This window comes from Conger conger, chromosome 5 (assembly GCF_963514075.1).
Source record: "Conger conger chromosome 5, fConCon1.1, whole genome shotgun sequence".
NCBI lineage: Eukaryota > Metazoa > Chordata > Actinopteri > Anguilliformes > Congridae > Conger > Conger conger.
Genome location: NC_083764.1, coordinates 41,639,375 through 41,711,463, shown reverse-complemented (window position 1 = coordinate 41,711,463; position 72,089 = coordinate 41,639,375). Strand labels below are relative to the sequence as shown.

At 41.3% G+C, this 72,089-nt stretch overlaps 2 protein-coding genes across 8 annotated transcripts in view; both read right to left on the bottom strand.

Annotated features, from left to right (window-relative positions):
- Window positions 1-14,126, bottom strand: part of LOC133129634 (major facilitator superfamily domain-containing protein 12-like) — a 17,907-nt gene extending 3,781 nt beyond the window's left edge. For both annotated transcript variants that reach the window (XM_061243853.1, XM_061243854.1), the window contains exons 1-9: window positions 13,296-14,126; window positions 10,441-10,651; window positions 10,037-10,163; window positions 9,151-9,345; window positions 5,424-5,516; window positions 5,109-5,201; window positions 4,786-4,956; window positions 4,131-4,225; window positions 175-305 (exon numbers count right to left, since the gene is read on the bottom strand). In XM_061243853.1, coding sequence (XP_061099837.1) covers window positions 175-305; window positions 4,131-4,225; window positions 4,786-4,956; window positions 5,109-5,201; window positions 5,424-5,516; window positions 9,151-9,345; window positions 10,037-10,163; window positions 10,441-10,651; window positions 13,296-13,560 — 1,381 coding nt within the window. In that variant the 5' untranslated portion in view covers window positions 13,561-14,126. The remainder of the gene's footprint in view (window positions 1-174; window positions 306-4,130; window positions 4,226-4,785; window positions 4,957-5,108; window positions 5,202-5,423; window positions 5,517-9,150; window positions 9,346-10,036; window positions 10,164-10,440; window positions 10,652-13,295) is intronic.
- Window positions 14,127-22,341: 8,215 nt separating this feature from the next.
- On the bottom strand, window positions 22,342-66,608 carry LOC133128090 (casein kinase I). Of its 6 annotated transcripts, none has more exons than XM_061241348.1 (14): window positions 66,356-66,608; window positions 64,393-64,479; window positions 59,391-60,224; window positions 48,487-48,556; window positions 42,264-42,412; window positions 41,695-41,929; window positions 40,990-41,075; window positions 36,053-36,137; window positions 35,363-35,511; window positions 34,145-34,228; window positions 29,398-29,454; window positions 28,771-28,872; window positions 27,023-27,129; window positions 22,342-23,258 (listed from the first exon to the last, which is right to left on the bottom strand). In XM_061241348.1, the coding sequence occupies exons 3-14, from the start codon at window positions 59,616-59,618 to the stop codon at window positions 23,204-23,206; spliced, it is 1,407 nt and encodes a 468-aa protein (XP_061097332.1). In that variant the 5' UTR covers window positions 59,619-60,224; window positions 64,393-64,479; window positions 66,356-66,608; the 3' UTR covers window positions 22,342-23,203. The 6 variants fall into 6 exon arrangements, with proteins under 6 accessions (XP_061097332.1, XP_061097333.1, XP_061097331.1 ...); XM_061241349.1 differs by lacking the exon at window positions 66,356-66,608 and adding an exon at window positions 65,193-65,326; XM_061241347.1 differs by lacking the exon at window positions 64,393-64,479.
- Window positions 66,609-72,089: the final 5,481 nt, after the last annotated feature.

Genomic DNA, 72,089 nt, shown 5'->3' with positions numbered 1-72,089 from the left:
ATCTTTCTCTTCTCCAGCCACCAGGGGAGTGCAGTAATAATGGATATTACGTGAGCATTTGTATATGCAGTACATAATACTCTAGTATGCGTGTGTATGTGTGTAAGAATGACTAGAAGTGTAATTGTGTTCGTTGTTTGTTTCTGAATAAATTGCCATGCTCAGAATACTTACATTGCCGGATCCCGATAGGCCAGATGAGGATGGTACACAGGGCAAGTGCAGCCGCAAAGGCCACACCCCCGGTGACAATCACCATGACATTACGGTAGTACCACACGCAGGCCGGGCAGCAGACCTGCGTACTGGGAACAGGCACATGACCTTTCAACTCTTATTCAAAAAACCTGAGATGATACCGCCAAGTGTGCTAGGGTCCAGCAATATATTAACATGTCATAACATTAAATTCACGTTATTTGAAACTATATTTTATTATAGTTATGACCGCCTTTGGATCTTTAAGCTGCACAGTCCCCTCGGTTAGTTAGCCAACTCTGTAGCAGGCATGCATGGTATGCACGGAAACACTGGAGTCCTTGACACCAGTACTCACCAGACAATACCGCATGGTTCCTCTTTAAAAGAAAAAGAAAAAGGCAGTGTGTGGTTACTTCCTCATTCAAAGGCTAGAGATCTGCTTGAGCTGCTCATTAATTGAATGAGGTATGCCAAATTAGAGTTGCAGTTATCTACACTGCCTGTCCAAAAAAAATTGCCATTTGGAATTAAATGAGCAATACTTAAGAGCCTATGATTGAATAACCTATAGACTGCTTTTAATCACTGCTGTGATTAATATGTTTCAGCTGGCGACAATTCATTTAACCCTAACTGATGCAGAGAGTAGCTTATCATTTCTTAAATGACCATGTCTGAAGACATATCCCGTGGGTTGTGGAAAAGATGTTACTGTATCAGAAGGGTAAAATTATCGGCCTGTATCAAGCAAGGAAACCAACAAAGGAGATCTGTCCAAAGCGTGAACCGTCAACTTTGCGGAAGAGATGTGGTGGGAAAAAAAACTTGAACGATTGTGATTGGAGATCACTTAAACGATGGGTGAAGTGGAATCATAAAAAATAGATAGTAGAACTCACGGCTATGTTTAATAGTGAAAGTAAGAGCATTTTTCCACATGCAAAATGCAATTAGAACTCAAAGGACTGGGACTAAACAGCTGTGTGGCCACAAGAAAACCACTTGTTAGTGAGGCAAATCAGAAAAGAGGCTTCAGTTTGCTAGGGAGCATAAAGATTGGACTCTGGAGCAATGGAAAAAGGTCACGTGGTCTGAGATTTACCCTGTTCCACAGCCATCGGGCGTCGGTAAGAATGGGAAGTGCATGAAGCGATGCACCCATCATTCATAGCACCCACTCCGGAAGCACTGTTATGATCTAGGGTTGCTTCAATTGGTCAGGTCAAGGCTCAGCAACGTTATGTGGAGAGTCAGAATAACCTTTCTAGATTTTGGAAGGGTGTCAAGTCCATAAATCATTCTTCATCATTACCAAATTCTATCAACACTCAATCTGGACCTATTACTGATAAAAACATGATATCTGATGCTTTTAACCAGCCTCTATAAATCAATTTTATAGAGGCTGGTAATCTTTTTGAGAACTCAGGCCAGTCCCCAACAAGAGATTGTCTGACCTCAGGGCTAGGTCAACTTCAAAAACTTCATATCCACCAGAGCTCTGTTTACATTTCGGGAATTCACAGTGAACATTGAAACACATAGATGTGAAGAAATCCACTGGGAAGGATCACTTGGTCCCAAACCGTTTGTGTCGCGCAGCTCCAATGATTACACATTTCATAACTCATATTTTTAATTTGTCATTATTGACTGCAACCAGTCAATGGAAAGCTGGTCTTGTTCGTCCATCATTCAAAGGTGTTGATGCCAGTTCAGTAAATAGGTATCAGCTAAATTGTCTTGCCTGGCTAAAATTTTAGAATCACTTGTAAAGTGGCAACTTTGCAGCTTTTCAACTTTGCATAACATTTTGATTTAGGATTTAGGCCTGGCCACAGCACAATTACAGTAACTTCATTGGTTATAAATGACATAGTAACAGCATTGGATAATAAACGAAAATGTGCAGAAATGCCCATCACGACTTTTAAAACCCATGTGGCCAACTTAAACAACAAAAAATTCGACCTAAAACCGGTTCTTATACAGACATAGATCCTGCTTTTCACTTAACAGAAAGAGGATTGTGCAGGCAACAATCCTACCAATGCCTGACTAATGAGATATTCTGAATGGACACGCCACAAGTAGTTGCATGCAGTTTATCATAACATGCTGCACTTTATCAGGGGAGATGGTTTCCGAACACATCATCGTACACTATGTGACTAAGTAGGGTGGCATTCTCTTAATTATAGAAGGAAGCAACATAGCACTTTATTTATTTATAAAGCATTAATTGATAATTGATGTACCTGACCAGGTGTTTCTCTATGAAAAACTTGAGTCACGGTACCAAATCTCAAGATTGGATCACATTAGAGGCACCAAAACCAAAACAAACCTGGGTAGCACAGCTTTTTAGCACATATGCGCCCTATATATGGAATAAATGCCAGGATACACTGAGGCTGGATTGCTTTGTCTCCACTGAATCCTTCAAAAATGTTCTGTTGAACATGATAATGGAAGAGGCCAAATGTACTTGCTTTGAGTGATGACAGTGTTCTACTTGCCCTGAGTAGGCTGACATTTCCATGGCTGCCAAAATAAATATAACCCTTTTTTCAGGAGGATTATATAGACAGCAGGTACCAAATTCATATTTCTCTTATTTACATATTATTTCCATGTTTTAAATGTAATACATTTGGTCTACTCTAGCTGTTAAAAACGTGCACCATTTACATTTCTAAGGTGTATTATTTGCAGTGGACTACTAGGTGAGAAATTGGTTAATGTCTTTTTAAGAAAGCACGCACAGTTTAATAAGAAAAACAACAATGGAGCGACAGTTTTTAATGAATCATTTAAGTATTACTACTTTTTAGACAGTCAGTAGAATCTGGATATATTGTTTCGATCAACAACATTTATTGAACTACTTTGGTGGAAATGTAGAAGAAATACCTTCTTTATTTCATTTCATCAAATCAATCTTGTGACCCATATTTCTATCGTAATACCGTTTATATCATAATATACCACCCCAAAGTTATCAGCACTTATCTGTCATGAAAATAAGTGGATGTAATGTTCAGCACACCACTACAGGGACTGTCTTTGTTTAGCAGACATAAAGACAAGCTGATAATTCACTTTTTCGTCAATTTTGTAAATTCTCCATAACCATACGAAAACGTCTTAAAGTATATATTTCAAAAAATGTATAGAATTTCAATAATTATTTTTACTGTATTATTCCATCCACTTCCGGGAAAACTAAATTTAACAAGATTTGACATCATCGTGTACCAGCGGGCGTGTATTTAGATTAAATGTTTAGATCAATTTTCCGTTCCCCTCTGATCAATATCCTTTTAAGCAGTGGCGCATATTATTCCCCTGAGCTACAGCTCTGCTTCCCCCTCATTTAACGTCAGTTGAATCGAATCCCTGGCCTCTATTGGAAGCTATTGCTGCTCTAACTTCTGTTACAGTTTGTCTGTAAGTATCGAACTTCGCTACATTCGACAACAGCCGAGCCAAATGTAACAAGTGCAATCAAACTTTGATTTTGAGGAAGGTCTGTGTGCAAGGCTGTGTGCAAGCAGTGCAAGGATCAGATTAAAATGAATGAAAAAACAAATTAATGTAGCTAATTTTTGTTTCATCAAAAGGTCTAAGCAAGATAGAAGTGGTGCAGATCTCCTTAACATGGAAGGTTAGCAACCATAGCCAAGCTAACGTTAGTGCTAATGACTGTGAATGAAACTGGCAGTATATCCAGTAACATAGGGCCAACTATGAGGTTGTCGTACCCAACAAAGTTGAATGAATTTAGCAATAAATACCGGTCTAATATTGTGTCAGAGCAGTCGGTCATTTTTGGCAGTCGCTGGATGAATGCATGGCTGAGTGGGTGAGTGAGTGAGCCCCCCTAAAGGCTTTGGGATAGTTCAAACGCTGACTGGGAGGAAACTCACTGGCAGGGGTGTAGCAGCTGGATAATCATCACTCCCACGCCATTGGCCACCTTGTCTGTGAAGCTCATGGCCCCATATACAAAGGCCCCACTTTGCTGCCAAATACAAAAAAGGAGAAAGAAAGGTGACAATTCATTAAACACGATTACATCCCCACAGCTCTTGGGCACTTCAGCAAGGCCCTTAACCCTGCATTGCTCCAGGGGGATTGTCCCCTGCTTAGTATAATCAACTGTAAGTTACTTTGGATAAAACTTTCAACTAAATAACAAATAAAATGTATAGCAAATAAACAAATAAATAAATAAAGAACAGGTCTACCATCTGTTTGTCATTACATTCATTAAACACATGCATTAACATTGTTTATTAATTGCTGCACTTCAATTAATGAAATTAAATAGCTGTACTGTATTACAAGTAGTAAACAATGTCTTAATATTCTGTAATGTTTTCCAACCCATTCTCCCTTAAGTTGTAGTATATTTCAACTTGAGTCAGAGACTACCCCATCAGCGTTTATTCTAGAATATTGCTCAGAATGATAAAAAATGCACTTTCGGATAGCTGAAGAGTTAATGCATTTGATTCCATTGGCTCTTAGAAGCAATTTCATGCCGAAATCTATTTTTAAGCGCTGATAGTAAGTTCCTACCGAATGCTCGCCGATGAGGTCGGCTGTCATGGAGAGGGACATCACCAGGATCGTTGCTGACCCAGTACCCAGCAGCACTGCAGCCCCATAAACCCGCTCTCCCATTTCCTTGTCCAGCAACACCCAGTAGGAAAAGCCCAGGATTAGCAACAGGCCTAAAAAGTAGGTCATCTACATTGGGAAAGATAAAAAGGAAAGCAAATCAATATAGCTTAAGTATGCATATCAACAACTTCAATCAATAAAGCAAATATGCCTCACTATCAATATCCATAGAAGAGATAATAGGGACGTTCATAGCATTCTGTTGATGACACACTTACGCTTCTACCAATCAGCTTGCTGAAGGGCTTCATGGCAAGGGAGGAGATGAATCCACTCATGTACATCACCAGTGGGATGGTGGCGATGAACTTCTGTAAAGGGGGGGGAAGACATCTGCTCTACACCATAACACAACCTGGTCAAACCAGATGCCAACAACAAACAGACTCTTGCAAGTACAGAAACTGCCCCTCCTGCACCACAAGCGCGCCTCCCTCCCTCTCTCTCTCTCTCTCTCTCTCTCTCTCTCTCTCTCTCTCTCATACACAAACTGCCCCTCTTGCCCCACAAGCCTGTCTCCATATCTACTGTACCTTGGGAAGCATCAGAGAGTTGGTGAGGTACATGGAGATGTAGGTCTGGGACAGGTTGACAATCAATCTAGTGGACATATACAGCAAGGCCACCTGGACACAAAGAAAACAAAGATAACATAAATGCTAAGTGTAACCGGGGCAATATTCTGAAGAAACAAAGTGCCCTCCATAATGTTTGGGACAAAGACCCATCATTTATTAAGTAGACAGATTTTAGGGCATTTTAGGGCAATTACTGCAGTGCTTATACACAGCAATGTTATGTAAATGAAAGTAGTCGTGTATCTTGATACATATACTTTGTAGGCAATGACTGCAAGAAGTCTGTGATTCATGAACATCATCAGTGACTGAGTGTCTCCTCTGGTGATGCTCTGCCAGGCCTGTATTGCAGCCATCTTTAGCTCTCGGGCGCTAGACCCCTTAAGTTTTCTCTTCAACATATGAAAGGCATGTTCAATTGGGTTAAGATCTGATTATTGACTTGGCCACTTTGTTGCTTTAACAGTATGTTTGGGATCATTGTCTTGCTATAGAATTAAATGCCAGCCAGGGTTTTGAGGCATTCACTTGAACTTAAACAGATAGGATGTGTCTATACACTTCAGAATTAATTTTGCAACTACCAGCAGTTATCACCAATGAGGATAATTGAGCCAGTACCTTCGGCAGCCATACATGCCCATACCATAACACCCTCACCACCGTGTTTCACAGATGAGGTAGTATGCTTTAGATCTTGGCCATTTCCATACTTTGCTCTTGCCATCACTCTGATAAACGTTAATCTTCATCTCATCTGTCCACAAGACCTTTTTCCAGAACTGTGGTTGCACTTTTAAGTACTTCTTGACAATCTGTAACCTGGCCATCCTGTTTTCCTTGGCCTGCCGGTCCATTTTGCGATTAGTAAGCTCAGTTAATTTTGGTAAGCCTAAGCTTTAGCCATTTTATTCTCGTTTCTCAGTCTCATAATGGCTTCTTTGACTTTCATTGGCACAAATTAGCTCCTCAGGTTGACAAACAGCAATAATAGTTTCCAAAGGTGATCAAAAGACTAGAGGAAAGACTATGTGCTGAGAGCGGTCCTATACCTGCATTAAAGAGGCAATTGCATGCATCTGAGCAAATACAAACACCACACCACATGTGACCGAAACATTATGGTGCCATGAGATGGGGGACTATGTATACACACTGCAGCAATATCTACATGGTGAATCCAAAATGTATAAAAATACCTTTACTAAAATCAGAGAATGTGCACTTTAACTACATGTTAATTGTGTGATTCCAAATCTAAAATTGTGGCAAGTCAAGACATAATGGGTCTTTGTCCCAGACATTATGAAGGGCACTGTACATTCCGCATATTAAAGTATTTACAATTAAAACTTATTTTTGAAGAAGGTCAGCATATGAAAATGAATCCCATAATCGGCACTTAGCTGAATGTAGCCAGACCAAAAACTTTCTGGCCTGTCCGCGATGACTGGAAAACTTGCGTTGGCAAAAAGTCAGCAGAAAGTGAAATGAAACTAGTGCTACACCATACATCAGTTCCACAGAAATTCTCAGTATTGACAGCCCAAAAGGAAGTTGTGAAAGCAGCCATTAAAATATTTACTTAGCCACCCAGCTTTAACCATGACATCATTATTAGCAAACTAATATAAACAAGATGTACGTATCCATGAAGTGCTTTCCAATTTTGCATTAATCATCCTTAGGGATAGACACGATATTCACTCATTTATCAGATTGCGAAATGACATGGTTAACTGAGGAAATTTTTTAAGGAGGTTCTATCAAGATATTACACAGCACATATACAGACTACATGTGATCAGCTTCAGCACACAATTAAGTGTTTTTAATTTCACAGAGATATGGGACACACAGTACACAATCCTACATAGCACACTGCTGGGAGCAACACCATGGTCACAATAAGAATTATAATCACACGGCAGCACATTTAAGATGGAATGCATATCGTAGTCCCGCCAATTACGGGATTCATACAAGACTCACTCTTCCACCGCTGGTTATAATATAGAGACATACGGGTCAGTGACGTTTTAGGTTTCAAAAAGGCAAAAAATGCGATTACCAGTTATTTGTCACATTATTTAGGTAAATTAAACTGTTTATTTCGCATTTTCATACGTGCCTCTCAAGAAAAAAATCAATTTAGGTCATTGTTATGCGTTTCATCAGATCACCCGACAAAATGTCATTTAGCAACATATTTTCTTTTTCCAAATAAAATCTATTTCGTAATAATGTCACATAATAACACAGTGACACTGTCAATAGTCAATGTCACACTATTTACAAATAATACCTACCGAGAAAATTTAAACTTAAACGTATGAAATACATAGCATTTTTCTGTTGCTGTCTCCAATATGGTTGTAATTTTCCAATACAATTCTTATAAAAATGAATCCAAGGGCCCCTGAAGAAACAGGGATCATCAAAAACATTGTCAAAAACATTGTACCATTGAAACATATAGGAGGGGCGGCCCAATGTAATACCCTTTCATGGGGCCCAAAATGTATAGCCATGCCCCTGGCAGGCCCTATACTGACGACTGCTACATGGTACACCTGGCCCTATACTGATGACTGCTACATGGTACACCTGGCCATATACTGATGACTGCTACATGGTACACCTGGCCATATACTGATGACTGCTACATGGTACACCTGGCCCTATACTGATGACTGCTACACGGTGCACCTGGCCCTATACTGATGACTGCTACATGGTACACCTGGCCCTATACTGATGACTGCTACATGGTACACCTGGCCCTATACTGATGACTGCTACACGGTGCACCTGGCCATATACTGATGACTGCTACATGGTACACCTGGCCCTATACTGATGACTGCTACACGGTGCACCTGGCCCGTCTCCTTGCCAGCCTCTCTTCCCTAGCAGCAGGATCTGCCCTAATCTTTGCACAGTAGCGTGCACACCTCTCCTTGTTTGAGAAAGGCATGTTAACAAATATTTAAAAATTGAGAAAAAAAAATTCAGCATTGTGTATTAAGTGGTACATATTGCATAATATGCCAAAATAAATTGACATCACAGAAAAGTAAGCTAAATCCAGCATTGAATGAGTCATTCAGCATTTCCTAACAGGCAACATATTTACAACCATGACCGTGACTTCATTTTTTTACAGGGAACTAAGTGTTTTAAAAATATATAACTTCATGTATACTTTCTTGACATGTCACTGATGACATGCAAACTTGTGACAAGAATCAGATGACATGTCACATAACTAGCATGTGATCGTATTTGTGTTTGGGGACAAAGGTATGTGAGATATTTAATGCTTCTAAAGGGGTATTATCAGGACACTTAAAATGTTTCCAAATGGTATAGTTTATGATTTAGTGTTTTAAAAGGTTTTCTATACTGATTTTAGGTGGACAGCGTGTTGCTGAATGACATTTTTGCACTTCAGTGTTAACAAAGAAAATCACTGAATTTATTATTGTTAAATACAATTATTTATTGGGGTCAGAGGTGAATGACTTAAAACAATATTTAAACAAATTTTAAAAAACATATGAGAGTAACAGCTTGGGAACACAGAAATTGAGGCATCTCGTCTTTGACCCACGTACAAAGGTATGTGTAGAATAGTAACACCCGATACAGAAGTGATTCTGACATCACAAGGTGGTCTTACCTGGTAGAAGGCAGGCTCCTTCAGCCAGTGTTTCCACCTCAGCAGTTGAGTGGGCGGGGCAGAATCAGGGTGTACAATCAGGGGCTGGCGCTCCCCGGCGTCAGACTCCTCTGGCCGCTGGCCCTTCTCTCGGGTGCCCAAATGGAATAGCAGGGAGAACACAGCCCCAATGCCAAGCACTATCAGGGCCAGATTCTAAGGATGACCAGAAAACTTTACATTACATTACAGTTATTTACCTGACGCATTTATCCAAAGCGACTTACAGTTGATTATACTAAGCAGGGGACAAACCCCCCTGGAGCAAAGTGGCTTTAAAGGCCTTGCTCAAGGGCCCAACAGCTGCACAGATTTTATCGTGGCTACACAGGAGCTTGAACCACCAACATCCCAGTTATGCATCTGAGCTATTAGGCTGCAAGCTGCCCCAAGATGTTCTACTGAGGGAGAGGACCAGGAAAGGCACAGTCTACACTCCATTTTCACAGAGGCCCTTATGAGAAGCTATTTTAAAATGTATAGTCTTTCTCAGCCTTTCATCCTTTTTGCAATGGACATTTACATTGCTGTTGTAAAAATCTTACCACATAAACACATGACAATGATAAGGGAGACACTCATCTGAACAACCACCAATCTGTAGCACCCACTTGGGTGACGCGCACAGCAGACATTTTGTGCCAAAACGCTCATCAGCGGAACTTGACTTGATTCAATCTAAATCCTTCCTGACTGACAAACTTCTTCCTGACCCTGAACGTCATCCTTCCTGAATGACAAATTTCATCCTGACTCACAAATTCTTCTGGAGTGCAGCCCACACATATCTACACCATCAACACGACCGCCCTCCCACCAGCCTCAGCTGCTACAGGGCACTTCTCACCCTGAACACGGGGATGTCGAAGCGGCCCAGGTTGTCGTTGATGGAGGGGTCTGCACCCTGTTGGAAGTGGAAAAGTAGCCAGGCCACCGCGTACACCGTGACGTTGGCGACCACTGTGAACGCGTACCTACGCGGGTTCGAGGAGGGAAAGGAACCTTGTGAAAAATGTGAGTTCAACACAGGACTGCAAGAGATGAGCAAAACACTCAACACTGAACAAATAAGCCAACAGTAGAACCTAGATATACCCATATAGTGCATGGCACTCTGTATAACATAAAATGAAAGCAATTCATTTTACATTACATTTTAGTCATTTAGCAGACACTTTTAATCCTCAACAAGTGAAAAGCGTCAAAAACACCATTCTGCGCCATTCCAAGCGGCAGCCAGGGGGGCAGTACCTGTATGCAGTGAGCTCCACCTTGGCATGCTGGCAGGAAACCAGTTCGGGGATGAGTGACAGGTGGGAGATCTGAGTGGCAGCCCAGCCGAACTGGAAGATGACGATGAAGGGGATGAAGTAGGTGATCCCCACCCACTGCGGAGTGTACTCATCGCAGCCCAGGCATGGGCTGAAGATGAAGGGAAAGGAGATCAACACGCTGACCGTTCCTGAAAGAGACGTGAGACACCATCGTTTCAGTTATCCAAGGGTGAGAGATTCCAGTTGCTGAAGAGCTGATTATTAAACTTGCAGCTCCTGCCCGCCGTAACTGGAAAGTACCCAGTGGAGAAGCAGACTGCATTTGTCTCCAACATTATATGATAAAAATGCATTAACAAAGCCAGAATTCAGAACCTCTTGAGATACACTAATAGTCAGCTGACTGGCGTCTTTAACATTCACTTGTTTGCAAATGATATGCAGCTAGTGTTACTGAATACATTTTGTGGTGTTGACTTAAAAAAACTACTAGAGCAAAGAGAGAAACTACAACAGAAAGAGGCAGGAAGTACAGAAGAGAACACCCATGCACACCTGCCATGTCAACCGACTGAGTCATGCACCAATGCGTTGTTTCACTTCCTGTTACTTCCTCATTACAAGTCTGTAATGGCAAAGGATGGCTGTGCTGTATTCTCCAGATACAGTACTGCATTACAACAACCTTGTCATCTTGCACATTTTTACTTTCAAAATTTTTTAGAAAATTTCTAAAGTGCAGGAATATAAATTAAATAATTTATGGAAAAATATTTCCCCTTACTTTTTAAAAGAATGCTTTTGATTAAGAATGAGGAAGCTGTCCTTCAAAAAACAGACACACACAAGTAGAAGCATTGTTTTGCTACAGGCGAATTCCATGCAGAAGTGATCGTGATAACTTTGATATAAAATGACACATTCTCCAGACATTGGGCCTCATGCAAGAATCACTTGTAAAGAGTGATTTAAGAGAACTTGGCGCGTTCACTAATTTTCACATATTTAGATTTTTTTTCCTTAGGAACAAGGAGGGAATAACAGAAAGTTTATTGTTCTGTTTTGGCAACATCAACACGTCCCTAATTCTTGTTAATCTCAATGGCCATCTTTCCAACGGAACCTAGCTAAAGTACCGTAAATAATTATATTAGACAATTTAATTTAGGATTTCTGAAGTTTGTTGAATCCAACATGGCACGCTCGGACCAGCCCTTCATGCCAAAAAAGTTTATGAATAAGAATAAGAAATGTATGATAAGAATACAAAAATGTTCCTGCAAGAGGGGCGTTGAGTCAGTAATACAAATTATTAGTACATAATTGTACCAGAAACAAATAATGATGCCGATGAATTTTGCCCAAAAATATGTAAATAGTTCTATTGAGAAAGTAGGGTTATTGTTTAATCTGTTGCAGAACAGAATACACAGAAATTTTACATATTTGAACAGTATTCTTCAGTTGCCAGTTTTCAGGTTCCAAAATACCTTCTGTCAACAGTGAGGAGTGAGAAGTCCCAAAAGCAGTGCACTTGAGTTCGCAGAGTTGAATCATCTTTAAAGCACTTTACTTATTAACTCCAGAGAAACTATGAAACCTACCTATGAAAAAACTATTTTCGTCCCTCATTTTTGTTCCTGTAGTCAGCACATTCAAAATATCTATATGCATATCTCCTGCTTTTTTCACCTCTCAGGGTGTATGTATATTAAGCTATTGTTAATTGTACAGGCCACACCTTATATGAGAGGAAGTTTGTACTGGGCCGAGGGGAGAGGCTGCAGTTCACTGTGCACCAAAGCCACCATGCACCTTGTTGACTATGTACAACGGTACTATTCAACAAATACTGTATATGGGTTAGTAAAGATCAGTAATGCTCACCTTCAGTACAGCAAAGCAAGGAGGCCATACAAGGATGTTATGTGAACAACACATGTAACACAATTCAGGAACAGCAATAATATTTTCTAATCGAATGTATCATCGCGGTGTCATATTATAAAACATAAAACACAAAAAAAAATCATTTCCTTAGGCTTACTGATTTAGAATACAGTATTTTTATATTTATTAAAAAATATCTTTGAATGTAACAATGCAATTATTTTTCTTTTCTTTTTATGTTCTTCATCGACCCTGTGGGGTCATTTGCCTTTTGGATTTGACCCATCGCCAAGGGAATAACTCCAGAGGCCAGTGCCCTGATCAAGGGCAACGGAAGGAGTGAAGTAACCTATATCTGTCTTTCAGTGTGGGAAGAAAGCAGAGTACCCAAAGGGAAATGGAAGGAGTGTACAGTACCTAACCTGACATGTATGTCTTTTGGTGTGGGAAGACATTGGAGTGGTGGGAGGAGACCCACTCGAATAAGGGGAGAACATGCAAACTCCATGAATAGATGACTTGAACTCAGAACCTCCTTCTTGCAGGCAACAATCCAGTGCTTTTATGCTGAAACTTTATTTTCACTCAAAACAGCCTTTTTCTCAATTTGACGAATTTAGGAAAGTAGTGGACAACTGCACTACTTGTTCTTTTGCATTTTCCACATAATTCTGGACCAAACTGCTCATCACAGCATAATCCTGTGTTTTCTGACTAATGCTGTCATGAGGTACAATACCACAATCTGGAGAATGCTTTACTGTTGATTCAATTACTTTCGTTTTACATTCTGCCTTTAACAATATTGCATTTCAAACTAAATGGAAAACCCCTAACGTTTCTGCAATGTACACGCTATTTATAAACTAAACAGTTTTTATAAAACAATATACCCATGTACATTTGAATCTGGCTAACAATATTCAGTGCTTATGTACTCACCCACTAAATGCCATGTCTTCCTCTTGCCATATGTCCCGCAACCTGATGTCTGGTCCGACTCATAGCCGATGAGAGGGGTGCAAATACCGTCCGCAATTTGCCCCGCAAGTAGTAACACCCCCGCATATACGTTCTGGAACCCGAGTACCGAGTGGTAATATATCAACAGGTAGGTGAACCACATAGAGGCGCATAAGTCGTTCAAAAAGTGTCCCACGGCATAACTCAACAGCCTAGGCAAGGGTAAATTCTGCCCTTCTGCCATAGCTTCGGAATCCTTTTAATGCGGTTGCAGCTGGATGGGGTTATACTTTTTCCTTATACTAGCAACACAATAAATATCCCTTTTTAGCCAGGTATCTCTTTCTACCCCGTAACATTTGCTGGATATTTATGAGGCTGGCTACGTAGCTAGTAACAAACTAACTGACATATCAGAAAGCATTAGCTAGCAGAAGATGTTTTTTTTAAACAAACATCCAGAAACATGATGCCATTTGAGGTTGCGAATCCCGAAAACAATGTAAACTGAATGGAAAATGCATTTCAGTAACGCTAGATTGACTTAGACTGTTCACGATCAGCTGACTGACTAGAAGTCCTAAAACAATAACCTTAGCTAGCTAACAACCTGCAAACAGCGTAGTAGCCTATAGCTGATTTAGTACGATCGTTTAATCTTTAACTTCCCACGCAAGCTACCAATCGATTTTGCTCGTTAAAGTAAAACGCTGAAATACATCCATGTGTGATAAAATTTTACTACGGATTGTAGTGATAAGAGGACTACCTAGTCGTGTCATGTCTATTCACATAACAGCCAGTCAGCTGATGAACACATCTTTTAGAATCAGAATGAAGCTAGCGACAATAAGGATTTCCGTGAAGGTCAGAACATTTCAAAATAAAAGTCCCAACGATAAAACCAGTATTATATAATAGAATTAAGCGATAATCCATCATTTTCTGAAAAAATATAAACTGTTCTATTTTAACAATACTCAAAGCCTTACAACTTAAACTTTGAACATAGACATTGTAAAACTATTCATTTTATTTCATAAGAATAATAGTATTATCATTATAGCATAAACAATATTATCCTCATAGTAAATAATGTCTTCCTTTTTCATTCCGTTTTTTTAAATATAATTTAAATTGGCACAATAACATCATGACATTTTTAAATGAAGAAATAAAAATGAAATGCTCCCATTGCTTTTAAGAATGAATACAATTTTAAAATGAGAGTAATTTAAAATGCATCACATCAACCACTCTGTGGAAAGGTTGTAACATTATCTATGCAATTTAAAGGAATTTTTGCACTTTGTGCCGGATCTAGGTGTGTGGATCACTGCGTTCAACCAGCAGAAGGTGGAAGGATACATGTGTGTTCAGCAGTTATAGTTCCAACCATCTAACTTATTTTTTCCCCTGCAAGTGTATTTCAAATACACATGATACCACATGTAAATAAGATGGCTTTGGAGTTGCAAAGTTGTAAGGTGTATTTCTTAGGTTAGCTAGGCCAGTGACTTCTATAGGTTTCAAGTTTTTATACTAAGCTACCATGTTATGCTAACATGGAAACCGAGCCAGTGAATGCACAAAAATGAAAATTAAATCGAACATCTGGGTAAGGCAGAAAAAAAATATATATTATAAAAATATATTTCCCAAAATGTTGGTGTATTCCTGTAAATCAAATAAACATCATGCAAATGTGGTTAGGTATTCGTGAAAATGTGACTGTGGTTTGGCAAAGAGAATTAGAATGTATTAGTACAGATTTACAGGCAGCACGGATGGTGCAGTGAGTAGCACTACCACCTCACAGCAAAGAGGTCCTGGGTTTGAATTCTGGTCGGCTGGGGCCTCTCTGTGCGGAGTTTGCATGTTCTCCCCATGTTCGTGTGGGTTTCCTCCGGGTACTCCAGTTTCCTCCCACAGTCCAAAGACATGCAGGTTAGGCTGATTGGAGAATCTAAATTGCCAGTGGGTATGAGTGTGTGAGTGAATGGTGTGTGTGCCCTGCGATGGACTGGCGACCTGTCCAGGGTGTATTCCTGCCTTCGCCGAATGTATGCTGGGATAGGCTCCTCCCCACAACCCTGTTCACGATAAGCGGGTTAAGATAATGGATGGATGGATAGTACAGATTTTTACAGCTGAAAGCACATCAATATACACTCAGTGAGCACTCTATTAGGTATTTATTAGACTTATTTTTTAGACTTATTGGTCTTCTGCTGCTCCAATTGACGTATTATGTGTTCAGAGATATTCTTTTGCATACCACTGTTGTAATGTGTGGTTATTCACGTTACTATCACCTTCTTGTCAGCTTTGCCCAGTCTGGGCTTTCTCCACGGACATCTCTCATTAACAAGGCGTTTTTTCCCTCAGAACTGCTACTCACTGGATGTTTTTAGTTTTTTGCACCATTCTCTGTGTAGCATGGTTAGCTCAGCTAGTTTGCTAGTAAGCACGGATGGTGCAGTGAAAGCGAAGGCTGGTAGCAGGTTATCGCGACAACACTCCCCGATGACGTAACCCTCAAATTTAAAAAAATGAACGTTGTTGCCCTTGGCTAGCGGCGAGTTCGTCTTTAGCTGACTGGTAATGCGTTCGTTCAACAAAAATTTGGTACAAGTGAGAGGCTGGGGTTCAAATCCCTCCTCGGACTCAGGCAATTTCTCACCTGTTACATTGGTGCCGTGACCCGGATCTGGGTGGGAGTAAAAAATAAAAATAAAATGGTTGCTGCGGAGTTTCACATGAAGGGGAAGTCAAAGGGGGGTGAGTGTAGCATGGTTAGCTCAGCTAGTTCGCTAGTAAGCACGGATGGTGCAGTGAAAGCGAAGGCTGGTAGCAGGTTATCGCGACAACACTCCCCGATGACGTAACCCTCAAATAAAAAAAAATGAACGTTGTTGCCCTTGGCTAGCGGCGAGTTCGTCTTTAGCTGACTGGTAACGCGTTCGTTCAACAAATAATTTGGACAAGTGAGAGGCCGGGGTTCAAATCCCACCTTGGACTCAGGCAATTTCTCACCTGTTACATCTGCAAACTCTAGAGACTGCTGTGTGTCAAAATCCCAGCAGTTTCTGAGATATTCAAACCACCCTGTCTTACACCAACAATCATTCCATGGTCAAAGTCACTTAGATCACATTTCTTCCCCGTTCTGACATTTGGTCTGAAAAACAGCTGAACCTCTTGACCATGTCTGCATGCTTTTATGCATTTAGTTGCTGCCACATGATTGGCTGATTAAATATTTGCATTAACAAGCTGGTGTACAGGTCTAGCCAATAAAGTGCTCAGTGAGTGTACACATATGTATATAGTGTCTCAATGACAGGGGGTGTTTTGAAAACATGAGACCCTCTACTGTTCAGATATCATGTCACTTATATGAAATAAGCATCATAGAAAATGTGGCTGGGGCTTAACCGTGCAATACCTGGGTAAAATGTTTTGAAATGAATCCAGATTGCTTGGTGAAATCATCATGTATATCAAGCTCTGCTGCCTCCCTTGAACATAGTGTCTCAATGACATGGGTGTGAAAAGCTGGAACCCTCCACTATGCAGGAATAGTGTCACTTATAAGTTGTCATAGAAAATGTGGCTGGGGCATGTTTCATTAAAGGCAAGGCAAATTTCATTAAATTAAATCCAAATTGGTTGATGAAAGCATCATGTATATCTCTGTTGCTGAGATACTCAAACCACCCTGTCTGGCACCAACAACCATTCCATGGCCAATGTCACTTAGATCACATTTCTTCCCTATTCTGACATTTGGTCTGAACAACAGCTGAACTTCTTGACTATGTCAGCATGTTTTTATGCATTTAGTTGCTGCCACATTATTGGTTACCAACTTGATATACATTAGATAGAGCTTAATAGATTACATAGTGGTTGATATACATGATGTTTTCATCAACCAATTTGGATTAAATTAAATTAAATTCACCTTCGTACTGCACGGTTAAGCCCCAACCACATTTTATATGATGCTATGCTTATACAAGTGACATAATATTTGAACAGAGGATAATCCCAGTTTTTCAAAACACACCTATATCATTGAAACACTATGTCCTGGGGAGGCAGCAGAGGTTGATATACATAATGCTTTCACCAAGCAATTGGGATTCCATTTATATAATTTCTATCATATCTTTATCATGATATAATTTATAAACAGTGGAGGATCCTAGGTTTTCACAAAACCCCCAGATGATAAATGACATCACTGAAACACCATTTGCAGGGGTGGCAGGCAAGCATGATATCACTGATCCATTCACTTGTACTAGTAGTTAATATGAATACTCTGTCATTTGATTGAGCATACCACAGTTGGACACCAGCAACATTTTTTGTAACAATTTTTAATATATGTGACATCTTATCAATGTAGTGAAGGGTTGTACATTTTCTAAATACCCCGTACTATGGGGACACTATGCCGTGTGGAGGTAGTTCAGCCAAAGTCATGTCAAATGTCAAAGATGTTGGAATCACTCCTATACTCACTGACATCATATTTAGACTTACTACAGTTGTATCAAGCAAAACGTTTTAAAGTATAATAATATAATGTGAAAGTATACACGTTACTCCATACGCGGTAAAAACTTTTTATTTTTATTTTTTTAAAGAAACTCTGAAATGCGTGTTTTTTGCGTCCGTGTGGAGTTACTTTTATTTTGAACCATTTCCGACGAATCTGCCTTCTTATTGTTGGTCACTGTCGCTCATTTCCTCACGGTTCTTCATTGTGAACCCACCAACATCCTGTTTCGCATTAGCCATGTGTCCCAGGCATCGCCATTCTCTGAGAAGCTCGCAAACTCCAGTGGTTACTCGAGATATTGCAGTTTGTGAAGTGTTCTACAGAGCAGTCACTGACACATCCACGCCATGTTACTAATCTGTTGAACAGGTGCTTGGGGATTTTCATTCATTATGGTGAGAATTATTCAATAATCAACTACATCAAATTCATTATAAAGGCCTTCCTTGGCCTGCCAGTCCCTTTGCAGTTACTGAGCTCACCTGTGCTCAATTTCCTCTTAATGAAGATGAAAAAAAACTGTTTACTTTTGTTAAATCTATAGTTTGGGCAATGTCTATGACTGTTTTTTCTTATTGCTCAGCCATATAATGGCTTTCTGGTCCTCATTTGTCATGCTGACAAACGCCAATAACTCCAAAGGCAATCAAAAGCCTAGAATCAAGACTCGACACCTGACTGATCTGAAACAGCTGTCCAATTACATTTGCTTCCCTAAAATGGATATGGTTATGGGTATGCACTTTGTTGTATGTCGCTCTCAATAAGAGCGTCTGCCAAATTCCATTAATATAATGTAATGTAATGTAAAAATGGGGGGACTATAAAAAGGGATGTAATTCCTACACGGATCACTGTTGAGCTCAGTGCACAAACAGCTCAGGTTACCAAACTGGAATCTTCATTCCCTGGCCCTTTTCATATGCAGTCCCCTCAAAAACTATTGGAACAGCAAGGTCAATTCCTTAGTTTTTGCTATACACTCTAGGTCAAAAGATGTACATGCAATGACAGATCCGAATTTCAGCTGTTCCAATATTTTGGAGGGGACTGTATATTAATTTCAGTTTATAAAAGTCAAGTCAGTTATGTATTCTTCAATATTTTTGAACCTTATTTTCTTCCATAGCTGCAGAGGCAACTGCCTTTGGTTGTTTGATTGAACTAATTAGGTTATTATTTCAACCAAGCAGGTAAACTATTTAGTGAGATCAAGTGGTGTAGGGCATGGCAGGTACAAATACCTAGACACTGCGGTCTGCACGCCCTGGAGTTAAGTAGTGCCGGCCTACCTCAATGTTGGCCAACCTTGGTGTATTCCTGGCTTAACACAGACTAGTTGCCCATTAAATACTCACAGTACACTGGGTTTTCATTTACTCCAGACACTTCACACTGTTGTACTGATGGCACAGAGGAGTCTGCACCATGGATAGTGCCAGACTGGTATATTTTGGAAAGCATTACTAGGCTGCTTATCCCAAGTAACCTTGCATTTTAACAGGATGTAACCCACTGAATGATTTTCTGACTCCATACATTTGCATGCTTGGTTTTTGGGGCTTTGTATTGCTGTATTAAAAAGAACAAAATTATTTCCAAGAACCAAATAAAGCACTGATGATGAGTTATCAGTATATGGTCATCTGATATCACTGACCTGAAACTGCAATGCAATGAAGGTGTAGAAAAAAGTTTGGCTTATTAAACAATGCCTGGTTTCTCGCAACTAAGTACAGTGCAGCTTTTAGGAACATCAACAAACCACTTCTTTGGAGCAGCAATACATTATGTTAATGCATTCACTATCATCTTCATCTCAATTTTCCAAGTGAGAAACTGAATGAATGAGAAAGTTTTAGCAATTAAATATACAGTGGCTTCAGAAAGTAAGAAGACACATTCACTTTTTGCACACCTTATTATGTTGGTAGATTTAATTGTAAATGGATAAACATCAACAGGTACCCATAACGACAAAGTGAAAACGTGTTTGTAGAAATTTTTGCAAAAATCAAAAACTGAAATCTCTCATTTATATAATATCATCAGTATTCAGACCTTTAATTCAGTACTTTGTAGAAGCCTTCTTGTGTAAGCCTCTACAAGCTTTGCAAATCCTCAAGCTCCACTAGATTGGATGGGAAGAGTCTGAACTGCCACTTTCAGGTCAGTTCACAAATGTTCTATGGGGTTTAAGTCTGGGCAACTCAAGTCAGACTTGTCCCGAAGGCACTCTTGGCTGTATGCTTCAGATCATTGTCATTGAGGTTGTGTGCACTCTGCAGCAGGTTTTCTTCAAGGACCCATTCGTCCTTTCCTAAGTCAAGTTCTAGACGCATCCCAAGGATAATTCAAGCAAACCAGATGCACCTGACCACAATTTGGAGTGCCAAAAGAAAGGGTCTGAATACATATGTAAATGAGAGATTTCAGTTTGGGATTTTTAATGAATCTTCTAAAGTTGGAAGTTTCTAAAAACATGTTTTCACCTTGTCATTATTGGTTATTGAGTGTAGATTGATGGGCTAAAATGACAATTTTATGAATTCATAATTAAATCTATAACACAAAAAAGTGTGCCAAAAGTGATGGGGTCTGAATAATTTCTGATGCCACTATATGGCCATTTTATCTTATGGATAGTTTAACTGCAGCTAAAAATGTTACCTGTTCCCAGTTACTGATTCTTAAAACCCAGCAGATTTAAAGGGACAATAGGTAAGATTTTTGTGTTAAAACATTGCTGCAAGACCATTGTAAATCCCTTCCTATCGTTAAAAAAGGCTCACTGACATGTTGACTCACCCTCTGCCTGTGTTTATAGTCCTTAAATTCTGGTTTTCAAAATATACAGTTTACAGGCCGTCACTCTGTACCAAAACATTGCACAGCTGTACATTAATTCAAGCTCATTGGTTGAAAAATGATTCCAATCGCCAGTTAATGGCATGGGGGCTTATTCTGATTGTTCATGTAGCTGCCGAAATTGCACTCCAGACAAGCTATCATTGAAACTGTATACGATTGCTTATTATCCAAGCAAGGACTACATATCTAGTTATAAAACAATACCAGTTCGCTATCGGTAGCAACAAGCAAATTAGCCATAGTTAGCTTGACGAATTTACAAATATCCACCTGAGGCAATAAGAACATAGCAGCAAGCGTTGCGAGCATTGTTGCACACGTGTTGTGTCTCAGGTGGATATTTGGAAATTCGGTTCCAAATTCCAGTTAACCAATAGATAATTTGCCATTACACTTCTTCACATAGCCAGCTAGTTCCATAGGAAAATAAGTTGCTTGCTCATAATATAGCTGGTTAGCTAAAGTGAAAACTTCAAAAAGACAAACTAAAGTCTACCTGTTCAGTGAACATTTTCTTACATTTTCTTTCAACTTTCCAAAACAGCGCATGTTGTAGTTTGAGGGTGTTTGTTGCTGCAATTCCTCTCTTCACCGTTAGGAGTCTGAAAAATGGATTCTGAGAACTATCCAGTTTACAGTTCAACCCTTACCTGTTTTGCCCCCTGGAAACTGTCTTGGCTATGGCAAGTATTAAAGAAAAAAAATAAAATTAAAATAAAAAACCCGTAAGAAGCCTTGTACAACTGACAAATGTATAAATATATAAAAAATTTAAATGGAGAAGCCTGTCATAAGGCTACTTGATATCAAGTAATCCCGAACACACCTTACACTGTGCCAGCTCAGCTGTCTTCACTAAATTTATCCACTGTGCAGTGGTTATTCTAACTGCTGTGGGAATATACCGTATACCTCAGTTGATCCAGTTTCAGAAAGGCAACAACTACATTCTTTACACGTGTATCAACTGCCACTCCTCATGAAATAAGTCACCAATTTTAACCAGGCCCTCCTTATCCAAGTGCTCTCTGCCGTTCACCATGAACAAGAGAAGCCCACTGACTCCTAAATTCCCCATCAACCTCGAAGAGTGGTTTCCCAGAAGTGTCCTACAATGACCAGCAATGAAACTGCATTTCACGGGTGTGTGTGAGCGGCATTTCTTATAGCTCTGTAGTCTGCAATTTCAGATTTGTAATCAAACAATTCACATGTGAAACAATGTTGTTTGATTGCAGATCTATAATTGTGGAGTACAGAGCCAAATCAAGAACATATGTCCCTTTGTCCCAAACATTATGGGCACTGTAATTTGCACTAAGAATGTGCCCTTGAAAAGGTTCATGTTCTGATGGCACCAAAGGATCAGGCTGTTAGGGACACTGCAGACAGGCACAGACAACTGATTTGGTATTTGGTTTCAACCATTGAAAATGTGACAAAACTTCATAACGTGACAGTTTAGCTTGAAACATTTTACTTGGAAAGGCACAAAACTATCATTTTCCTGGTAATTATTCTGATGTAAGAACTAAAGCAAACACTAATTTAAATGGACAACATTTCAGCCTTGTACAGGAGTCTTCCTAGGTCAGTCTTTATTTTTTATTTTCTTGTTATTTTCAAGCCCAGAACTCCATACTGTTTTTTTTCCAAAAAGTGCAATTTAACGAAGAGAGCTTAATATCAGTTTTCTCCATCTTCCACAGTACCTGAGGCCAGTGACTGTGCTACAAAGTCCACATTGACTAAAAAAAAAAGAACTGAGGAGAAAAAAAAAAAACACCAAAAAAAAAAAAGAAAAAGAAATGAAAAAATAGAATTCTGGAACACTACAACATGAAAGTAAACAGTTTCAATTCTGCTTTCTGGGAGAGCGGACCATGGAAGCCACTTCCAATTTAAATGGCAAAAAAAAGGATTTACATAAAAATCTTCAGATTCTGGCGTAGAGGTGAAATCTTTCTTGTTCCACCCAGTGATTCATGGATTATCATTAGTATATTTCCTTCTCCATTTTTAACTTGCTCCCACAGATGAGATCCTCATCAATAGAAGGCTCGTCCCTCTCTTGACCGGTTGGGTGTAATCTCTTCCCCTCAGCAAAGGCTGTTGTACAAATAATGTTCTGTGTGGAATCAAGGATACAACGGTTCCAAAGTATTCTTTTCTTTTTTTAGTCACATCACACATTTTGTGCATCGTTGTTACGGTTATCATTCATTTATTTTACTTTATCCCTGTGTACAACTTGTGTACTTTCTTTGTAGAAAAGGAACTACAGAGTCTGTTGTCTGGTCCACCTCACTGGCGAGTTAAAAACGTTCCACTGCACACCAGAAGAAGGGGCATGCAGACGTAAGACCAAGAGGCGGGCATTTTCTGTTTTAGCTTCCGTTTAAAATTCGACAGTGACCAGAATGTTCTTTCACATCCCTCCCCTTCACTTGTGCCGCTGTAGCGCTTTCCTCTTTCTCTTCTTGAAGAAACAACAGCAACTGGAAGATAAAAGGGTTGTTTAACACGTTTCAGTTTGCCCATATTTTTAAAAAATTATTAACTTAACACAATGCAGTTACCAGATTACCCACTGCAACAGGAAAAATGTTTAAACGGCTGGTTTTTATTTATTTTCAATTCGCGTTGAAAATAGCCTGTTTTATTTACCAGCGGAACAGAAATTAAATAGCAAATGAACGGATGATACAAGAACATATTTAACTATAATCATATAGTAAAATATGTTATGCACATACAGTTGTGTTAAAATAAATAGCAGTGCATAAAAAAAATGTGAATAAATGCAAATATTTTTTCCAATAGCTTTTAGTTCAATATTTCAAATGTAGTGGAAACATTACACATTCAATTCTAAAATCAAAGCATTAGCAAATTTAATCAAGTCTGCGTTATTCTTTTACAGGAAGCAAAGAAAAGGAATATTAATCTATTCAAATACAGTTTATACAGTTTGAACTTCACTTTAAATTACTGAACTAATATTTAGTTGCATAACCATTGTTTTTGATAACTGCTGCGCATCTGCGTTGCATTGAGTCAACCAACTTCACGCACCAAGAAACAGGTATTTCAGCCCAGGATGAACCAACTACATTCCACAGTTACTGTGAATTTTGGGCTTTGCTTCAGAAACTGCATTTTTAATGTCACCCCACACGTTTTCAAAGGGGTTGAGGTTGGAGGATTGAGCTGGCCACTCCATTACCTCAATCCTTTTTGTATGGAACCAAGATTGGGGTATGGACCCCAAGTGTTTGGGGTCGATGTCTTGTTGAAACACCCATTTCAGGGGCATTTCCTCTTCAAAGACACGCAACATAATCTCTTCAAGTATTTTGATGTATTCAAACTGATCCATGATCCCTGGTATAAGAACCCAACACCGTAGTATGAAAAACATCCCCATACCATGATTTTTGAATTCTGTACCCGGGGGTCGTCTGACGTACTGTCAACCACTAGACCCGAAAATAACAATTTCATCAGTCCACAGAATGTTACGCCATTTCTCTTTAGGCCAATCGATGGCAAATTCTTACCGATTCCGCACATGCCCTTTTTTCAACAATGGTGCTTCATGGGGGCTTCTTGCCGATAGCTTAGCTTCAATCAAACATCTTCTGACTGTAACAGCACTTACAGGTAACTGCGGATCATCTTTGATCTTTCTGGAGCTGATGAATGGCTGAATCTTTGCCATTCTGACTATTCTTCAATCCGTTTTAACAGTAGTTGCTAATTTCCTCTGATTGTTTCGGATTTTTGTTGCCATTTTACAGCATATGAGATCATTTTAGCTGAGCATCCTATAATTTGCTTTTTTCCCCTCTACAATCAACTTTTTAATTAAATGACGTTGTTCCTCCAAACATTGTTTTACTTAGCAATTCAGAAGGAAATATATTTTATAACTGTTTGAAACATTTGCTTTCCCCTCTTCCTGAATAAAGGACAATTAATGACACCTGTTTTTTCACAGAATTAATTAATTATCTAATTAAACTCCACACTGCTAATATTTTGAACATGCCCCTTTCAATGAATGAGTCAATTACTCAGAACAAGCAGCGTGCATGTCATGACAGTTGGGTCTGTTGTTTTTCTATTACACTACTACATCTACAAGTAAAGTATTTGCCATGCAGAAATATCACTACTACTAATAACAGTGGTTTATCAGGTAACTGATGTTGTACTGCTATTTTCTGGAACACAACTGTAAATTGATATGTTATCTCTGAAAGTTATCTTAGAAGCGCAAAAGTTATTTGGGAACCTTAAAAATAACAAATACATTTTAAAACATTCGGAAATACAGCCTACCACAGATTTGCCTAGACCTATATTCTTAAGAGCTAGATGTGAGCACAGTAAACATGTTACTGGTATATTTCTGCAGAATGCTGACAGTTCAAGTGGTTACATACTTGCCACAGTTAGCTTTTTTGTGTAGTGCACCTAGAATGCTTGGAAGTCGGAAGTTGGAATTTTCAACTGGGAAATTACATACATTTGCCACCTGGTGATGGTTCTGTGAAAAGCAAACCCTGAACCACTATGGATTATGGGTAATCTTGCTACAACTGACTGCACCACCTGTTACTGGCCAAAATGCAACGCGACTGCCCCTACTGTCGGAACCTCACAAGTATTTTTCCCGGCTAGAGACATTTGCAACCGCAAATCTTCTCCATCCAGTTGGACCGCTATGATCCTTTTGTAAAATAATTTGTTATTTAGCTAACGCTTTTATCCAAAGTGACTTACAGTTGATTAGACGAAGCAGGGGGAAATCCACCCTGGAGCAAGAACCTCGCAATACCGGTGTTCTGACAAAAATGCAATCCATTTTACAGAGTAAGGGATAGAGCTTGTCTTAGACTTAGTCACTCAATGCAAAAGTTAAAATTGCTCTGCTGTTTTACTGCCTTCTGCCTCCGAGAAAAACAGTTGGCAGTGCCGAACACAACTGGAGAAATGTATAGGTTTGACCATTTGACCATTCAGTTATCTGATGCTGGCCCTGCTTTCAGTATTTAGCTACTTTAGCACAGGAAGCAACAATTTCACTGCACAGTGGATGGTGGCAAAGCAGCTGCCAATACTGCATACTGCACAGTATTATTGCTTACTCATTTTCTCGGCCACAAAAATGAGATAACTTAAGTACACAGCAGGCAAACCTTGGTAAACAGAAACAATGTCTGTCAAAATCTGATGAAGGCTGCCCAAGCCACAGCGTGTACTTTCATTTTTGTGTTCTTGCCCAGACGTATTAATGGTTTTCAACTTTTCTACAAAAAGCATTAATTGAATGGACATGTGGTTCACTTCATGACCAGGCTACTACTGCTCTACTTATTTAAGTATTTAAGGATGCAACCAATTTTTGTTTTTTAATACTGGTTAAAGAACAGGTGTCTTAAGACTCAGTTAACACTCAGCTCAAAATTCCATCTTAAGGGGCAGATTCTATCAAATGCGCTTAATCGGCTTGAAAACACTATGCACACTACATGTACGATTCTACATGTATGAAAGAACTGGGCACGTTATTTTATATTAAAGGGAACAAAACTCCACTCCTGTCAATCACTTTGTTAATGTTCTTAGGGATATTAATGACATTAATATAGGGCAGTGGTTAAGGTAGATAACAGGTGGTTCGATCCCTGGTGTAGCCACGATAAAATCCGCACAGCTGTTGGGCCCTTGAGCAAGGCCCTTCACCCCACATTGCTCCGGAAGGGATTGTCTCCCGCTTTGTCTAATCAACTGTAAGTCGCTTTGAATAAAAGCGTTAGCCGAAATAACATGCAACATTGAACTGATTTCACTGTAAAGATTTTTTTTAAACAATGCACTGGAAGCGCTTCAAATTGGGGTCATCTGCAGCTAGATGCATGCCTAAAAACAGCGAGATGCCTGGGGCAGATAAACGCAAGGCGTCTGGTGTGTAAAAGCAGAGTGGGAAACTTGTTAACACCCAGTGGAAATGGCCCCTAAAACAGCCTAAGCTGGTCAAGCTGGTTCAAGCTGCATTTCTGACACTGGTCAAAGCTGTGTGACCAGCTTTGACCAGCCACAGACCACATATGACCCGCTAAGTGTTGAAAGCACAGCTTACACCATCATAAACCAGCTTAGAATCCCAGAAAGCCTTTAGCATGTGCAAAACCTTATTATGTTAAAGGTAAATCTTAATGGAGAAATGCTTAAACGCCCCCCCCTCCCGCCTTACTTGGTATCATCAGCCACCTCCACCTCGGCTGGCGCAGTGATGGGTGCGTTGGAGTGTCCAGCGGTCGGGTCATCAGTGTTCAACTCTCCGTTCGTGGAGTTCATTATCTGAGCAGACACAGGGCACATACGGAGGGGGTGTCCGTGAGGGGGGTGGGATTCTGATGTCCAGGAGCACGGGGTGAGTAGACCCCGTACTTGAAGGTCCAACAGACAAAAAAAGTTGAGAACCAGAAAACCGAATCCTAAAAACTTCCTTCCGGGACTTTATAGATTGATCAAGCTTTATGCTGTAAATTGAGATTTTGTCCGCACACTAGAGAAGAGACGACTGTTAGTGTTGAAAGTCACCTGACCACCGAATCCCTGCTGGGTAACCTGACCTTACAGCAGTATAGCATTTTCTTTTTCGACCTGCAACTTTTATAGCAAACGTTAGATGGCACAGGTTCCCTTTTAGATTGGAGCACCCTTTAGCACCATCCTGGACATCCAGGCAAATAATCACCAGGACCCCAGAACAAAAAAAAGAAAAAGAAAAAAGAAAAACACACAATTTCAAAATGAATTGCTTGGATTAAAACCAGGCACAAACAGCAGCTGTCTGCTGTCCTTCCAGTGGATCAGGCTGTGCTGTACAGGGAGAGATCGCCTTACTTAAAAGGGGAAGGGAAGCACTCGTTAATGGTTTGTATGCTTTTTAACTTTGATAAGATATGACATACATTCTAATCTAAAATTGACTCTTATTTACTAGAAAGAAAGGTTTCCTTTTTTTTTTTTCCTGCTATTAGCACTCGGGTGTAGCTATCTTGGAACAAGCTAGGTTGTTAAGTTTGTTTTCCTAGCAAATATGACTCAATTTCAGATTTGAATGCAGGGCTATATCTTATCCAAGGGAAAAAAGCAAACAAACTAGTCAAACTCCAGAGTGTTTCGCGTCCACTTTAATAAATCCAATTCATGAAATCGCGTGTCCAGAGGGGTATGCTGTAAATGGCTGCGATCACTGCATGAATGACCTTCCTTAAATAAAAAGTTAATTTAAAAATGGCAGCAGCCCTGAACGCCACCTCTTCATCACAAAGCCCCCTCTTCATCACAACCCTGCTCTGCTGCCCAAACAAGTGAGTAAAAAAACACCTCTTCATCATCGCAGTCTTGCTCTGCTACCCATCAGTGTGAGCGTAATGAACAATTCTTCATTATCACTAGCATGGCTGCACGATATATAAAATTGTGGTTTTATAAGCGTAATAAAAATAACCTCTGTCATGGGGCTTACAGGCAATCTTTTGTCTTTTTTTCTTTGATCACACCTGCGGTAGTAAAAATTGTCAAAGACCATGAGAAATGCTTCCAGGAAAAATATCCATGATATGAAAGTTTTGTACCGATATATCCTGGGTGTCGATTGATAAGCATGGTCTTGATCATGTGATTTGTTTTGCAGGAGCATTTCATGGCATGTTTAGTTGTTTACTACCACATCAGGTTTGATTAAAGAAAAGAGACCAGAGACAGCATACAAGCCCCATGGCAGCGGTTATTCTTCAATACATCGTGCGGCCCCAATCGCTAGCCTACTTGACTGCCAGTCAGTTTGGGATTGATAAACGCCAGTTTCTTGCCACAGTCCTGCTCTGCTTCCCGTCGGTGTGAGAGTGCGACATGCATTAAAGAGGCTGTGCAAAGAGTGAGGGAGTGAGAGAGAAGCCAAGGCCATGCATCGCAGTGCACAAGCAGTACCTGAACAGAGCCCCCCAGCCTATCAGCTGTGAGATGCGACCCCTGGAGCTCCCTATTGGTCCCTGGGTTGGGTTGGGACTCGCTTCCTTTGGGCTCGGGCGACTGGCACGACAGTGAGGGGAGGGAGGAGGGGAGGGGTTAATCAAAGGGGGCGGAAAGGCAAGAGGCAGTTTTTTGGCGGGGCGGGGAGTGAATAAAGAAACAAAAATAAATTATAGAAGATTACAGACATGCAGAGTCAGGCAGGTTAATAAAGAATATGTTAATAGAAGGGGGTGGCGTCGTGGAAAGCATGGAAAAAGACGACCCCACGCACGCACACACACGCATATAGTACATATACACACTCACTCACACATGCATACAACACACGTACACACACGCACGCGCACACACACATACGCATGCAGACAGAATGGAGACAGAATGGAGAAAGAATTGCTGGATCTGAACACCGACACCTGCCAGTGCTGGGCTCCACCTGGGAAACCCCACACAGCGGCCCCGGAGAGGTGGTGACGTCTACACTGCATAGAAACAGGATGGCTTTCACACGGAGAGGGAGCGTGACAGGGTGAGAGGTACAGAGTGCAAATAAACAGGAGGCTTTCCCCGTGAAAAAAGCACCTTCCAGTCTTTACACGCGAGATGCCGGTTCAGAGTTAGGGGACACACTGTGTGCAGCTGGAAACAAAACAGACGCCGATTAATTTTCCATTTCTGGGCCACAGAGGGAACACATGACTGCTTTTAACCATTACTGGTGCACACACTGGGTTAGACACATGCGAGGCGCAGCAGGTGTGCAGCAAGACAGGTCGACAGAGCAGGTACTCAAGTGCAAACAGTGAGATAAAAGGATGATGGAGATCTTTTGATGAAGACATTAAAAAAAAAAAAAACTAACAGTACATGCGAAACCCCTTAAATTACTCAGCATTGCTAGCTAATTTTAAGTAATGTCAATAATTAAAGGAAAGAACATAAATGAGAGCAAGATGAATTGATTAAATCTAGGCCCTATTTCATATACATCGCTAACTCGGTCAGCCCGATTAGCTTGTTGATGTTTTGGGATAAATTCAGGACGTTTGGTCCTGTTGCTGGGACAACAGTGTCTTAAGTACAAACCTGCTCAGCCCCAGGTATAAGGATAAGTTAGGATAACATGTGCGTAGCCTATATAAACTACATGGCAGAATCGCACTCACACAGCACCTAATGAGCTCATCTTTTGTAAGCAAGGTTCTTGTCGATGAAAGAGCCGAGGTTTTTACAGACTGACATTCTCACCCTATCTTTATGAGTACCTACAATTTAGTCCTGAGGGAATCTTTTACATCCAGCAATTAATACATGTGCACATTGTAAAGTGAAGTGAACCCTGCTGATACTGTATTGCAAGCACTTGGTGACGTTGAAAATATTATAAACTTTATTTGTCCACTCGTTTCATACACACTGCCCTCCATAATGTTTTGGACAAAGACTCATGTCTTGATTTGCCTCTGATTTGGAATCACACAAAATGTGATGAAAGTGCACATTCTCAGATATAATTAAAGGGTATTTCTATACTTTTTGGTTTCACGATGTAGAAATTACAGAGGCATCTATACATAGTCCCCCCCATTTCAGGGCATCATAATTTCTGAGACACACGGCTTGTAAATCCTCAGGTCTATTTAATTGCCTCCTAAAAAGACAACTAAGAGAGCTCTCAGCAACTAGTTTTTATATCACCTTTGGAAACTATTATTTCCGTTTATCATTACCAAAGTTGTGCCAATGAAAGTCAGTCAAAGAAGCCATTATGAGACTGATAAACAATAATAAAATGGCTAGAGACATTAGCTAAACCTTAGGTTCACCAAAATTAACTGTTCGGAACATAAGAAGAGAGCTTACTAATCACAAAGGGACTGGCAGGCCAAGGAAGACCTCCACAGCTGATGACAGAAGACTTCTCCCCATAATAAAGAAAAATCCCCCAACACTTGTCCTCTTTTGGAATGACCACTGTCTACAGAAATATAGAGGCTACAGTGCAAGATGCAAACCACTGGTTAGTCGCAAAAACAGGACACAGGTTACAGTTTGCCAAGAATTACTTAAGAGCAACCACAGTTCTGGACTTGTGGACAGATGAGACGAAGATCAACTGCTGGTGGTAGTAGCAAAATTAATTCTAATTCTAATCCTATCTGTTGAAGTTCAAGCGAATGGCTCAAAACTCATTGGTCGGCGGTTCATTCTATAGCAAGACAATGATCCCAAACATACTGCAATAGCAAAAAATGAGTTTTTCCAAAGCTAAAAATGGTCAATCACCTGATTTTAAGTGCCTTTCATATGCTGAAGAGAAAACGTCAGGGGGGACTAGCCCCCAAAACAAGCATGAGCTAAAGATGGCTGCAATACAGGCCTGGCAGCACACCCAGCATCTGGTGAGGTCCATTAAATCGCAGACTTCAAGCAGTCATTGCACGCAAAGGATATGCAACACAATACTAAACACGACTACTTTCATTTACATAACATTGCTGTGTCCCAAACATTATGGTGCTCTGAAATGGGGGGACCATGTATAAATCCTGCTGTAATTTCTATATAGTGGAACCAAAATGTATAAAAATGTCCTTCATTAAAATATGACATATAAAAACAACATCGGTTACATTACGAGAATTTGAAACATATTGCTTTATCTTGTGCCCAAGATAAAAATTGCTTACTTTTTAGAATTTTGTGGGCTCCATCATAGCCTATTTCTGTCAATTTCACATGGGCAGAGCCCTGCCTCCCTTTTTTATATAACGAGTATGATCCAGTTTTTGGTATGCGATTCATCTGCCCTTTACAGCAGAGTGGGTATGTGCAGTTATCCGAGATGATCCAATGCTAGATTCACTTATCAAATCGTAGTTCACGTTTATGAAATGGAGTAAGGGCCAATTTAATTAATCAGATAATTTGACACAAGACGCATCAAATTATCCTAGATTGTTCAAGCAACGTACACTCACTGAGCATTTTATTAGGAACACCTAATTATTTGTGATTATCTAATCAGCCAATTAGAGTATTTCTTCTATAACTGCTCCTGAGATTTTCTCTCGAGTTAACCGAGAATGGACCGAAAAACTAAAAACATCCAGTGAGCGGCAGTTCACCGGACAGAAACGTCTTGTTGATGAGAGGCTACCCAAAATTGAACAGAAGACTGGCAAAACAGTCCAAATTTCTGCCGAGGCATACAGATGGCAGGGTCAGAATTTGGCACCAAAAGCATGAATCCATGGACCATACTTGTCTTGTGTCAACAGTCCAGGGTGGTGGCAGTGGCAAAATGGTGTGGGGAATGTTTTCTTGGGCTCGTTAATACCAATCAATCATCCCTTGAATGCCACAGCCTATTTGAGTATTGCTGCTGACCATGTGCATCCCTTCATGGCCACAATGTACTCATCTTCTAATGGCTACTTGCAGCATGATAAAGACCATGTCACAAAGCAAAAGTAGTCTCAAACTGGTTTCATGAACATGACAATATTCTTCAGTAGCCTTCCCAGTCACTGGATCTGAATCCAAAAGGGATGTGGTAGAACGGGAGATTCGCAGCATGAATGTGCAGCTGACAAATCTGCAGAAATTACGTGATGCAATCACGCCAACATGGAACAGAATCTCAAAGGAATGTTTTCAACATCTTGTGGAACCCATGGCATGAAGAGCAAAGGGAAGCCCTACCCTATGTGTGATATTAGAATAGTGTACCTAATAAAGTGCTCAGTGAGGGTATATGAAATGGGGCGCTGAGGTACGTGGATTATAGCTGACTAATATTCTCAAATCATTTGTGTAATGATGTCCCACATAAACAAAGGAATTGGGGTTTGCATTTCCTGTGACACAACATGCATTTCCCCTTTAGTGGGGGGGAGAACAAGCAAAGTACAGGCGCAGTAGACATGAGAAAGGGGTGCTTAAGATTCACATGCTACAGTGGATTCAAATACAGTGGATGCAATGCTTTACCGAGCTTGTCTGGTGTATTAGACCTATGAAATGTCCTCTTGGTTGGCTCAATTGCATTAGGCAAGATCAATCGAGCACAGGAAAATATTTGAATCCAAAACGATTACTTATTTGACCCAGGTCTGCAGTGGACAGCAGAGTCCAGTGCCCCACACACACACACACGCACGCAGACGCGCGCACGCACGCACGCACGCACGCACGCACGCACGCACGCACGCACGCACGCACACACACACACACACAGGTTCTCTATTCTGATACAGGCAGACTAAAACCAAGGACAAAAGCTGGAGACCAATGAGGGTGGTGGGATAATGGGGAGGTATTGTATTATAGCGCACTCGGATGACCGAAATGCCAAGCTGCTGCATCCTGCGTTGATACGAGCTGCAGCGCCAGTGTGTGTTTTACATGTGCGCATATGTGTATGTATAGTATTGTGTGCACGTACACATAGATAGGAATTTTATATCAGTTAAAGGAAAGATGATCAAATATGGAAAATATCATTGGAACGAAAACAATGTTTCTTGTGACAAAAAAAGGAAAAAGTTATGTGAACGGTGAATTAAACTGAAAGTTACTTGAAATTGGACCGAATGCCTTTACAGAATTTCCTAGCTGGAGAGAAAGAAAATGGAAGTACCATCAGGGTTTTTATTTTTATGAGACAGCAAAGGACGAGCGAGTTAAATAATAACTGTTATAGAGAGAGCATCGTCATAAGGCACCACACAATCTCAGCTTAATAGCCATCCGCAATAAACGAGCAGCAGTACTGCCTATATAAATACAGCCAAATTCAAATGAAAAGCGGCTAATGAAGCAAACCAGACCTGTTTTCACTCACTCATTAACCTGCCTCAAGATGCATTATACTGCTATCTTATTCAAAAAACTATTTTATTGTCTGAATGTGGACCACTTTAATGATCAAATGTTCTCATTTTAATGGTTGAACAATAATAACTGACCCCAGTAAGTATGAGAAAATTTGTACATCCACAACATTTGGTGTGTGTGCATGTGCAGTATATATCATGATGTGTATGTTTTATTATTGTGAGTGTGCCTGTGTACATTATGTATATAGTGTTTACCAGTGATCCGCACTCCTGGTCCTGGAGAGCCACAGGGTGTGAGGGGTTTTGTTGATACTCAACACATCATTGATCAATTAAAGCACTTCACTCAGCAGGTTTCTTTGGTCTGAATTGGTTGCTGATATTAAGGCAAAAACAGTATATGGTGTGTATAACAGTAGAGTGTTGTATAGCGTATGTGCACGTGTGTGCGTGACTGAGTATGTATGTATTTGTGTATGCAGTCTTACCTGGTTTTTGGTCTGCTGTTGTGCTTTGTCTCGGCTGCTGGGCTGCACGGGTGTGTCACTAGGGATGGGGCCAATCGGAGTAGGCTATGGGCGAGAAGGGAGAACTGGGTCACATTCACCACACAACTCATTTCACCTGCAGATTTTGTTTTCCATGCACTATACTCATGAATGTAAAAGATAAATTAAATCACCATTAAGCTTAGGTGAAGCGCCAATACAAACCTTCGGCCAGGGATGTATTACATGGAATGGCTGCAGTTCTGGGATACTTACAATTAGATTAGCTTTGAGTTGAGGCAAGGTGCCTCATTTGGGGCAGTAAGGCATTTCAGGCAGTAAGAGCAGTTGTCTGGCAGTCGGAGGGTTGCCGGTTCGATCCCCCGCCCGGGCTGTGTCGAAGTGTCCCTGAGCAAGACACCTAACCCCCAATTGCTCCTGACGAGCTGGTCGGTGCCTTGCATGGCAGCCAATTGCCGTTGGTGTGTGAGTGTGTGTATGAACGGGTGAATGAGAAGCATCAATTGTACAGCGCTTTGGATAAAGGAGCTATATAAATGCCAACCATTTACCATTTCCGTGCCACATGCCTTTGCTAAAATTTACACTTACTCTGCCCACTCAGTTAATGACAGCAAGTACCGTTAGCAAGCTAACTAACGTTAAACTTGGTCAAAATGGCAAAAAATTATGTAAAGTGTGAAGTAGAATTTAAACAAATAAATAAAACAATTAAATCACTAAATTTCCTGGACTTTGCAATCATGAAGCCATTCTTCCTTCCTTCTGTTGATTGGGCTTTATTTTTTTTTAAAGCTCATATTACACCCATCTTAAAATGCCTTAATTGGTTGCCTGTTCATTTTAGAACCTGGTTTTACTGGTTAAGGATCATTAATTAAATGGCAAGGCAGCAACCTACTCATCTGATATGCTTTATAGGAATGTGCCTGTCAGATCCCTTAGATCCTCTGGTGCTGGTCTTCTAACTGTTCCGGAGACTAGAACTAAAAGGCATGGTGGCAGCTAATGGTCATTACAGCCCTAGCCTTAGGAATAGTCTGCTGATGGGTCTGTGACTCCAAATCCTTAGACATTTGTAAAATAAATCTTAAAACACATTTTCTTTGCAATTAAAGTTTTGCTTGCTTGCTTGCTTGCTTGCTTGCTTTTAGCACCGGCATCTGCAAAATGTAAACAATGCCCGTTCCTACTTACGAGTGGCTTGCCGACCCAGTCGTACTCGTAGTCGAAGACATAGCCGTTCCGGTCAAAGAGGTCAGTGAACAGTTTCCTCAAGTAGTCGTAGTCGGGTTTCTCAAAGAAGTCGAGCCTCCGCACGTAGCGCAGGTAAGTGGCCATCTCCTCTGAAGACAGAAAGGAGCATTGGACGCAAGGGGGAAGAGGAGAACATCAGCGAGGAGAGAATCATGCAACGCAGGAGAGGCACAGCCCTGCGGGGACTTTGTGGATGGCACTCGACCTCCCCAAGTCACTGCCCAAGACTCATCTCTTCACGCTGTACCTTGACTCCTCTGTGGGTGTACCCTGATCTATAGCCCTGATCTTCACCCGCCTGAACATTTTCGGCCCTTGGGTGTATTTTCAGTCTAATCTAGGACTCTTGCAGTTGTGTTTGGATTTATATTGCATTTCCATTTGTATTCCTCTTGGTATTATAGTCAGTGTCGTAATTCCTTACTGACTTGGCCTATTTGCAACGTGTACTGGAAAAAGTTAATGGCTGTACAAAAGATTCTTTGTGAATTGTAGCTTATCCAATCTGTTCTGCATTTTGTTCCAATGACCCTGATATGCACTTTTTTGTAAGTTAATTTGGATAAAAGTGCTGAAGAAAATGTAATGTAGTGGAAGAGCCACAGCCCTGCAGGGGAACTCGAGGCTCACCTGGGAAGCTCTCACACAGGACTTCGATGGGAGTCGACCGTTTGGTGTCTCCAATTTTCTGATAACGTTCCTTCAGCGTGTCCGCCTGGTCGGAGAGGGTGGGAGGGAGATAGTCAGCCCGCCTGTCAACAAGCCCCCTGTTGTCCCTGGCAGTCATAATCAGAGCCCTCACACTGTACAAGCCCCACATTAGAGCTTACAGTAAGATCACCCAACAATCAGCATGATAATTATTCTTATTCCATAAATACAGCAGAAACCTCTGAGAAAAAAACCCATAATAGTACTGTTATTGAAGAAGAGGGAATGTTTAATGTTTCAGATTAGAGGGAACAAATTATGAAAATGCAGTAAAAGATGGGAGTAATCCAGTGTCTCACCACTGAAGCAGTACTCTCTTTAAAACTCTGGAGAGCAATCACAGCCCATATTTCAACTACAGGAACTTCAAATTCAACAGTTTCCAATAAATACTACCATTTGGCCAGAGGAGCATCATGAAGGAAAATCCATTCCAGGATTACATGCCAACTTTTGTGCTTAACTATCTGCCATGCAAATTGGCATTTCTAGAGAATTGTGCATAACAATGGCAGAATGGCAGGCAGTGTCCTTGCTTAGTGAGAATTTTTTACTGCTCAGAACCATTTCGAAATAAAAAAAAAAGAATAGTGTGCCAACATAAAAACTGTAAATAGAGTCTGTTAAGATATCGCACCCCAGAGACTGAGATTTGTATGGATTAAAAAATTAACAAATCTGAAGGGTGATCAAATTTGTTGATTTTTCAATACATATCTCACAATTGCTTATCTACCAACTGCTGTACAATCCTTAATCCCTCAATTGAATAAACAAGACCTACGAAAAACCTTAATAAACAATTGCTCCCTACACCCCAGCAAAACCACTCCGGTCTGCCAGCTGTGGTCGCCTTGTGGTTCCCTCATTACGACCACCAGGTGGTCGAGCTGCAGGTTCACACCTGTTTTTTCCATTCTGGTTGTTCAGTGGTGGAATGACTTGCCTATCACGATCAGGACAGCAGAAACCCTCCCTTTATTTCGACGCAGACTAAAAACACACATTTTCAGACTGATCCCTTGCCTAACCAAAACAAATTTGAAATTTAATATTTTTTTAAATAAAATGTTTTACTTGTCTTTGTTTAGAACAGCTTTTCATGTATGTTGTGCTATTCATGGATTTGATGCTTTTAAAAAATGTAATGTAAATGTTTCTGAATAGTCTAACTCATGTTCTGCAATCTGAATGGTGGTTCACCCACCTTCCACCAATCCAATAGTGCACATGTTATGGAGTTGGTTTGACTCCAAAACTGTTTTTGTACTTTTCTGATCAAGCACCTTCTCTGCAGGCAGAGTCTGCAGGCCCTGTGATGCTGGTATAACATAAGAATGAATTATTCTGAATCTATACTGGCCTTGTGTTATATATCCTGTAGAGACATTAGGAAGTATTCACAGACATCAGGAAGTATTTTTTTTCCCCCACACAGAGAAGTCATGTCGTGGATGCAGAAACACTGAGGGCTTTCAAGACCTGGCTTGATACAGTGCTAGATACTACTTAGCTTTTAGCTCACCAAGTCCTCTGAAGCAGCTCTGAGAGGAGCCAAATGATTTTCAGTGTGCTATAGCACCACCTGGTTGCCATTCTGTCCATTGATTTGGCTGAGGCAAGAGTTGCCACCAACACAACCCTTCAGCGTTTGCCCAGTCTCAGATGTACCAGCTAAAAGTCATTTGAGGGTCACGGGCAAGAAAAGCATACAAAATCCTCACAAAAACAAGTGCAAATTCCAGGTTCCAGGTGCACACGCTTAGGTGCAAACAAAGCTATTTTTTCTTGAATACAGGCCCTCTTTCCCCATGGTTTTTGGAAATGTGGCAAGAAATAGGTGCTGTCTTAGGAAAAGAAAAAAGAAAAGAAAAAAGAAACTGTGAAAGGAAAGAGAAAGAAGAACACAGCTGTGAAAATGGGGGCAAATCCGTTCTCAGCTCAGACTGGTGTTTTCTGCGTGGGTCGTCTCCTTTTTAGTGCGTGCAGTTGCGCACCGAGAGCAGTCTCTTTGCTGTGGTGAGATTTTACCGGAAGATACAGGTATGCAGGGACTTTCACATGCATGTAGTCGGAGAAATTAGACACCTAGACGCCTAGACAAGTGCTTCGCTAAGAAAACCACAAGATGCACAAGATATATATATATTTTTTAAATGCTGATACAGGCTATGAAAAGGGCCAGAGAAAGTTTGGCCTTTCATCCATGATCATGAAATGCTCTTAAATAGAGCATCTTATATAAGCGAACGGCTGTTAATGGAACAAAAGCAATACAGAAAAATGTGTTTCTGAAAGCCTTTCCTGAACCTGTGTTCCAAAACAAAGTTTTTCAAGGGATATGTACAATGGTTTGCAGTGGAGTTGGCATATGTCCATTTATAAGGTTAAGGGTTGACCATCATCATGAACTGAACACAAGAGCACTTCTTACCTGCCAATATAGGGCAGAGAAATGTCTAGGCTCAAAAACAGTCGTCTCTATCATTTAAGGCTTAGATCTGTAACATATAAAACCAACTGACTAAAATGGCCTTTCACCAAAAGGTTATTGGTTTCATTTAGAGGTCACATATTACAACACTCAGGGTATTCTGAGGTGAACCACTATACAGAGACTGTAGAAACATTGGTTAATACAGTTTTCTGTAGTTCTTGTTTACTAGACTGAGGGTTTGTAGAGAAGATTGTAGAGAAGCATTTCTGAGATACAGATTTGAAAAATCAACAAGGGTGCCATATCTTATTTCAAGACAAAATTTAAGCGATTTTTCCAAGAGATCTGGTAACAGACCAAGCGAAATTTGGCTATGCCCTCCAGTATTCAGACATGATTTTTTAGAATTCAATAACCCAGCCTCAGCTTTATTTGAATATAAATGTACAAAATTCATAGAAGATGAATCACCCTTTTAAAAAGATGTAATTTGATTGCAAAATGTTTAGGCGTTCATCTTTAGGTATCAATGATAATTGCAACCTGCACCCATTCCACTTGTATAGCATGATTTATTTCCTGATGCATTTGGTCAAATGTCTGCATAAATGACATGCCCTCACATAACTAGATGTGGAATAAATTGGTGATAATACACATGCATGATCGGTATCTTTTGTAATTATTTATAGATAAACAAGCATATCATGCAATGTGATTTGTTTAAAATGAAGTAATGTGGTCAAATGAAGCGTGTCAGCCCCCTCCAAAAGTATTGGAACAGCAAGGCCAATTCCTTTGTTTTTGCAATACACTGAATACATTTGGGTTGAATAAAAAGATGAACACGAGACAATAGTCCAGAATTTCAGCTTTTATTTTTCTGTCATTTAAACCTAGATGAGTACCTTTGGTATCAGACCACCCAACTTTTAGGTGAGCAAAGCTATTGGAACAGAGTATTTAAGTAAATGAAATTAAATAACACTTAATATTTGGTAGCATATCCCTGGCTTGCAATAACTGCATCAAGCCTGCAACCCTGCAAATGGGTTAAGCCTGCAATTGGGTTATTGTCTGGTGATTGACTTGGCCAGTATAAAACCTTTCACTTTTTCTCCCTAATGAAGTCCTGTTGTCTTGGCAGTGTGTTTTGGGTCATTGTCTTCCTGCATGATGAAGTTCCTCCCAATTAATTTCTCCACAAGTTGGAAGACAGAATGTTTTTGTAGACTTTGTAAACTTTGCAGTTTTGTAAAGGTTATCATCAATAAGAATTAGTGAGCCCACTCCAGAAGCAGTCATGCAAGCCCAAGCCATGACACTGCCTCTACCGTGCTTCACAGATGAGCTCATATGTTTTGGATCATGAGCAGATCCATTTTTTCTCCACACTTTGGCCTTTCCATCACTTTGTTAGAGGCTATTCTTGGTCTCATCAGAACTTTCTTCCAGAACTTTTGTGGCTCATCTCTGTATTTCTTGGCAAATTGTAATCGTGCCTTTCGATTCTTACTACTGATGAGTGGTTTGCATCTTGTGGTATAGCGTCTATATTGCTGCTCTCTATGTCTTCCTCGAACAGTTGATTGAGATACCTTCACCCTTGCCCTGTGGAGATTCATCACTGACTGATGTTTCATGGTTTTTCTTCACAGCTGTCACAATGTTTCTGAACTGCTGTTGATTTTCCTTGGTCAACCTGTTTGATGTCTGTTGCTAAGTACGCCAGCGGTTTCTTTCTTTTTCAGGTCATTCCAAGTTTGTGTACAAGTTATCCCCAATGCTTGTGCAATGGCTCTGATCAATTACCCCTCTTTTCTAAGCTTCAAAAGAAAGCTCTCTGGTCTTCATGTCGGTTTATCACAAATTCAGTCTTCACAGGCAAACCCCAAGAGTAGACATACAGAACTATTTACTGTTTAACCCATCAATCTAACAGGACAGATCTGGGCAACAAGGAACACCTGTAGTCACAGCCCAGACAGTAAGTGACTCAGTCAGCCACTACCGGCACAGATCCGGTCCGGAGTCGCTTGCTATCTGGATGTTCCAATACTTTTGCTCACCTAAAAATTGGGTGATATGTTCCAAGTTTTTTAACAAATCTAGATAAAAGTACCAGGAAATAAAAGCTGAAATTCTGATGTCATCTTATGTACATCTTTTGACCTCAAAAACAATCATCTTCAGTGTACAGCAAAAACAGAGGAATTTACCTTTTGGAGGGGACTGTAGATCAACACAATGGTGACCTTTGTTCCCCAGAAGCATAAAAACTAGCAGACCCTCTGCCTCCAGGACTCCTTCTGATCTTTATTATTATTACTATTAGTCTGATAAATCATTTCTATTAAAGCAGTAGTTGCATTGGTTGCATTAGGTACTGGTCCATGAAAGCCACCAAAGTCAATCATACCTTCAGGCCCTGCCAGGGCAAACTCCCTCTCAGGAAGTACATGAACATGTGACCTAATGCTTCCAGGTCATCCCTTCTGCTTTGTTCTGTGGAAAAATGTCAGGAAAAAACATCAGGACGATTACGGTTTAATGCTGCGGGAATAATACAACTGTTGTGTTTAAACAGGGTTTTGTCCTGCATGGAGAAATCTTTGGTTTGGACCGAAGTAAAATTTGCAAGCACCAAAGGAAAAGCAGGTAAAAAGGGAAAATGAGAATTGGTCCAATGTCAACAATGTGGGATGACCCCACGTGCGAACACGAGTGTTAGCTGAATGATGCCATAGGTCACCATAGGCCCACTTAATGCCAGGAATAACTGTGCGTTTTGATTGTTGAAAGCAATTAGCAATAAAAAATCATGGATGTGAATTGGGGTTTTCCGGAAAAATCTAGCCAAACCATCTTGCGGATATTACTTTCTGGCCTGTTCACAATATGGCAAGCTTTCTACACAAAATGACAAACAGTGTTAAATCTTCCAAAACAACTCTTTGTAAAGGCCCCAAGCTTCCAAAGGTGCATGTTGATCATGCACAGGTTTTGACCTTACCCCAGGTCTGTTTTGATGCTTGTGTACTGGGTGGTGTCCTTCAAAGTCACCTTACCCAGGTGTGTGTTGCGTGTGTGTGTGTGTGTATGGCGGGGTGCCTGGCAGGCTCACCTTTCCCCAGGTGTGTGTTGATGCTCATGTACCGCGCTGTGCCTGTCAGGCTCTTGTGCTCCCGGTATGGGATGTGTTTTTTGGTCTCAGGGTCGATGTATTCTTTGGCCAGCCCAAAGTCGATGATGTGGATCGTGTGCTGCCTCTTGCTGCCCGGCCGCCCCACCAGGAAGTTCTCTGGCTTGACGTCCCTGTATATCAAGCTTTTGGTGTGCACATACTCCATCCGCGTTATCTGTGACGAGGCAAACGAGAGAGATTGAGTTTGACTGCCTTTCACAATCTTATCTATCTGCAGGTTTCCATTAGACTGGATTGCACGGTAAATCAAAAGATGTAAACAGCCGACAAAAAGGACAACAACAACAGCTACATGCCAATGTTTCTTTTCATGGTGTACTGAACTAGAATGAACTATAAACATTTTATATTCTGCTCTTACAGGTTTCCAGCCTTAGCTCAGTTAATGGGGCAAGCAAGTATGGACCAAGTTCTCAGTCCTAGTCCAGAATTCAGTTTCGGGAAATTAACCATATGAGAATTCAGAAGTTGTTTCTGGAATGTCTCACCAACTGTATCGCTATCATGAGGACTGTTTTGAGGGAGAAGGTGCGGTCGCAGAGGTCAAACAGGTCCTCCAGGCTGGGCCCCAGAAGCTCCAGGACCATGGCGTTGTATTTCCCACATGGGCCAAAGTAGTACACCTGAGGAATTCCCTCTAAAGGGAAGGGGAGGGGGGGGGGACAAAAAAAAAAAAACACATAATCACACACTGCAGTGCAGTTATCAACCTCAAAATCCAACCACTGGCAGAGCCAGTCAAGGCAATGACTGTAAAGGCAACAAATTGTACAAATATAGGCCGCAAATTTAAAAGCCACAAATAAGTGCGATTACCATAAAAATGCAATTTTGATAACTTTGCTGCTTTCTGAAGTAAGAGTTATTTATTCAGCTATGATGGATGCCACCTCAATTTCAATTCACTATCACCTTTATTTGCTTAGTGCTTCATACATACTGTCAGAAAGATGCTTTACAGTGGAACAGAAGGACACAAAGGAAAAGGGCAAACACCATGCCCACTGATCTTAAAGTCACAGAGAAACCAAAGAGCAGCACAAGCTTCCGCGAAATGAAGTATACCTGCCAGCAGGCTGCTTCAAGTTGAATATACACTTGCCTCTAATATTCCTGCAATTATGAATAATTGGTAATTGTGTAAATGTACAAGCTGGCAGGAACCTTAATAATCTGGTAAAGGCTCATATCATGTGGTTCCATCTGCTCAGCACAATAGCTCAGTGACTTGATTTTAAATCTCGTAATAGCAGGCTGGGACTCCTGTGTCTGTGTCGTGTGTCTTAATGCTACAAATATAATCTCCCAAATGGATGTCATCCAGACATGGACACTGGAAATGAACCTGTTTTTAGATATTATTATAATAACATGGATCGATTACCAGACACGCAAGCTGTTTTTGATGGCTATAACCTGTTCAGATGTGACAGAATTTGGAGAGATAGTGGTGTTATTGCCCATGTCAAATGAATGTAGGCGATACCCAATTGTTTGTGGCGCTTATCTACCACCCACCTTCCGCTATATTTTCTGGCATATTTTCTGGCATATTCTGATCAAATCTGCTGTCAGGCTATGCTCAGCCGCGGCCGCTTATTATGGGCGATTTCAACTGAATGACTCATTCGGCTGATGCACTCAAAGTTGTATGCAGTGAATTTAATTGAACGCAAATTTTAACTGAATCTACCTCAACCAAACTCCAGCAAGGTCCTCTCTGACATTACGCTGACAAACAAGCAACATAAATATTTGAGCAGCTGTGTTTTTGCACTTGATTTTAGTGATCACTGTCCAATTCCTTGCATTGCAGATATGAAAATCCCCTGCAATCTCACCTGCAGCTAGCTCTTAGTTACTTTTTGAAATGTTTTGAACTGTCAGATACGCTTTACCACAAAAATAAACCCTGGGCCAGAGCAAGGGCTTCTCTTCTGATTGGCAGCTTCAGTGCCTGTAAATCTGTATAAACTACTGCACGATACCATTGGTTAGCGACAACTGTTTCATATTTTGGAACGTGCGGTGGATTGCGGTCTATATTGATGGTAACTTACCACCTGGCGCCCAAACCTAATTTTAGACAAGCCCACTTTTGCCCACCACAAGACTTTATGCCTAAAAAGGTTGATGATTTACAATAAAAAAATATATTATGTGATGACCAAGTCTAAATAAAGACTCTAAATGTGTAGTCCTTGAAATAAATCACTATGAGTGAACAGTTCTGAGGAGGAACGCAAAAACCCATTTGATGCTAGAGGGAATTTTTAGTAATGTGACCCCATTATATATTGGTGAGCATCTAAATACATTCTAAAAATGTTTTACCATTATTCTGTATGCTTATAAATAAGGAGCAGGCCAGCTTCTGAATAATAAATGGAATGTAAATTGTGTTTGACTCGTTGTTGGGGGTTGGGTATTTGGAAAAAAACTTCACTCAATGGACCTCAATCAATATATTAGTAAACAAGATTTTATTCTTCTGGACCTACTGCTGCTACATGAGGAAACCAAGAAGAGGGAAAAGTAGGGGAAGGGTGATGGGCACGGGGAAGTTAAATTTTTTAGGATAAAAAGTGGAGTGCTTTATCATTTAGTTTGCTATCTTTAGTATTTTACACCTCGTAAACTAAATTATATTATGGGTTGTGCATACGTGTCCTTCTGGAGTCCCCAAATATCCAATATTGGAAGCCTGCCAAGACATAGCTTAGAAAAAGCAATGCAGAAAGCTCAGGCTTTGGTGATATTTGTCATTAAATTTGAAAGGGATTAATCCAGCGTTTTTCGCTGTGGTTCCATTGTGTTTCTAAGCCCACCAGACACAGCCATGAGCATCTGTATTCACTCAAATACAAATAAATATTTTCAGTGTGAAAAGAGCGTTCCATTTCCACTGTGTTTGAGCATTGGTAACTTTAAACATAATATTTAGAGTAATTTAGAGTTTGGAAAACAAACCCCCAAGGGTTGCCTTTCAGAAGAGACCAGGATTGTGCCTTTAGCCAAAAGGGTTAAGAGTAGTAATCAATTTATTTTGGGTATGTCATTTTCATGTTTGTGTTGAGAAAATGGGTGATACTTAAGGGTTTAATATATTTAACCTAAGACTAATTTCTGGAAAAATCTCAAAGTGCCAAAATATTAGGATTCTGCCCATGTATTGCTACTCCTGAAAGGCTGGGATTCTACTGATGACAATAATTATCACACAATTTCTAAATGATCTTCATTAGCAAAGATGATTGAATCACTGGTAAATAATCAATCTTATCCATGGACAATATTCTGAACCCACATCAATCCGGTTTCAGACCTGGTCAGATTACCATTTGAAAGGCAGTTCTACACTGCTTTTGCACACCAGGTGCCTCTGATTTTTCTGCCCCGGGTGTCTTGGTGTTTTTAGGTGCTGTTCATTCTCTGTTCATTCTGAATAGATTTTCAAAAATAATCCTATTTCCATGCACATTGAAACTATCACCCAAAAAGTCACTCATTCTTTTCTCAGCTGTCTAATCATAGGAAAATAGAGGCAGGGTTCGAAGGAGGAGGAGAAATTGGTTGTTGCCGTTGACACTGTTTCGGCTCATCCACATACGGTAGTTGCTTTGTATTTCAACTAGTTTGGTCTCTCACTGGTCTCGCAAAAACAAGTGTGCTCTGCTTATCACTTGTTTTTTTTATTTTTATTACTAGTAATCAAAACAAAAGTTCAATAATGCCATTTCTGCTAGGCTTTTTACAGAGCAGACATCATGAAATCAAGACAGGTAGTGCACACGCGTCTAGCATGATCATTTCCTTAGGTTCTTGTAAAGGAGTGCCACATGGCTCCATCCTTGGGCCTGTCATGATCACAACTTTATTATGGAGGGCAAAGCAGAGTTTTAGAATGTAGCATCCTCCATCTAAACTAAGCTTCCATCAGCCTTGTTAATCTGGAGCTACAGCAGTCTGTTTGCCTGCATTGTTCCAGATGAAATAAATTATATAACTAGTCACAAAAACCACTACCTGACATACATGACACAAATATTAAGCTATTCAATGTTGAAGTTCTGCATGACACAGACATGGATGCTTCTATCAAGGAGGTAGTATCCTTGTCTTGAGTTGTCAGTTCACCAAAATAAATGTTTGTTTTTTTTCCATTTAAGTTTAATTCAATTGGCATGTTGTGCTTCATTTTTTCTCAGCATGTTAATATCATGCTAAGTTCTATTGGGTGCTTGTGTGACAACAGAGCAGCATTCATAATGCCAATAAGATCACAGATTTAATTGTTCAGAACATACATTTCTATTTAATGAAACTACCACAAAAGGTGAGCGAATGCTTAAAATCTAGGCGATCTCCCCAACTTGTCTCACTGCTCGCAAAAAAAGAAAGAAGCTGTAGTTAAAACTGATGAGTTTAGCCGGTTAAGTTGCCTCTGGCAGCCATCTTAAGATCAAAGAGTGCCCCTCTGTAACTTGCGCTTGTTCACTGCACCCATTTACAGCCAGCTAACCTCTGAACAAATGTCTACATGAGGAATATTGGCCAAGTTCCAACTAACTCCTCTGTGACTAACTCCTCCACTCCTTACATTATAGCTAGGACTTGTGCAGCTCTCCAAGGATGAATCTTTAAAAATGGTTGTTCGTGACATCACAGTGGCGTATTCCTTTCTGTGTTTACTTTTTTCACAGGGTAACGGCTAGTAAACGGGAGCATCTCTAGGTCATTGATGACACAGCTATCAACACCTCCCCTGTCCCCCTGTACGCGGTCATCCGACGCCGGTGTTTGAACACAGGCCAGCGCACCAATCTGCACTTTAAGTTTGGAATGTGCTAACTAACAATGCCGACAAAACCAAGGCTGCTGGCTTCCACATTGTGTACCGTCTGTGCAGAACTGTGGAGATGTGGTGCACCCAGAGGCCAGAGGGCTGTAAACATATCTCCAGTATAACCCCTTCAAGTGAAATGCATTTCAATGAAATGTACTCTTTTTTTCAAGATTCGTCAGATTGCATACAAATGATTTGATGGTGTTCATTTTCCCTGTGTGAAATGCTGTATTTAGATTTAATCTAATGCCCCGAGTTTTTGTACCGCTGTTCCTTCTTATCGTTTTATTTTTACCATGTTTTATTAACTTTAATGTTTACTTAGTGTTGCTTGGCCAGGTCTCTCTTGTAAAGGAGATAATATCTCAAGAGAGTTTGTGGCTAAATAACTCAACTTTTTTGTTGTTTTTTTTTTTTTTTTAACCGAATTCCCAATTCCATCACAGTTCCATGCGTCATGGAAACCACGGGGGCCCTATATATTTCAGGCAGCAACAGAGCGCGTCCCCACAGGAGGCGTAATCAAGCTCATGAACAGAGAGGGAAGCTGCCGACATTAAAGATTCAGGCAGGCAGGCAGGCGGGCGGAGGCAGCCCAACAGAAACAGAATCCACAGGTTACAACGGGTGTCAGTAATGCACTCCCATTTTAGAAGCACTTACTCCTGAAAATCTAACTACTAACAGGAAGAATAATTTAGGAGCACATTCACTAATTGGGATGCATTAGGGTGCCCCAGTATTTTTCAATTTTGGAGCAAATGCGCCACTGTTTCCAAGCAAGTTGCCACAGATACCTCCAAAGCCAAAAAAAGAGGAAAGGTGCGCAAGCTGTACACCCAGAGGGGAGTGGTGCTGGCTAAGCGTTCAGGCTACCGGACGAGTCACTAGTGGCCGGGGAAAATAATATAAAGTTTTGACTGTTGGTGCGGTAACAATGAACAAAAGACATACTCCCAATCAATCCCTACAGTGAGGTCAGGCTTAAGCCACCAGCTAAATAACTGACAGTAGCATAAAGAGAGAGTGATGTCTTGAATGTGCTCCCAGCTCAGAGGCAGGGTAGAGGTGGGGTGGAGGGTGGAGGGAGGGGGGGTGCAGTCTCCCAATTCGTAACTCTGACTCAGACGGAGGGAATCTCAATCTGCACACGGAGCGTCCAGGGATGGAGAGAATTTGGGGCGCCTCTGGAGAACAGAGTGGCTTGTGGAGCAGCAGAATCTGTACGGACGATTCTGCAGACACACCGGCCATAGCACTTTCCCACTGAGAAAAACAATTTAGGGAGAGGATAGTTGCAGGCAAAGCTGAGGCCCCGAACTTCCGTGCCACACAAACTTACAGCACCGTTCCAGAGTGGCCGACTCCCCTCGGAGTGCACTGCATTGTGAGAAATATTCCTGGGCCTACCTCAGTCACATTCTCAGGCCTGAGAGGAGAAGTTAGCGATCTGTGGTAACGGTAGCACTGTGTGGATAAGGTTAACTATTAATAGCCCAGTGAGACTCACCCCTGTGCCCACTGCCCCAAACCCTCCCACCCCCAACACAGCAGGGCTGCTGGTCCTGCTGTGGGGCCTAGCGGGTTTTGGCTGAACCCTCACAGGAAATGAAAAATGAACGGACAGTGCACTTTCACCCTTCCCGGCTCAGCAACATTTTAAGACCCCTTTCATTCTTCTTTTGAAATTTCCTGATTTTGCATTTGGTGTCGGTTAACACTGATGGTTTAACATATTTGAATAGAATTTTGAGTACAACTTTGCACATTTCTGCTCATTAAGACTTGACACGCCCTGGGCACAGTGGGCCTACCGCCCAAGCTCACCTGCAGACGGTCGGATAATCCGCTCGTTCTGCACTTACCTGAATTTCCCAGCTGCTTGTAAAATCTGTATTCCAAATGCAGTTGGGGCGCCCTGGACTTTATTGGCTCCTGAAAAGATAAAAAAAACAAAAAAAAAAAACAACAACATGGCGGTCAGTTTCTCCAGTGCCACTGTTCATATAGGCTAAATACAAATAAATAGCAAAGCATTCAATTCAACAGAATGTCATGTTTAACTGTACTGTTTAATGGTTAGGTCAGTGTGAATGAAGCTATTACTATACGTTAGATTGCGGAGACGTGTTTCCAAAGCTAGCCACAGCACAATATCTAGTTGTCTTGTAGGTTCAAGAGTTTCGACATCTTGGGGGTGGTGTAGGCAGGCTTCAGAACAGAGACATTTTGATTGTAACAGAGGAAAGAATCCCTGCATAGTATACCTTTAAATTACAGCTGCAGGTAACGCAGAACGTTCTGAGGATATTTCCTCCGAGATATGCCACAGAACCCCTCTTGCTCAGCGCTCCCTGAATCAACTCAGACAGTTGAAGCTCTGAAAGAACGCATCTGCCAAAAATAACACCCTTCGGCAGTGCCATTCCACGGGTACCATATCTGAAGTCATCAATAAGCACCATTACACTGCTGCTGCACTGCTTTAATATGACGTGTTTCGATCTACCTTGTGGGAAAAGATCATTAATGAGTTCAAATCAGGGTCATCAATATGCACGCATTTCCTCCTTTCGTGGTGGTGATGGAATATCTGGTTACCGGCTTGGTACGAAGTCACCCGTCATGCCCTGCAGATTCAGTTTCAGCCAGGCTTATTCTACAAAGCTTGTGGCTAATGGAGTCTGGGGCAGGTGCTGCCTCTGAATCTTTAATGCACACTATTGAAGATAATCAATTTAAAGAACCACAACGCTTAGAGACAAATCCCTCCAATACCGGTGCGACATTGCACTTAAAACTAGCACTAGAACTCTTCACTACATTACATTTCATTTGACTCTTTTATCCAAAGCAATGTACAATAGTTGAAACAACTACAGAACATATGCCAGTTAACGTACAAGTATCACAGTTATCCAAAGACATCTAGTTCAAACAGTAAACACTGATGCAAGTAAAGATACGGTGAGTCAAACTAGAAGTGAGGCATGATTACATCAGATCTGAAAGAGCTACAACATCAACATGAAGATACAAATGCAACATGAAAAGTTCAAGATCATCATCATCAAAGTTCAAGCATTATTACACATTACAGCAGTCTTTATACATAGTCCACCCCATTTCAGGGCACCATAATGTTTGGAGCAGAGCAATGTTATATAAATTAAAAAGGTAATGTTTACTATTTTGTTGCATATACTTTGCATGCAATGACTGCTTGAAGTCTGCGATTAACGGACATCACCAGTTGTTGGGTGTCTTCTCTGGTGGTGCTCCACCAGGCCTGTATTGCAGCCATCTTTAGCTCATGAAAGGCATGATCTTTTGGGTTCAGATTGGGTGATTGACTTAAACATTTTTAGCTTTGAAAAACTCCTTTGTTTAGCAGTATGTTTGGGATCATCATCTTGCTGTAGAATGAACCACCAGCCAATGAGTTTTGACTCATTTGCTTGAATTTGAGTAGATTTGACGTCTATACACATCAGAATTCATTTTGCTACTACCATCTGCAGTTATATCATCAATGAAGATACGTAGCCAGTAGCTTCGGCAGCCATACATGCCCAGGGCATAACACCCCCACCACAAATAAGGTGGTATGCTTTGGATCATGGCCAGTTTTGTCTCTCCGCCATACTTAGCTCTTGCCATTCTCATACAAGTTAATCTTCATCTCATCTGTCCATAAGACCTTTTAACAGAACTCTTCAAAAACACCAGTTGCTCTTTTAAGTACTTCTTGGCAAGCTAACCAGGCCATCCTGTTTTTGCGGCTAACCAGTGGTTTGCACCCTCCAGTGTAGCCTCTGTATTTCTGTCTACAGTCTTTATTTTTCTACAGCGATTATTGACTAATTCACACCTGAAGAGTGGTTCTGATCTGTAGGACAGGTATTTCAGGATTTTTCTTTATTATGTCTTTTCCTTGGCCTGCCAGTCCCTTTGTGATTAGTAAGCTTACCAGCGCTCTCTTTCTTCAAAAAGGGTAAGCATCAGATATAAAATAAAAAAAATTTAAAAAAAGAACTTTACCCACCGAACCGGTAGTTGTCCTATTTTATGATTCACAGCTTTTAATATCATAAACGTTGTGACATATTGTCATAAAGGCAAGAAATAAGCCCTGAAAGACAATCTGCTACCGCTTTTGACCCGCCACCTAGTTTCAGTAAACTTCAGAATGAACACAATACGTAATTTTAGAGACAAAATAGAAGGTGGAAGTAGGATGCTGCCATTAGCTTTGTAGCATTGTGAAATTATCATTGCGTGCGTCATGGTTGTGATCGCAGATGGTAACGTTAAAATGGTCAGAAGATGCGTTCTATTGGGGTGCAACAACCCGTGCTAATGTAGTGCATAGTTGACCTAAAGATGCAATTTGGGTGTACAGACTAGACCTGTCTCTAGGCGTTGTAAGCTGTCGGCAATACGTGCACATTCAGACATTTCTTGCATTATCAGGCTTGTCTGAAATGCCGAATAGTTGACTAGCTAATCAATGAGATGACTACTATTAGTATTCAAACTACAAGCTAACGTTAGCTTGCCCTACACTTGAGATGTCCCATTGCGAATTGCCTATTGCGTCACGCTGGATAAGAGCATCTGCTAAATGCAATGTGATGTAATGAAAATACTGCACAACTAAAAAAAAAAAATAATAATCTGCACAAAGTTACGGTCACAAATGTAAACGTGTGTAATAAACCTCCTGCCCTGTGACCTCTTCTAATCAAGCAACTACAAGTTGCCGTCTGAGTAAGATCTCTCCACTCCACGGTAGTGGATCACCCACTCCGGTACAAGGCTGAGCACCACCTCTGAATGTAGCCAGAAAATCTTGTCAAATGCATGTTCAAAGCCAGGTGTTTCCATTCAGGCTATGCATGGACATGTTCAGCTGGCATGGAGAGAGAGCCGTTAAACGGCTGCTGGGTGAGGGAGAAAATGGGTGTGGGGCCGGCTAGTGAGTTAAGGGACAGACAGAAACAAAAACAGATGGCGCATAAAAGCTAAGCGTTTTCCGAAAAAAGGCTTACAGTAAAGGATGCGGCTTACAGCGGCTTCCTGTGCTCCCTCTTAGATGAATTTCCTGCAGCTGTACGGTGGCATTTCGTGTTTTGAAAGCCCGTTAAACAATGAGATAATTTTCTCGGGCATGGCTACATGTAAATCTACAGGAGGATCAGTCACATTGCGAAACGGACACCCTCTTAAAAAAGGGATAAAACAGGATAACTGATAGATAGGCAATTCACTGAATACATTTGGGATCGAGATTAAAAACAGGAACACAAGACAAGAGTGCAGAATTTCAGCTTTTATTTCCTGGTATTTACACCTAAATGTGTTAATCTACTTAAGCAACTTTGGTGACAGACCACTCAATTGTTCCCTTGCTTACCATAACTGCATCAAGCCTGCGACCATTTGACATTACCATACTGATGCTTTTCCCTTTTACTGCAGCTTCTTTCAGTTGTTCTTTTGGGGTTTTTTTTTTTTTGGGGGGGGGGGGGGGGGGGTTCCCTTCAATTACCTCTTCAGGAGGTGAAATCCATGCTCAAACTTTCCACTTTTTCTCCATAATGAAGCCATTAGTTGTGTTAGCAGTATGTTTTGGGTCATTGTCTTGCTACATGATGAAGTTCTAGTGGAAGCATTTCCCCATAAGTTGGCAGATAGAAAGTTTTTGAATGAATTTCTTCTGAATTCATCCTGCTGCTACCATCATGAGATACATCATCAATAAAGATTTGAGAGCCCACTCCAGAAGCAGCCATGCAATCTCAAGCCATGACACTTCCTCCACCGTGCTTCACAGATGAGCTTGTATGTTTTGGATCATGAGCAGATCCCTCCTTTCTTGACACTTTGGCCTTTCCATCACTTTGGTTGAGGTTAATCTTGGTCTCATCAGTTCATAAAACTTTGTTCCAGAACTTTTGTGGCTCATCTCTGTATTTCTTTGCAAATTGTAATCTCGCCTTCCGAGTCTTACTACTGATGAGTGGTTTGCATCTTGTGTTATAGCCTCTATATTGCTGCTTTCTCAGTCTTCTTTGAAGGGTTGACTGAGGTACCTTCACCCCTGCCCTGTGGCAATTGTTTGTGATGTCACGGACTGATGTTTAAGGGGTTTTCTTCACAGCTCTCAGAATGTTTATGTCATCAATTGCTGTTGTTTTCCTTGGTCGACCTATCTCTGTCTTGGTCTCTGGTCTACATGTTGGTTCATCTTTTATAACACAAATGCAGTCTTCACAGGCAAAACCCAAGGCTAAAACCAACAGTGGACATTCAGAACTATTTGTTGTTTAACCAATCAATCTAACTGGACACAAGAGGAAAGTCAGTCAGATGTTCCAATTCTTTTGCTCACCTAAGAAGTGGGTCAGATTGTAATGAAGGGCATTGGATAAACGTATATGTTCCAAGTTGTTTAACAAATCTAGATAAAAATACCAGGAAATAAAAGCTGAAATTTGGATCGGTCATCTCATGTACATATTTTGACTTCATTGTCTTTAGTATACAGCAAAAACAAAGGAATTGACCTGGCTGTTCCAATACCTTTTGAGGGGACTGTACATAAACATTTTAAAAACAATGTTAAAATAAATTTAAGGCACCTGGCTATGTAGCCTGCATTTCATAGCAGGCAAACTCCTGCTGTGGGTAAACCTGTAGGTTTCAGGAAACTGCAGAGGAAAGCCTGGTCCAGAAATCTGTACTTGTTAAAGTACAAATTGTAAGCAGAATCTATTGCATTCTGCATGTATTGAAGCACTCAAGTGCAAAGGGGTCTCTCTCGCCAGTAAGGCGTAGAGATCAGCAATCCAGTGACGTTCCAGGACACTGTATGGAGGTGAACAACCAGAGGTTAAACGCTGCCTGGTGATTGCGTGAGTTTTTGCAAGTCAAACCAATCAGCTATCAACAGAACATGTATGACCAATTTGTTCAACATGTCCATGCAAAGCAAGTAATTATGCAGTCAGGCAAAAAGACTGCTACTGTGTGTGAGAACAAACTAAATTCAGTCAGTGCGTGTGTGTGGAGAGAAAAAACAAACTCTCTTGTGAGAGTGTGTGTGTGTGTGTGTGCATGTTTGAGAGAGAACTCAATGGTTGAGCATGTTCATTTGTGAGAACAAACTCAATCCCGTTTGTGCTTGTGTGAGGTGCCTTCGATTCGCTTTGTTCTGACAACTCATTACGCAGTCCCTCCTTTTTAAATTGCGCTAAAATGAAAACGCATTTGTACACATGAAGTGCGCTTCCATTCACTCAGGGATTGCTCAGCGCCCCATTAGGGCTCATGCTGCTTGAGAGGCTTTATGCAATTTCATTTTCCTGGTTAAGCAGTATTACTTTCACAGCTGGCAAAGTATCCATTGAGAAGTATGCTCAACCAAATGTGTATTCTGCCCACAGCCAGGGCTGTCTTGTGCTGCTGATCAGTCAGTAGAGGTCAACCAATGTTAATTTTTCTGGGACAACACTGATGCCATAGTTTAAAGGCAGGATTATGTAGCCTTGCTGTGGTCTTGCGTTCACAATGAGAAGTGCCCTCCTCGATCTTCAACGCCGCCCACTCACCTCCCACTCACTTTTTTTCTTTCTTTTTTTTTTTTTTTTTTTTAAATCAGTTTTACCATTTTTGGACAGCTGTCCCCAGAGAGGAAAGAAAATGGACTGGTTTTTGAAAGAGTCCCATCAGATTGTGGTTTGGCTTCACTACACTTTTGCTTGTTCACCTCTGCCATTGCAGTTGCTAGCTCGCTACATATAAATGCTCCTGACACCTGATGACCATGCCCAGAAACACCCCAAACACATTTAACACATTTAGAACAAGTACAGGAAAAAGAGCACACATTTGGCAGAGGTCTGCAGGAAGTGACTGTCAGTGCATCATAGATATGTCTATTTGATCTATTTTCTTTTTATTTTTTTAAATGAAAATCCTATGGCTTCAAATAGCAGCCAATCAGCTGATGTCTGCCCATCACTTAAATGGCGTCAGATTCCACAAAAACCACAGACCTCAGGCCTAATGATGACTTCATTTAGACTAATTGGTCTTAAACAAAGTGGTATACAATTTCCTTGGCATACAATGAATGCTGAGGTAACATGGATTAGTAGAAGATTTGGCACAGGGGAAGAAAAGATCAAATAAAAAAAATATTAAATATAATGTATCAAGCTTGGACAGTACAAGCTTAAAATGGTGGATGTGCAAACTTAAAATAACCAACAAGGCTTCATCATCAAGAAAATAAATCACTAGTAACGGAGCATGCTTCAAAAAAAGGAATGCATGCTAAATGAAAGGTCTAGTTTGCTAAAATGGGGGAGTGGGCACTAGAGGGGCAGTGGAATGACGGGCATGTTTCTTTAAAACGTGGGCTTTCCCCCACCCCAGGCAAGATTGCAGCATGTTGGCAGGCGTTTCCACCCCCTCCACTGTGAGAAAGTGAACAGCTGAAACCAGAGACTGGGCTACTGTGCATCGACAGGCCCAGGCAACAAAGGGGACCTTTCATCAGGCTGGTTCTTTTCCAGGAGGGATCTACACGTGGAGATACGAAGGCAGCATGATGTCCTCATGCGTCTCAAAGTGCGCATTCTGCACACGAAGGCTGAGAGCGGTGCCCTGGCGCCTCTCAAAGAGGACGCCGGATGCTTCAGGTGTGCCGTGCATTAAGATGGAGTCCGGGAAATGGCGGAGAAGAAAGAGAAATATGCACAGACAGTGGCTTTAGGTTGTTCCCTTTTGAGAGACATTACCACACATTACCACACATGCACGTAATGTCATGAACCGTGTACAAAAACGCAAACAAGTTCCCTAAATTTCTTGTCTGAAATGGCCTGTTTCCCAGAGGTGAAACCGGTCCCATTTGAGTCTTTGGGCTGTCAAAGTAAAGTTTCAAGAAAGTTGTGTTTCTCAACTGATAGCAGAAGATATAACATTTAAAAAAATACAGCGTTTACACAGAGTAAATTTGCAAATTAAGGTTTAAAGGTACAATAGGTAATTTCACACTTCTAACGGTCAAGAGAGGAATAGCAGCAACAAACACCTTCAAACCACAACGCTGTTTATCCCTCCCCCTTCTCTGTAAACGCAATTAGAAGCAATTTTCAACCAATGAGCTTAAATTATTGTACAGTTATACAATGTTTTGGTACAGAGTGTTGGGCCATCAACTGTATATTTTGAAACCCGAATTTACGGACAATATACACAGGCAGAGAGCAAGTCAACATGTCAGTGAGCCTTTTTCAATGATAGGAAGGGATTTACAATGGTCTAGTAACAATGTTTTAACATGAAAATCTTACCAATTGTTTACCTAATTTGCATATTTCTTTATTTTGGACACAAAGTTTTGAAATTGTGGATAACCTTGTTTGAACCATAAGAGAACCTTGTTTTAAGAGAACCATACTGTTATGTTTATTATTGAAGATGAAAGCTGTGTCTGTAGGGGGATTTAATATGGGTGAACACTGGGGCGCCCTTGTCTCCTTACTAGTTGCTCATTCTGGTTAATCAAACAACATTCTGAAACTCTGTCATAAAGGTTAACATGTATATATATTTTTTAAAATCTAATCTAAAAGGTCAGAAAGCAATCAATTTATGATGGAATGCCCCAACTGCCACTATTTTATGAAGCAGCACATTTTCAAACATGCATCTGAGAGCTATGGTCCCCAAAGCATCAGTGGTGACATAAGACCAGGGCCACACAGTACTGAACGAGGCTAAAATACTGACAGATGGGATACTTCACAGGCTGAACCATTTTTACCTTTAATTTAGATATTAGAGAAAATAATGGGGGGTTCATCAAGTTCACACATCTAATCTTCGGCTTGGCCTCCCTAATTATGGAGTCTCCTATTTTTCCAGCATTCAACATGCCAAACCTGCTCTCTCAGTCTCCTGAAAATAATCAAAACATTTTGTGATTTCAGTTACCTTTCAGCTACACCCACCTTGTACATAACCATCACTCCTGAACCTTTGGGCTACCGGCTAATTGAATCTTGTGGCTCACGTTCAATTTGTTGGACATTATGAACCACCAAACCAAATACTTTCTCAACATACAGCATTATTCCCAACAAATTTCTTGTCTTAACATTCCATATGAAGTTAAGTTTATTCAAATGTTTTAATTATAGCCAAGTCAAAGTAATTTCCTAGCAAACTGTGATGATGGTGTTCCTTCGAAAGGCTGTCAAGGTTAGGTATTAAAATGACAACGTGGAATTATGGGAAGTATACACCCAAGAAAAGAATTTAGGAAATGCAGTTTTGTAGGGTTGCCATTCATCTACAGTCCTTCCAGTAAATAAGTTATTACTTAAACCACTGTGCAACATTTTTATTTTAATATATAATACAAACTGCCCCATAAACAAATAATGAACAAAGAATGGCTCTACAGCAAGAGAGTAAAACAGGGTGACTCTGCAGTTCAAGAGCTGTCATTTCACACAATATGCTCAAACCACTTCCCTGTTAGATTTATCTGGGAAATTGAAAACACCTGTGGGTCAACGAGAGTCAAAAGTAAACAACTGTTAGCATCTGTGCTCTCTTTGTTGTACTCCATTAGCATATCTGACACTTCAAGCAATGCCCGAAGAACAAAAATGGAGAGTAACTTTTATTGAAATTGTATTTTATTTTTAAATCTTTTAAATTATGAGAATTTCCAAAAAGTCAGCAAAAGAAAATTCTAATCTCAGTGTTTCCATCAAAAACTTATGCGAAAATTCAGAAGAGGATGCAACCAACCTGATTTTTGGCTTTCTGTAGAGGAAGCATCATGTCATAATAGATTTTTTTTAAAATCTTTGCTTTATCGGCCACCTCAGCCAAGCGTAAAACCTTTTTTTGTGATATTTTACCGTTTTCTTTTTTCTATTTTTTTATTTTATTTCAGGCATTTCTAGTCAGGTTTACTTATGTTCAAATTTCAAAATTCACATAAAAACTGTAGGACGGAAGCCCAAAAAAAAGCCAGGACCAAACAAACAATCAAATGCCAAACAAACAGGTTTGAGGCAGCAGCAGACTGGCCTAAAGGCAGCTACGAAACCACAACTGCACACAATCACGCCCTGACGTGCGCACACACGACTTCTTCCACTGCATTACTCATCACTGCTCAACTTCATTCAGGTTCCACAGAACAAAGCGCAGGTGGTCTTGTGTGCGACATTATTGTCCTTAACCACTCGTTAATATTAACGGTGTCGTTTACTCGTTAACACAGCATGAGACAAGACAGGGCTAGACGATGACACGAAGAACAGGATTCAGTTGCTTCCTGTATCACGGAGAATGTAGCCAGAGAATATCATTGTTATGGCCAACCAAGATGACAAGAGCTTTGCCAATTTATAAATCTGGCATTACCTGATAATACATTTTGCCAACATCTTAAATGGAACTACCCCTTTTGAAGTGCAAAAATGGTGCATAGGTTTAGCCAATAGCCATAGCATTGTTTGGTGTATAGAATTAGTCACATTGTTGACTACTACAGCGTTTCCCAACCTTCCACGGCTCACTTTCAAAATTTACAGATTCTCATGGCACACCAGTTGCAAAATTGAGTGACATACATTGATGCGACGTCAAACATAGGCCGAAATGTTCTTTTTGCGTTTCAATTATTGTTGGTTGGTGTACAAGTTTAGATGAGGTGTTGGTTGGTGTGCAGGTTTAGCTGAGGTTTTGTTTGTTGTGCAGGATTAGCAGAGGTGGTGGTTGGTGTGCAGGTTTAGATGAGGTGATAGTTGGTGTGCAGGTTTAGATGAGGTGTTGGTTGGTGTGCAGGTTTAGATGAGGGGTTGGTTGGTGTGCAGGTTTAGCAGAGGTGTTGGTTGGTGTGCAGGTTTAGCTGAGGTATTTGTTGGTGTGCAGGATTAGCAGAGGTGTTGGTTGGTGTGCAGGATTAGCAGAGGTGTTGGTTGGTGTGCAGGATTAGCAGAGGTGTTGGTTGGTGTGCAGGTTTAGCTGAGGTGTTGGTTGGTGTGCAGGTTTAGCTGAGGTGTTGGTTGGTGTGCAGGTTTAGATGAGGTGTTGGTTGGTGTGCAGGTTTAGATGAGGTGTTAGTTGGTGTGCAGGTTTAGATGAGGTGGTGGTTGGTGTGCAGGTTTAGATGAGGTGTTGGTTGGTATGCAGGTTTAGCTGAGGGGTTGGTTGGTGTGCAGTGTTAGCTGAGGTGTTGTTTGGTATGCAGGTTTAGCTGAGGGGTTGGTTGGTGTGCAGGTTTAGATGAGGTGTTGGTTGGTGTGCAGGTTTAGCTGAGGTGTTGGTTGGTGTGCAGGTTTAGCTGAGGTGTTGGTTGGTGTGCAGGTTTAGCTGAGGTGTTGGTTGGTGTGCAGGTTTAGGTGAAGTGTTGGTTGGTGTGCAGGTTTAGGTGAGGTGTTGGTTGTTGTGCAGGTTTAGCTGATGTGTTGGTTGGTGTGCAGGTTTAGCAGAGGTGTTGGTTGGTGTGCAGGTTTAGCTGAGGTGTTGGTTGGTATGCAGGTTTAGGTGAAGTGTTGGTTGGTGTGCAGGTTTAGGTGAAGTGTTGGTTGGTGTGCAGGTTTAGGTAAGGTGTTGGTTGTTGTGCAGGTTTAGCTGATGTGTTGGTTGGTGTGCAGGTTTAGCAGAGGTGTTGGTTGGTATGCAGGTTTAGCTGAGGGGTTGGTTGGTGTGCAGGATTAGGTGTTGTCCTTACCAGTTTGATGGCCACATACTCATTGGTGTACAGGTTCTTCCCCAGCCGCAGCTCTCCGAAATTCCCGCAACCAATCTTCTTCCCTACACGGAAGTTGGGGCCAACCATAAGCACCCCGGAGTTGGTGCCTGCGCTCCGGCCCCCATGCGCAGTCCTGCTCCCGGCAGCCTTGGACATCCTCTTCCCTTCCTCTGCCTCCCCCTTCCCTCCTCTCTTATCAAAATCCATAAGCTTGTGATACCCTGGCCTCTCCACGGTTACACTGCTGCCATGCAAATCACAAGCGCCGCCAAAACAACTACCCTGGGAGGCGGATGGGAGGGAGGGAAGGAACACCTCACAATACAGAGGAGGATTCCGGCTTAGAAAGAGCGTGTATACCCAGCCAAAAGGTTTTTTTTGTTTGTTTGTATTTTTAAACTGTAACCAGACGAAGGTAGCGGAAAGCGTTCCCGGAATTAAACCAGTCCTCCCTCAGGGTCAGTCCCTCGCTCCGGTCCCTCTCCGTGGCCGTTAGCTTCTTCTGTTCTTCGGGGGTTTCTCAGTCACCGGGTCAGAGCAACATGGTCGCCCCCTCCTGGAGAACGTGCGAGCGAACGCACACACTGTGGAAACACGGGCACTCGTGCGCGGGCATGCGAGCAATCCCGGGTTAGTGCAGCCGCAGGCCCACCCGCCAGCTGGCCCCTGCGCCCCGCAGCGCCTCCTCCTGGTCAGGCTGTGGTGGTGCAGTAGGCATTCCTGGGGTTCCAACACTCAAGGAGAGATGCACAGCGAAGATCTCCGTACAGATGGTGAGCAGCTACTACAGCTGAAGTTCCTTTTAGTGGATTTCTGTTAAACACAAACAATTAAAATTTAGAAACACTCAGCCCTCAGCCTAGTTAACAAAAGCCTTGCAAGCAAAGCAACTCAGTAAAATACAAAAATGCTTTCATTGCCCAACATTCCTGAGGACTATGAAAGGTAATTTCACTTAATTTGGAAACAACTTCGACACCATGATACATACAAACCTGAAAAGTCTTATCGATTGAACAACAGTGGCTACTGAACACTGTTTCCCTGCTATATGTTAACAGGTTTAAGTCCAAACCTGTTATAATATAATAAGCTTACAAAAAAATGAACTGAAAAACTGAAAAAAGAATACTGCAATAATAATGCAGATATTTTGGTTCCCCAGTTGGCCAAGATGTTTTGTTTCAGCCTGTTGGATCACAGCACAAAAATATTTCCAATGTATGTCCTTGGTATTCAACAACCAAACAGAAGACTGATCATAGGTTTCACTAAGTAGTACAAAAAACCGCATCATGCTAGTTAGCAGAGGCAACATTTGGATTAGTCATCTTTTATTTTGACAAGGACAAAAGTCCTTCTGTAGGTAGGCTACATTTAATTCTTTGAATGTAATTTGTATACCAACAGCCCCAAACAACAAGAGGAAACTAAATCTCCCTCTCAACCTTGGCAACAGCACCGTGTCAGATTGGTGCTAAACCCCCAGAGTGGTGCTAATTTAACAACAGTGCAAACATCGTGGAGGTCAACCGATGGAATGCCGATTCTTTATCTAGTCCCCATGAACAGAAGAATCCAATAATGTGGCAGCATGGTGGCGCAATGGATAACACCGTCGCTTTGCAAAAGCAACGTCAAGGGCTCAAATCTCGACCAGGGGTCTTTCTGTGTGGAGTTCGCATCATGCTATTTTTCTAATCCCCCTACCAACCATATCCCTCTCCCAGTCTTCCTTCTCCAATATGATCCAGTTGTTGGTGGTAGGATTTCTTTCAGTCCTGGCTCTGGCTCATCCAGAATGCTGCCTGCTCTACACCCTCCGCGATCCTCCCCACTGAGTCCCTCTTCCCAGCCCAATTAATGCTGTTCCCTCATGCAGCCAGCCATATGCGAACCCCGCTCCCGGTGTGCAGCTGCATCAAACCAAAGTCCAGTGCCTTAACCGCACGCCAACGCATCACCCCAACCCAGACCCTCTCTTCACGCTTCTACGCACATTCCGTTTCTGTTTTCAGAGCCAGTGGTTAATTATTGCTGTTTCTGTAATGTAATTTACAGCTCATTAGGGTAGTTGTTCTTGTGTGTATAACTAAGTGTTTCCATCTAACCACAGCTAATGACACCGATACTATTACAGTTGCAATGGTATCAAAAACCTGATATTATATGAGCAAAAAAAATCCAGGCTAGCCCCCACCAACACAGTCAAATATTTTAAAGGAATATGTGCAATTATATATCCATAAAATACTTTGTTGAACATCAGCCTAACAGCCCTGTGGCAAGAGTGTGACAATGGGTGCAGTGCATTTATCGTGTATTTATTGTGGAGTATTACTGTGCAACAGCTACAATGCTATATCATAATACAATGTTTCTAACTGTACTGATACTGTGTATAAAATGTAAACAAATAAAATGGCCAACATATCAAACGGGGACAAGAATAGCTAGTATTCCGGAATTACTTCTAGGCCTCAAAGTGCTATAGGAAAGAGCCAATCAGAAAAAAGGAACCTCTCTCACTGATGACATCCAAACTGACCAAAGTGACAAATGTAAGCCTTGAGTCCTTGCATCTTTTTTATATTTTCAAGTACAAATGTTTAGATTGCCATAAATTATGCATTAACCATGATGAAAACAGACTTAATTACACAGCACATTATCTTTACATAGAAGACGACACAGCTTGCAGAACGGCCTGTTCTAAACTTGTGTGATTCTCGGTCAGCCAACTCTGGAAAGAGCAAGGAAAACTCTGAAGGCTTTAAATATTGATAAATGAATAAATAAAACTGGTACAAAGCAAGAAAGAATCAATTTCCAGACACACCGCGGAGAAGAGTATGGTAAGGTAATCAATATGGGCTGGAAACATTATGCACTGGAAGCTGATGAGGACAAGAAACTGTCTCCTTTCGAGAAGCATTATCTGGCGTTCCTGAGTGCCGGATCTAAAAATACTCCTGTCTCTAACCCTGGACACTGACTGAGTTCGCATGAACAGAGACGGGCCTTACAGTGTAGGAATCCGAACCAACAGATTAGCAACCAGGCTGGAAATCCTGTACTTTACTGGCATTTAGGAGACACATTTAGGCTTATTCAGTGTGACTTCAACAGAGGTGCAAAGCAAGAGACACCGTTCCAAACCCGGCTTTGCACTGGCGAGGAGCAGGTGCAAAAATAGTTGAATGAGCATATGCTATAAATGTCAAGACACAAACAACCATCATACCAAAATAAGACGCCCATTGAGAGAAATTGAGAGAATTTCACACAAAATTCTCAATGTAAATGCACATTGTTAATTTTAGTGAGGACCTCAACAAACAAACAAACAAACAAACAAACAGAATTTGAATCCCTTTGTAACACTGGTGGCTCCACCTTGATGAGATCTTTCCCTGAGAAAGCATCTAAAACCCATCTGTCACATTCGGTCCGGTGGGAAACCGGATTGTCTCGGCCATGCCTGCTGTTGGAGAGCGTACCTGGGCTGTGTTAAATAATCAGCCCAGGTGCTTAAAGCGTGCTTGTCTCGGTGGTGGAGATTTTATTTCGTTTAGTTTTTCCTTCAGTTCAGTGCGCAAAAGGGAGGAGCCGGTCTGCTGTACCGGCTCCATACGGCGAGCTGGGAAGCTGTCGCTCGGTCTTACTTTCTTTTAGCTCTTTTTATTTTAGTTTATTGTGTTAGTTATTTTTGCCCGGAACCCGTGAGGGGGAGGAGCGGAGACTATTTCTGGATCTCTCGCAGATCAACTTTGTGTCCTTTCTGTGACATGGCTAGAATTCAGTGGTTACAATGCAACATGCTTCCTATGACATGTCTAGGAAGGTTTCATATCACCAAGAGCCCACAAGTAAAAGCAGTTAGTCATTTCCCAACAGAGGTGATCTCTCACTCTCATACGTCCCTCTCTTACCACTCAGAAACCCTCTCTCACTCATGTTCAGCCCCCTCTCTCTCACCTTCTCGATTTAGATACACACTCCTTCCGTCTTTCAACTCACTCACTCCCAACTCAGACAGTCTAGAAGAGGACAAACCATGTGACAATGTAGCTGAAACTAGTTCATAGGTCATTCAGGCATAATTGTAGCAGCTCTGTTAGCCTTTGAACACACAACAACGTAGCGCCAGCACAGGCCAGGCCAGCTGCATCTAAAGTGAACTCTCTGGAAATGAAGAGCTTGTGCCGCTTGAGGACTGAGAAGAAGTACCAGCACAATATAAAAAGAACCCCCAAATGCCCCCATACCAACCACTGCAAAGCTGGCTAGTCATCACTTCTGGAATCTCTCACTTATTATTACACCCAGAAAGTGAACCTCTATTTAAAGCACACCCTATAGAAATCACTAGTAAACTCAAGATATTTTTATTTTTTAGCTTTTTTTGAAAATTTGAAATCGTGGTATGGTGGCCAAAGCATGTTCATGAGACAAGCTGAATGTGCAAGAATAGTGAAAAGCAATGAAGAGAAACAAGAATAGTCCTCCTAGTCTTTTCCTTTCTGTATGGTTCCTTTTATTTCTCTGCTCCCTCCAACCGATTATGACACACCACATTCAAACACAACCGGTTTTAGCACAGACAACATTACAAACCCATTTTCTGAAGGGTCTAAAAATAAATACTCCCTGTGATGCAACCTTTGTTGTATTTTCATGAAGCAAACCCAAGGGACCTGGCCTGTTTGAACCCCTCTGCCCGACAACAGAATTGGTGTCTTGAATTCTGTCAATAAATGAGGAGAACCAAACCCTTCTGCAGGACAGTGTGCTAAACTGTAAATCAAATTAAAATAATAGCCTAATCATTGCTTGGTTTTTGTATACCTAGTCTTTATTTTCTGCAGTTCATGACAAGCCAGCGTGTTAAAAGGTGTTAAATTAAAAACTTTTCCTCTACTGGACAGTCCATAATAATGAAACAGGAAGTGCTCGTCAGCCTATGCGTGGGAGCACCAACCTAGTCTCCAAGGTGCCAGCCGTGTCTCCAGGTGAAGGTGGAGGACACTGCAATCTTCACCATGACCTCGTTGAAACCAGCAATGACCTGGACCGCACAGTAGAAGCCGAGTGTTACTGAGGTACAAATTAAAATGTACTTTGTGGCAGAGCTCTGCATCTCACCAACGGTTTGGAAACATATCAACCAAAATTTATCACAAATGTTAATTGTTGTCATTTCCAGAAGATTTCTATCCATCAATAGCAGCTAACATCTCTTCATGGTGCTCAGTTCCACCTGACCATGACCGCTCTTCCTGCCAGTAGACAAACACATTCTTTCTCCAAGTCACTCAAACCTACATTGGGACACGAACAAAGGCTGTATACTATGAATCAGATGTTTGGCATCCACTGAAAAAAAACAACAATTTTACATGCATTATTATTAAGGTGACTGATACTGGACAGCATGGCCTTTTCAAACCATCATGGTTATTTCTGATAATATTGCATTCATTATAGCCCATCACAATAGTTCTAATCGAATGAAATCGCACTGAAATGATCAGATTGATCAGGGGAATAGGTTGGAGAAAGTTAGCTGGCTATATTTATTTAGGCACGTTAAATATACACTCTGTTAAGGTTACTTTAGATAAGCATTAACGCCACCAATTAGTAGTCCCAATTAGCCAGTTGGTTTTGGCAAACCACGTACCTATGCTTATATTTATATGGCAATCGAGTGTTAAATATTTAGCTCGTGCCTTAACGTTAATATACCGATAATTAACATAACGACCTTTGCCTACTTACCAGTTTAGCGAGCTAGCTAAGTAACGTTACGCTGTAACGTTAGCTAACTTGCAAAGGCAAGCTATCAGATTTTTATGCCAATTAGCTTCTTGTCTGTATAATATCTATCCAAATAACTTAGCTACGTTAGGTGGCTACATACTGAGTCAATTAGGTTTCGTTTAGCTAATTGATTAGGTATGTAACTTAGCTATAAGTTATAGCTAGCTACCTTGCTTATCTAAAGTGCATCGAAAAGTAGCTAATGATGTAACATAACACAAGCTAGCCAAGTACGTTAGCTAGCTAGCTACAAAGCTGAAAATATAAGTTAACGTTGCAATTGGCAATTTCAGTAAGTTAGCTAACTAACTAACATTAATGCCAGCAGCGATAGGTAACGTTAGCTAATTTGTTCAGCGAACTAGATAGGCCACATTATATAACTAATGTCCTGATCTAGCTAGACTAGCTATGCATTTCCCTTTCAAATATAAACGTTGGCTAGGATAGATCGTTTGGGCCTACTTTCACCAACCCAGCGGGACCCATTTCAACACGTCGATTCATTGCAAATAAAATGAAGGGGACGACGACTCAACTTCGGAAATATTGGTAGCTAGCTAGCTAGCTAACGAGCTACATAAACATTAGCTACGTTAGTTGATGTGATCGCAATTAGACTTGCACGATCCAATGGACACACCAAGACATCATAGATTCACATCTTGCTTCATCTTATTACTAACCCGGCGGCTAGTAACATTAGTTAGTTTGCTAATATTATTTTAGGTTAGCGGACTCTTTCTTCCAGCTTGTGGCCTAACGTTAGGGGACAAGCTAGTGCCATTATATGCTGCCGAACAAGTTTAAACTGGGCACAGAGCTAGGACATTACAATTTAATTAATCATATTATTTAAATTAAGGAAACTAGTTGGATTGCGTAGGTAACTAGCACGGTATCTAGATATCATTAACCAGTGCTTGGGTAAATTGTATTTTTAAATAATACAATTTTGCAGCAAGATCCACTGCTAGCAAGCTAACTGGCTAGTAAGCTAACATAAACTGGGCAACTCCTTAATCCTCACAACCGAATACCCTTTATTTTCTTTCAGCTAACGTTACCTATGAATAAATATAGTTGGCAATGGTATTGACGAAAAGAACAAATAATTTTACCTGGTGAGGTGCGTTTTACTCAGTGTGAATTCCCATTTTCCATAATTTTATTGATATTTTCTTGATTTCATCTCCTTCTCTTCCTTCTTGCTGTTGTCTCTTTAAGCCTCCCCAATCAGCCAGCAAGCAGTCTGCGTCGCTCAGTGGTCCCGTGGCTACTACTACGGTGTCAAACCAACGTATTTGCTATAGAGAATACGTAGTCATAAAAATTCGAGCGCCCCCGGAAAAAATCGTGCGCAGCTACGGCGGAGGTTCCTGAAGTCTACGTATTGTTAATTGGGGAATGCGGATTTAGCGATTCAGGACGTAGTCGAATTAAATTGTTCGAGTTTATTCTTGAAACTTGCAACGGCACTGTACTGCAACTCTTTGTTACCCAACCAAACCAAGTTATTTATGGGTAGACTACGACACCGTAGCTTCCTAATTTAAATTCTAAATAGTCTATTTGAAATTCAGGACTTGTCTGCTTAGTTGTAAAATTTTATTGAGTTTGATCTGCTCCCAAGTAATAACATGTTATAAAGTGTTTTATTCACGTTCATATTTTATGTTTTGGTCAGTGGTTTTGAAGAATTCACATTGTGCATATTGAGAAAAAATGTACTGTAGTAGCATTATAACTCTTTATAAATTTCTTTGGTGGGGGACAATTAGCCTACTGGACACCTGGCATTGGTAATGTGAATACAATTAAGCTAATGGAGCACTGTCACACTTTTTTCACTTGAGTTTATTTGGATTAAATGCTTAAATTACGTGTGTAGGCATTTTTGATATGGGACAAAACTTCTCAAAACAAGTGGCTTGACTCTCCAGCCTGTAATGGTTGCCCCCTGGCTTATTAACTTTAACTTTAACTTATTAACTTTACTAATAATGATTGACAATTCTGTTCTTGATTAACGCATGTTTATTCATATACAGCATATTCTTTGGACAGTTGAATCTGAACAATGAATAAACAAGTGTCTCTTGTATTGACTGCTATCAACCTCAACAGGATAACAAATCACCCTGTATAAACATTCAGTAGGTAGGAGGTATTAGACGTTGTCAAGTGCTCTTATCAAGTCATCAAAATGCAATAACTCCTCCTTACTGTATGAACAGGTCAGTGCAACAACGTTGCAGTAAGTGCCACAACATGACAGGTAAGTGTGTTCACTTTTTTTTTTCAGGTAAATGCAGGAACATTGCAGGTAAGTGAGTTTACATTTGTTTTATTTTTTATTTTCTTTTCTTTAGGGCATCGATCTGTCTTCACCCTTTATAACTGCGATCAACCTTGGTTTGATAGTGTGGCCTGATCGGGTGGCATAGCCACCAGGCTGTTGTGTGTTTGGCTCACTGTCCATGTCTGGAGGTTCAGCAGGCTCTTGCTGATGGGCCTGTGTGTTGTTGGTGCTGGGCTCTGTCTGCTGTGCGTTTGTTGTGCTTGTGTCCTCTCTGCTTTTGGGGAGGTGTTAGCGGTTGCATTGAAATGTCTGTCCTTCTTTGGTTTCGATGTGGTAATGATGTCTGTGTCTGCAGACTGTGTCACTGTTGCGGGTTTCCAAGATCCATCTTCCCGCTGGAAACAAATTGGTGCACCTACGGGCAGGTGGAGCAGAGGTTTGACAGATCTGTTGTAGTACGCCTGCTGGTGATGTTGGCATACCTCTCTCCTCTGGTGTGCAGTCTGCTGGCAGGTGACCTGTGACTGCAACTGTTTTGCTGTCGCTGGCAGGATCGGATGCAGCCTCCGACTCATCAGGAGCTGTGCGGGTGATGTCAGGTTGTCTACAGGTGTGTTGCGATATTCTAGTAGACTCAGGTAGGGATCTCTGTTCTCGGCTCTGGCTTTGTCCAGTATGTGTTTGGCTGTCTGGACAGTCCTCTCAGCGAGGCCATTGCTCTGTGGGTAGTTGGGGCTTAGGGTGGTGTGAGTGAAACCCTATGTCTCGGCGAAGTGGCGGAAATCGCCTGAACTGTTGATGACGGACTCAGGGATGCCGTGTCAAGCCATTGTTGCCTTCGGTTTCATGATGATAGCTGATGAGGTGCAGCTATGTAGCCTCTCCATCTCAAAGAACCTGCTATAGTAGTCCACTATAACAATGAAGTTCTATGAGTTTGATGTGAACAGGTCTGTGCCTATCACTTGCCATGGCCTCTCAGGTATGGCGTGTGATATCATGGCTTCCAGTATTCTTGGATGCTGGGCGGGGACTTTTTCTTTGTGTCGGGCCAGCCGGCTAGTGTGGCTTTTCTCAGTGCGAGCTGTGGATTTGTGTTGTTGCTTGTTTGATTTCTGTCAGTCTCTTGTCACTCGGAGGGATGCTGCTGAGGACCGTATGCACCTGGGCCTCCATACCTTCATGCAGAGCACTGTCACAATATTCAATTGACTTGCGTGACAGTGTGTCAGCCACTGGTATCTCTTTTCCGGGGCCGTGGAGGATGTGGATGTTATATTTTTACAGTTACAAGATCATCTGTTGCAGCCGTGGTGGTGCTGCTGCCAGTGGTTTTTTAATTATCGGCTTGTGGTCTGATTCTGCAATCGCTCTCCTGCCGTACATGTACTCGTGGAACCGTTTACAACTGAAGAGTACTGCACAGAGCTCCTTCTCTATCTGTGTGTAATTCACTTCTGTGCTGTTGAGTGATTTAGACGCATAGGCAACTGGTTTGCCATCTTGGAGCATGACTGCCCCAAGGCCACTTTTGGAAGCATCAACTTGGAGCCGTAGCTCTTTCTGGGGGTCAAAGTACGAGAGTACTGGGCCTGGGTGCTGTGTTATCAGATCTTTCATCTCTTGGAATGCTCTGTCATGGTTAGCATCCCATTGCACTGTCCTGTTTTAGTAGTTGTCGAAGTGGTGCGTTTACCTCTGAGAGATGTGGAGTGAATCTGGACAGGTAGTTGACCATCCTGAGTCTTGCTGTGAGGTGGTTGCATCTCTCTGACTACCTTCACCTTCTATGGGTCTGATTTCATACCTTCACATGAGAGTGTGCCCAAAGTAGCTGACCTCAGATATGCTGATACGACAGCCCAAAGTAGCTGACCTCAGATACGCTGATATGACACTTGTGCATTTCAGCATTGCCCGGAGGCACTGGTCGTGTTCCTGTTTGGTTCTGCCAAACACCAGTATATCGTCATCTATGCCATCCAGTCCCTCATATGTTTCATCCATGTGCCTCTGAAACTCATCTTGGGCTGATATGATACCAAATGGCAGTCTGAGGAATCAGTACCTGCCAAACACTATGTTGAAATGTATCTGTATTTATGTTACTGAGGTAGCTAGTTTGCTAAACCTGTCGTGATTAGTTTACTATTTTGATAAACTGCTGCCTTCCAGGCTTCACTGAGGGAGTATACATTGGGCTGGAGGAATGCATTGGCAAATCATAGGAGATGTCGTTATCTGGAATCTCACCGGTGGGTGACAGCATTAGCCTATAACTATGTTTTCCCCATCCTTGCAGAGAGCCAGAAGGAGGTGGCACAAGCCTCAAACCAAGTTATTATGTGGCCCTGCTTCAAATCTTCTAATAAAGCTGTAAATGTAATGTAAAACCATAGCAACAAAGCCTAATGCTGCATTCACGTCATATTAGGATGAACAAATTGGCTCCTTCCGACTGTGAAAAACAGTTCACATCAACCTCTGACATTAAACGTGAGGCAAAAAACAAAACTTGTAAACAAATCAGCCACATGTCATGCCACTTCTATAGCCTACCATGATGTTTGCAGTTGTAACTTGAATTTGAACTCGCCATTAGAGTTTCGTAGGTGTAGTAGGCTACACCATGCCCAATACATGTTTTATGGAATTTATATTCAACTCCACTTTAGCATTAATTAATCAGGATTACCGGAATGAAACATCACCCACATACCGGAACATACCGGAATGAAACATCACCAATCCTTTTTTAAATTATATGAATAATTATAATATCCAATCAGTATATTAAAATAATTGAGCCACTCTAAATAAAATAAATATTATGTATATATATATACACTAAAATATTAATTAATGGAATAATAAAATAACAAAACACGCTTTACAACCATGCTCTTTCATTTCTGCGCACAATATTACATTACATTACATTACATTACATGGCATTTAGCAGACGCTCTTATCCAGAGCGACGTACAATGAAGTGCAAATCAAACACAAGTATGAGTGCTAAGAGAACCTGAGAGGACAGTACAGTTCCGAATCCTAGTGTAAACATACAGATAATCAGAACCCTTGAAGAATACAACTTTCAAGCTAGCATACCACAGTTGGCAGCTAGAATACCCTGAATACAACAATACAACAGCCAATAAAAAACAATAATCTCTATACAAGTAACAATATCTATACATAAGTGCCATTACAGTCTAAGGCAAATCATGGTGGTGAGTTAGGGAGGGAAAGGTGTAGCCTGAAGAGATGAGTCTTCAGTCTGCGCTTGAAGGAGGTCAGAGACTGCCGTTCTGACATCCACCGGGAGGTCATTCCACCACCGTGGGACCAGGACAGACAGCAGTCGTGAGCATGAAGTGCAGGTGTGGCGAGGGGGAGGCACCAGACGGGACAAAGTGGCAGAATGGAGGGGTCTTGTTGGTGTATAGGTCTTGATAAGGGATTGAATATATAGAGGGGCTGATCCCTTAACTGCCTGGTATGCGAGCACCAAAGTTTTAAATTTGATGCGAGCCATAACAGGCAGCCAGTGGAGGTTGCTGAGCAGGGGGGTGACATGTGAATGTCTGGGGACATTGAATACCAGACGGGCTGCAGCATTCTGGATGAGTTGTAGGGGTCTGATGGCAGATGCTGGAAGGCCAGCCAGCAGAGAATTGCAATAGTCCAGGCGGGACAGGACCATTGCTTGAACAAGGAGCTGAGTGGAGTAGGTGGTGAGAAAGGGTCTGGGATTCTCCGGATGTTATACAGGAAGAACCTGCACGCCCGGGTCACCGTAGCGATGTTCTCGGAGAAGGACAGCCTGTTGTCCATCACCACTCCAAGGTTTCTTGCACTAAGGGATGAGGTCACTGTGGTGTCCCCTAGTGAGATGGAAATCGGAGAAGGGAGAGGTTAGAGCAAGGATGAAGATTACCTCCGTCTTACCTGGGTTGAGCTTTAGATGGTGGTTGCCCATCCAGCTCTGGATGTCTCTCAGGCAGGCGGAGATACGGGTAGAGACCTGTGTGTCTGATGGGGGGAAGGAGAGAAAGAGTTGGGTGTCATCGGCATAACAATGATATGAGATGCCATGAGCAGAGATAACAGGGCCAAGGGATCTCGTGTAAATGGAGAAGAGGAGGGGTCCGAGGACTGAGCCCTGGGGGACTCCTGTAACAAGGGGGCGAGGGGTTGACACTCCTCCAGCCCAGGACACCTGGGAGGACCGGCCAGAGAGATAAGATTTAATCCACTCTAAGGCTGTGTCACAGATCCCTGTAGATGTCAGGGAGGCTAAGAGGATGGAGTGGTTGACCGTGTCGAACGCCGCAGAGAGGTCAAGAAGGATCAGGACAGAGGAGAGAGAGGTTGCTCGTGCAGCCTGAAGGGACTCATTGACGGAGAGGAGTGCGGTCTCCGTCGTGTGGCCAGGTCTGAAGCCGGACTGGTGGGGGTCCAGCAGGTTATTCTGTGAGAGGAAGGAAGAGAGTTGGTTGGAGGCAGCTTGTTCAATGGATTTGGATAGAAAAGGAAGGAGAGATACC

Coding starts and splice junctions, on each gene's coding strand:
- LOC133128090 (XM_061241348.1), bottom strand. CDS start 59,618: ATGGATTTTGATAAGAGAGGAGGGAAGGGGGAGGCAGAGGAAGGGAAG. Junction 42,413..48,486: donor CAAGCAGCTGGGAAATTCAG/GTAAGTGCAGAA, acceptor CCTTCCCTTTAG/AGGGAATTCCTCAGGTGTAC. Junction 27,130..28,770: donor GGCTGGGGGGCTCTGTTCAG/GTACTGCTTGTG, acceptor GTGTCTGCTCAG/ATAATGAACTCCACGAACGG.